Below are 69,616 nucleotides of genomic sequence, written 5' to 3' on the forward strand. Positions count from 1 at the left end.
CCAAACCCCATGGCAGGGGGTAGGAAACACCCTCCCTGTGTCTCTCCCTCCCCAAGCAAGAGGAAAGAAGGCATGAGGAGAACAAGGGAGAGAAGCTATCGCTGGGGCTTTTTCCAAAGTGGCCAGATTTAGGGGCTGGCAGGGGAGCTCCCCAACACTGGGGCTGTGTGTGCAGAGGGCACCCGTCACCATGAAATATGCCCAGCCCCGTGACAGGGCTGCATCCAGCGCCGCCGGGTGTATATTAACAGTGACAGCTCGAGAAAGGGCTCGGGGCTGTAAATGAAACCCCTGTCTCGGGGTCTCTGTGCTCTGGTCTTCATCAATAAATCTGCCTCAATAAATCCTCCCGAGCGGGGCGGAGGAGCAGGGGGCTGCGGCTTCGCGCCTTGGCTGGTGCACGCAGGGCGAGAAGGGAGCACATCAAAACTGCTGAGAGCCTGGGCTGTCTGCAGGGCTGCTCTGCCAGGGCAAAAGGATGGATCCTGGGCACAGAGATGTGGGGGCTGATGCTCCCCAACATCTCCTTGTAACTGTGGGTGCGCACAGAGCAGGCACCCAAAGCCCTCTCCAGGTCCTCCCCGGTCCCACGTTCATGTCCCATCTGCAGAGAGGGAAGGATGCTGGCAGCCCAAAAAACACCAAAATTTGCCTGAGCTTTCCTATGGAAAAGCCCAGGACCAAACCCCCAAGCAGGTCGCGCATCCCCTGCTGACTCAGGGGTGCTGAGAAGATCAGGACGAGGAGTCCCAGCCTCTCTCCAGCCACAGCTGCAGCTGTGCGCAGGGAGCAGAGCTGCTGCCCACACCCCAGCCAAAATTACAGCCCCGGATCCTGACCTGCCAGGCTCTGCCCACGGCACTGAGTCACCGCAGCTGCTCGCAGCACTGCTGGGAGGGCTCTGCCCCATGGCCCATGGGGACCTGGCCCCATATCCTGCCTGCCCCCAGCTCCCACCACCGCCAAGCTGAGCTCTGTCTGTCAGGCTGCAGGCTGGCACGAGGCGAAACGGGACATGGCCCTCCTGGGACATCCCAGCTGCAGCCCAAAATGCCCCAGTGCTGCTCGAGATGCCAGCAGGATGGGGAAGGTGACACCGGGACAGGGCAGTGCTGGGGACGGCAGCGTGGGCAGGGGCTGATCCAGCACCAGGGAGAGCCTACGGGAGCCCACACTCCCTTGGTGGCTTTGCTTCCAGGTGCAAAACCTTCCCACTTGCAGCGCTGGTAACGAGTGCCTGAGCACTTCAAAGCCTGCCCAGCCAGCACGCAGGGTTGCAGCCCTAAGAGGCAGTGGAAAATCTCACCACCTGCCCCTCGCCCCAGGCAGCACCCAATTCAGGACTCAGCAATCCCCAGAAGCTGCCAGCCACACCGAGGGAACTCTCTTTAACATCTTTTTGTCGGGGTTTTTTTTGGGGGAGATGAGCCGGCTGTAATTTCACCTGGCTCGTTATTAAGCTATGGTTCTTGAGGTTGAGCAGGAGAGATCGCTTCCCAATCCCATTTCACGGCGGCTGATCCCGAGCCAGCCTGTTAGCTGTGCGAGCCGCAACAAGCCACGCTGCGCTCGGGAGCGCGCTGCGGGCTGGGAGGGAGCACCCAGCCCTGGGAAAGGCAGCTTTGTGCCCAGGGAAGGGGGAGCAAAGCTGTTTGGGGTTTCTTTGTTCCCCAAAACAGCAAAATCTCTGGTCTATTTGTACAAGATTTGTTTAAAAGCCAAGGCAAGTTGCTCAGGTCAGTGATCAAGGAGCCCGGTTTGCAGCAGAGCCCTGATGCGCCCCGGCTCTTTTTGGGTCGCCGTCTCACCGAGCCGAGCGTGGGGAGAGCACGCAAGCCGAGCTTGCTGCTTGTACTCGCCGGCGCGTGCCTCATTTCTTTTTAAAATCAGACCCTTTAGGGGAAAGTTTCTTCTTCCAGCTCTGCATGCCCACATCTTGCATATGCAGGCGATCAGGCACACCTCTGCTCTGCATGCAGATAAAGGCGTGCGGGTGCCGGCAGGGAAGGGGAGCGTGCGGCGGCTGCGAGGCTCTCCCCTTGCCACTGTGGGGCTACAAAACTCCAGTCCTGACAGCTCCACTCCAGCCCATCACCTCTGAGACGCAGAGGGGCAGATTTCTCCCCATTAATATCCACGTGGCTTAAGTGGCTTTGTCAGGAAGGGGATTAATGGCCATGATTCAGCCACCCAGCGTGATGTTTCATGGGTTTGCACAGCTCCCACGTGGCGATGCTGAAGGCTCCCACGGGGATGTCCTTCTTCTTGTGGTGCAGCTCATGTGGTCACCAGGCGTGCAAGGCTTTGCTGGCACACCCCTAGGGTGCTCCCTGGGTGCCCAGGTTGCACACCCCTCCTGCCCAAATGCAGGGTGAGAGCCCTCCGCGATGCCCTGCAGCGATGCCACTTTCCAAGCCATTGCCCTTCTGCTTTGTCTGTGCTCCCAGCCCTGGGCTGGTGCAGGGTGGGCAGCTCTGAGAGTCCTCCTCCTGGTGAGCATGCTACTTTTGTTGCATGTATGGGTTAGCAAATTATTTTGCTTTCTGCAATTGGGCAGGTATTTCTTTGTCCTGTTTCTAAGGCTTTGCAAAACACCATATACACTATATATATATATATTATGATGATTATTATTATTTTTAATGGACACTTTTTCTGTTCTAGGCTAAAATCTGAATAATTTAAAAGAGAAGGACATCCTTATACTGGAAGCAGGCAATTCCAACACAGCCTGGGAGCACGGCACCGCCCTGAACATGACCACGGACACTTTTGCAGAGTTCCTGAACAAGCTCAAGGAAATTCATGAGAAAGAAGTTCAAGGTAGGGCAACATGAGAAGTCTTTTTATAAACTGGCCAAGGTCCGTAGTCTGTGACAAAGGTGACTTGCCGGTGTGATGGTGGTGATGCTGTTCCCACCCACGTTCTCCAAAAGTGCTGGGAAAACACCTGGACAAAAGCAGACTTCAGAGAAGGTTGCAGAAGGGTGCGAGCAGTGAGGAATACATGTGCTGGGTGTCTTCTCCAAGGCCACAGGGTTGGGGTATGGCTTGGATACTGAGGGATCAGAGGGAAAGGGGAAAGATGCAATAATCCGTGAGGCAGAAGTAGCCGGGGTTGGAGGCTCTGTTACAGAAAACCTTGGAGTAAGGCTGGATAGTTTATTCCTCTAGGGAGTTTCCCGGTCATACATCACTGAAATAAGAACCACTAGGTTAAGCAAACAAATGCCAAATCCAATTGTTTTCCTATTAAAATAATTCCCACTATCAGCATTATGAACAAAACAACAGCATTTTTGAACAATTCTGGCTTACGAATTCATTCTTGTCTTGTGTAATTTCAGGCCATGTGAGAGTTAGAGGAAACCATTGAGCAATCCAAACCACATGTTTACATCTATTTTGCATAAAATGGATCTGACAGAATGTACCGTCTGCTGATCCATCACCAAAAGCCATTCTTGTTGAGCTGTAAATATTCTCCAAGTTGCTTTGCAGCCCTGACAGCCATAAAACACTGCCCACCTGGGAGATGCCTGGCGTGGCTGAAATAACTGGAAACAAAACTGAAGCAGACTTCTCGGGGGTGGAGGGGAAACGCAAACTCATTAAACAGTGGAAATCCAAAATGTGCTCCCATTCTGCACAGCTTTTCCAGTTACATCAAACCATGCTGCCCTGTAGCACAGGCGTCAGCCTTTCTCAGGAATAAGGTTCGGAAGCGGTGAGGTTCCTACCAGACGAGGCACCCTCCTGAACCTAGGTCATTGCCTTTTGTGTCCGAGCTGCCAAGGAATCTGCACTAATCACCCACCTCTGTCTCTGTTAATTCTTGCAGGGCTGCAGACCAAGCTAACGGAGCTGACGACGGAGAAGTGCCGGTGAGCAGTGCCCAGCCCCGCGGTGCCCACGTCCCGGCGCGCTGCAGGGCCAGGTCATGTTGCTTGGTTTTAACTCCTCCCAGGCACTTCTGTGTCTTGAGGAGGTGCCCACCAAGGCCACAAGCCCCAGGGAAGAGGTTCTTTATTTTAGAGAGCACCGTTTGGCTTTTGGGCTCCACCAGATTTAGGCATTTTGGTGCCTTTCACCATGCAGGTCCCCAGCAGGGGCGGCTGGGGCTGATCCCAGCCCACCTCCCACCTGCCTGCCCACGGGCACCATGAGAAGTTATATTAATTCCTGGGAATTCATTCATTAATTACAGTGTTTCCTGGGAAGCAACAAAATGGGACAAAGCAAGCTGCTGACTCCCAAGGGCAGCACCTGGGCTGTTCCCTGGGCTCCGGCTCCAACATATTTGTTTTCTGCCCATGTAAAAGCACTTTGAGCTACAGCAGCGTGAGCAGTGCACTCAGAGCAGAAACCTGTCCCATTGACTGGGTGTTGATAAATCCCCAGGTCTGGGAAGAAGCCTGGTAACCCTCTTTTCTTGGGTCTTCTCTCACATTAGTGATGCCCAGAGAATTGAAGAGTTGTTTGCTAAAAACCACCAATTGAGGGAGCAACAGAAGGTCCTCAAAGAAAATGTCAAAGTGCTAGAAAACAGGTAAGCCTTCATTTTGAGCTAAGCACTGCTCGGTGGCAGTGAATGCGCTCTCCTAGAGGCACAGTCTGGGTTTTGGTGCCTCCCAAAAGCAGGCTGTCGCACTTGAGCAGCTTCTCTGCCACTTGGAGGGCTGGCACAGGGGAGCTTCCCCAAACCGAGGGGTGGTGGGGAGGTGGAAGCACAGGGCTGCATGAGTGCTGACAATTTTGCTCACATGTCTCGTGACGGGTTGGGTGTGCACCCTTCTACACGTGCATGGTGCTCATTTCCCACGGGGATGTGTGGTAACACGCTCCCGGCCATGGCTTTTCATCCAGGCTGCGAGCGGGTCTCTGCGACAGATGCATGGTCACCCAGGAGCTGGCGAAAAAGAAGCAGAACGAGTACGAGACCTCCCACTTCCAGAGCCTCCAGCACATCTTCATCCTCAGTAGGTACCAAGATCTGCTGTAAGCTTGGCTGTGGCTGGCTGGGTCTTTGCTCAGGTAGTGCCTCTCTTGGATATTTGCATGGGAGCCACTCCAATACCTGCGCACTCAGGAGGTGTTTGGTGATGGGGAGGAGGGAGGGAGCGATGGAAGAGTGGAGGTATTGAGAAATCAGATCTGGAAACCACACAAGAAGCAGCGGAGCTGGGGGTGGCAGCCCTCTGTATCTGCAATAAAGTGAGAGATAAGGAATGGGGGCTGCAGCCCTGCTCCGTGCAGCACCCAAAATAGCAGTTCTCCTCTTGTCTCTTTGCAGCTAATGAAATGAGCCGCCTGAAGGAGGAGAATAAAACTCTCAAGGAAGAACTGAAGAGGCTCCAGAGCCTGGAGTAAGTGCTCTTCTGGGTGTCATTCGTGATGTGCAGCGCTGGTATTGCAGAGGCTTCCCTGCCACTGAGCAGGGCTGTGTCTGGGTGAGCCCAGGGCTCGTGGGTCTTTAGCACCTAATTCCCATGGATTCCCATAGAAGCTAAGACAGCAAAATACCTGCCATGCTGCAAGTCCTCACTGAGCTTTGCTCACTCCCTTCTTCACATGGATCCAAGGACTGAGCCTTCGGGGAACACGGGTACCCCCAGGGGGAACTGAGGATGGGAAGTAAAGCCCTGGGCTGCTCACCTTGGCCACAGACCTTGCCCTGGGATTTCAGAGCTCAAGGCTCTGCAAAGCCTTGATGAGGGCAGCAAGATGAGTTTCATGCAGGAGGCAGAGCTGCATACACAGGACCACAAGGGGCTGCAGGAGAGAGGAGCTGCTCCAGCAGGCTGGTGTCCCAGCATAGCCCTGTGCAACCCGTCGGGTTGTCCAATAAACACAAACCCGCTCGTTCCTCTAGGTTTAAAGTCCGGGGGAATTAGCACGGAGGGATTAGTTTAGAAATGTGTTGTCTTTGGAGCTCAGAAGCACCACCTGCTCAAGGAGAAGCTCTCACTTCTACGCCCTGATGCTTTTCAAGGCCTGGGGAGTTTTGGAGCTGCCGATCCGGTTGGGTTTGCTGAGCACCAAGCGTGCCAGCTCTGCATTTCCCTCGGCTGCTGCACAGGAAGGTTTTCACCCAAACACCCATGTCTTGGCACAAAGTCCAACCAGGACTTGATCCATGCCATGGGTGTAGGGCTCAGACCCACAGCGGCTCCCTCCTGGGGACCGAGAGCATCAGCTCCACCAGCTCCAAATGCTGACAGCCCCCAGGCCCCGAATCCACCCCTACGCCAGGCTGAAAGCCCAGGCGGGGACGTACGGGTTCTCACACAGCTCTTGCAACAGCCACGGCTGGCTTTTGGCTTACCCAACGCTGCGGCTTCCCGCGACGTTACCCACGGCCAGGTGGGGAAATCAGACCTTGAGCTGTCACTCTGGCTCCGTCCCATGCTGCAGACTGCAGCCGAGCCAGCGATAAGCTGAAAGGGAAGGAGGCTGAGGAGCCGGTATAACCACATTGTGTACAGATATGTATATTTATATATCAGGTTCTGTAGCTCAGAGCTGCCAGCACGGTGGCTCTCGACCTGGAGATTTCCTTCTCCTGCCCCTTCTCATTCCTTCGTGTCCCCTCTCCGCAGGGACAGGACCAAGTGCCCAGGAGCCATCCCCAGAGAGAGCAGCTCCGAGCCCAGCTCCCCCTTGGCCTTACTGTCCCCAACGAGCAGGAACGCCAGCAGCGAGAGAGGGGCTCACAGGGCAGCAGAGGACACCCACCACGATGTGCCGGGGCTCGAGCTGGGTGAAGGTGGGTGCTGCTGCCTCCCACCGCCTCTCGAGGTGTTTGCAGCCTTGGTGTCAAGCACACATGCAGCAGAGGGTCCCTGCATTCACGTGCTGGCTTGAGGCAGAAGGAAATTGTAGCTCTGTGGGATCATCACGGTGGGTGGCTGTGTCTTTTTTTTGCAGAAAAGCCTGCAGGACAGAGAAGCTCTCCAAGCAGCAGGATTTCCCCAAGCACTGTCCTCCAGGAGGCCAGCCTTGCAGAAATGGTGAGTGACGGAGGGAGCCTGACGTCCTCAGGTCTTCCCTCCACTACGGTGGTCATCTGTACAGGATCAAGAGGGGTATAAGGTGATAGAGAAGGAGTAGGAGGCATTTAGGGGGTAAAACAAATACCCAGAATTGGGCAGCACATTCTTGCCAAGGCCAAGTAGGGAACCTACCCAATGCCAGGTGCAGAAATCGCCACTATCTACAAACAAAGCATTTAGGGTTTGGTGTAGGCTCCTGTTTCCCATGGTGAGAGCACACCTCTTTGGTTTGCTCCCATATTTACCCTCCAAGACAATGCACCCAGCATCCCCGAGTCCTCTGCCCATCACGTTGGTTCCTCTCTTGCTAGGGAAACCTCTGGTCACAAGGAGATCACGCTGACCCACCTTTCAGGGCAGCTTATCCTGAGCTGTAATCAGGAACAAGAGGCTGGAGCTCTGTGAATGATGGAAGAGCCTGGAGAGCATGTGAAACGTGGAGGGTTTGGGTACGGAGTACAAACACACCACAGCAGCCCTGCCCGAGAGCATCACAGATGTCTCTCCATCTGCAGCATCATGAATATGGGTATTTTCGGAGGGGCTGGCATGCATTGATGTCAGCCTGCCGTGCCTTTGAAGCACAGCGTGTGTCAGCCGAGGGGTGCCGAGCGATAGGAAGATGTTGGGCACCGGGGGATGAGGCTGCAGGACCTGGAGCCCTGCTCCTCGCCATGGGAACCCGAGCCCACATCCACACCCACACGGATGCTTTTGTTTTGGCAAGGGCTTTGCTTACCCGAACGCCACAATAAAAGTGAGAGAGCAGGTGAAGTGGGGTTTTGGTAAGGCCGCGGGCAGGCTGCGAGGATAATTAATGGGGATCGCAGGAAGGCTTGGTGACATCCCTGGGTAGGCAGGGAGCAGTCAAGTCAGAACATGTGGTGAGCCCTCCACGGCAGGAGATGGAGATCGCGATGTCCTGGCGTAACAGCCGGGGCTCTGCTGGAAATGCACCCAGCAAATAAGGAACAAAGCTTGGGTCCTGCTAGGGAGCACAAAGGGGAAACCCAGTAACGTTACAGGTCAGCTGGTGGCTGGAATTGTACCAGATCATTTCTTAGCACCTCTGGGGTGGAGACGCGTAAAAGCTGATGGCAAGATGTTATTTGTATGGAGCACCCAGGAGCAGTTTGTGCTCACGCTGGCACAGATCTGGGTAGCACCCGGAGCCCTGCTGTGTGCCACTGAACCGCTCACCCTCAGCTCCCTCCGCAGGCATCCCAGAGGATCTCCAACCAGCTGCACGGGACCATCGCCTTGGTGAGACCCGGCTCCAGACCGTGCCTCCTGGAGAAAAGTCCTTCGAGGGCAGCAGTGTCCCCCCCGGCAAGAAAAACCCCTCTGCCACCAGAGAGGGAGTGCAGCCCCAGCCTGGAGCCGTGAGTCCCCCGCTCGGGGCTGGTGGTGGGCAGGCACAGATCCTTGCCCCTGTCCCTTTTGGGGGGCTGGTATTCGCCCACCTACTTCTGCAGACATCCTGCAATGCCCACAGCCCCAGGGAAAGGAGGGTTGGGGGGGGGTCTCCCAGTTTACACCAGCAACAATGACTGGAATCCAGCCCGACCAGCCTGGGCTCCTGCTCCTTCATCTTCAGACAGCCCCAGCGGGTGCCCGTCCCTCCTGCCCTCCCTGCTGCTCCTTATCTATTCTAATGGGCTCTTCTGCAGGGCTCAGCACCTCCCAGGGCTTCTCCTCCCCAGGGTTTTAGGGTGCAGAGGGCTAAGCAAAGCCAGCACGGACTAAGCAGCCTGTTGGGGGTACCTGTGGTGGGGCCCTTGCCAAAAAATAAGTGATAGCCAGGACTCGGCTTGCATGGGCAGGCTCACGCACTGCACTCTGAGAGTCTCCCGGCGGTGATTAGGGGATTGTTCCTCTGTCCTGGAGTGATTTCTTTTACCCTTGTTTCTTTTAGCTATTTAACAGCAGCCAAGCCAGACTCACCTAAACTTGCCTCATCTTACGAAACCCTAAAACTGACCGCCCGGAAAGAGCAGCTCTGCCTCCTCAACAGGCACTTCTCCCTGCACCAGCTGGGGCTGGCGGGCAACTGTGCCCCGGCCGACAGGGACGGCAGCTTCCCCGGCCACCTGCTCAGGGCCAAAGACGGCGAGGGCAGGATGAGGCCCCCCGACGACTGGGATGACCGCGCTGCCCTGCTCAAGCTCCCTGCTGCCGTGGTGTACATGAGGGACCAGCACCTGGAGGGGAAGCTGCACCTCCTCAAGCACCGGGAGCGGCTGCAGCATCTCCTCCTGCACCAGCGGCAGCAAAGCCAACGGGCTAGGGTGGAGAGCGACCCAAAATCCGTGCCTGAGGAGCGGCCCCTGTCCCCGTGGCCGAGCATCACGGTGGGGTGCAAGGAGGAGAGGTCCTTCCTGGAGGATGCTGTGGATGGGAAGGAGGAGAAGGAGCTCTGGCTGAGCCGGGATGGCTCTGAGCAGCGAGAAAAGGCGGAGGCAGGGAGGGACTATGGTGTGGATGTACCTCTGGACCTGTCGGACGCTGGTCGTGGCAGGGAAGCGGGCTGGAGGGACTGTAGGGAGCCACGGGAGGCTGGCAGCCCACGGCCGAGCCCCAGGGGCAGCCCCATGCACATCCCCTGTGGACGGCACGGGACAGAGCGAGATGGTTCACGTCCCCCCAGCCTCTGGTCCAGCACTGCCCGGGCACCGCTGGCAGAGCAGCACGGAGCTGCCAAAGAGGAGGAGGAGGAGGAGCAGGAGGAAGAAGCTACGGTGAGTACCAGGAGGGTTGGCAACTCCCGTGGCTCCTTCCCTGCTGTTGGGAGCCCAGTGCTCGGTGTCAGCATCATTACACCCACCGTTAATGTCCCATTCTGAAATGGCCTGGGAATAGGTGGCTCTGGAACGTGTTTGCCAATGGGGTTTTCCACCTGGCTCAGCAGAAAGGCACACAGCAGCCTTTCTCCCTCTACACCAGCTGGTTCTCATCCCTGCATTTGTCACCATCATCACACAGGGGCCGGGGACAGCCCTTTTCTCCTGCCTGTGGAGGCAGCATTTCTATAGCTAGGGCACCTGCAGGCATTTATGGGATTTCTGCTCTTTACAGCTCGCTCTCTCCCGGACACATCCTACGAACAAGCCAACACCGAGCGACCCAGAGGCCCTCACAGAGCCCAGGGTGAGACTGGCTGCCAGTGCACACACAGGAGAACCAGGTAAGGAGCCCCAGGCAAGCGTGACATCTGAGAAGGCGAGAGCCAAAGGCGAATTCTGCAGCGCGTGGAGGCATCCTACAGCAGGGAACAGCCTGTGCTGGCTGTTGCAATCACCTGCAGTCCCTGCAGCCCACAGCGGGTGTTAACCAGCATGGGAGACCCTCCCAGGGGACCGGGTGCTCCTGGTTCCCAACTCTTTTGGACCCTCAGGGAATTTGGGGTTTAACCCTGAGCACGGAGGGATGATGCTGCTACCCACAGTAGGCAGGACAGGGAGCACTCTCCCCTTTTCCATTCTCCACCCCCAATAAAAACCCTTTCCATCCCTAAACTGAGACGTGACCCCAGCCCGAGCTGTTCCCTTCTTGCTGACCATGGTGGGGCTGGGGGGCAGTTTTACCCCGTTGGTGGGAGGCAGCAGCCATGCGGAGCGCAGCAGGAGGCACGTCGGCTGGGACCTGCTCCCTACCGGCCCTACAGGCTCGGCCAGAAAGTTGAGCTCGCCTGGATTAGTTGGTCTGGGCGTGTCGGAGTGGTTTGGGAACACTCTCCAGAGCGGGATTTTGCACGGTGGAAAAAAAAAAAAAAAAAAAAAGGAGGGAGGGGGGAGTCCTCGGTGATTTACATGTTAGGGAGATATCATCATGGCAGAAGAATTTCAGCTGATTACATTCTGGGTGTGGGAAAATGCAGGACTTTCTTCAGCCCACACCTGACGGTTGACACAAAGCCCAGGAAACAATGCTCTGATACTTCTGCACTTTTCAGTGAACCTTAACCCCCGGAAGGATGGTGTGAGGATGGGGTCAGGCTACCGGGGCTCTTGGGGTGCCTGAGAGGGGCACCGATGTCCCCCCTGGGCAGGAGCAGGAGGGAGGCTGCCCAGCCTGCAGCCCCCCTGCCAGAGCTGGGTGGGCTTAGGGCAAGAAGTGATGGGGTGCTCGGGGTGTCAGGCAGGGGACAGGGCACAGCTCAGTCCCCAGCCCTGCTGGCATGCTGTGGGGCTGGCTGGCATGTGGGGTGTGCAGACAGGGTGCTGCCAGGTTCCTGGCTGGCCCCATGCAGAGGCTGGATATGTGCCCAGTGTGTGCAGGTATGTGCTGGGGCTGTGTGGCCTCAGGGAACCTGTGCAGCAAAAAAAACCCCTTTTGCTGGGCAGGGAAGTGACTCCCCCACCTCTCCTCCCAGTGCTCCTTGGCACATGTTCCCCAGCAGGAGCCACCAGCCAGCTTCAGCATCTTCCATGTGGTCTTTTCTGGCTCTTTCATACCCAAACACATCTCACCGCCCGTGTCTCAAGTGGGAAGGAGAAGTCTGGGATTTTAAATGTCCCTCAGCTTCATCACCTGCACATGGCCACTGGCTTCTGGACAGTGCTCACCAACTTCTCATAGCAAAGCCCTACAGAGACAGTGTCATTAGGCGTCTGTCCCCAGAGTCCTCTGTTTGGTGTCCCCTAAATGTCCATTTCAATGAACAGCCATGGGGACACCGGAGCCCTGCCCTCGTCTGGGGGCACCCAGGGGGAGCGTGGCCTCAACCAGCTCCATCTCCACACGTCTTCATGTTTTGAGGTGTCCTGAATGGAAACACCCAGTAACAACGAGCCAGTGGCTCTGTATCATGCCCGTCAGCTTGCCAGCCCCAGGCCAGCCAAAACCCTTCCTTTCATGTCTCCACAGATGACGACGATGCTGAGTCCGGGCAGCAGGAATCCGATGAGGCAGACACGACGGACAGTGAGGTTGGTTTGCTCTCCCAGCCCCTTGGCTTCGGCTGCCTGGGCCTGGCAGCACCTTCAGACCGGGGATTCCTGTTCCGAGAGGCACCGGGAGGTGCAGGACGGGTTGTCCCTGCCTGGCTCCCTGCGGGAGGTGGTGGCTCTTCCTCCACCCCATGCCAAGCCCCATTTCCACAGTCACCCAGCTGGTTGCTGAGGGGTGACGATGTCACTCTTTCCGGATAGGTTTCAGCACTTGTCACGACTCTGTGACCATGGTCACAAAGGTCCTTGGCTGTTAGCGCCCTGGAAATCGGGGCAGTTTGTAGGCTGACTGCTCCTCTGCTCGGTGCAGGTGGCTGCCCCCTGTGAGCACGACGCCCTGCAAGAAGCCCAGGCTGAAGGGAAATACTTTTGCACCAAAGACAGAGTTCAGGCACTACAAAAGAAGAGGAAAAGAGGACAGGATCCCTGGACAAAAGGTAGGGAGAAGGCATTCCCCTTGCCATCAGCTCAGGGCTACAATCTCATCCACTTCCTGAGGGGCAAACCCAAGGGCACCACGATGAAAAAATGCCATGCTGCACACAGATTTTGCCCAAGATGACACAGCAGTCATTCGGTTCCCTGCAATAAACCACACAGGTCGGCTCTGCAGCCAGAGGAGCCCCTGCTAATGGTTAGCCAGGGGCAGGGTGGGCAGGAGAGCACCCTGGAGCACCTAAGCTAACAGGTCTAAGTCCCCCGTGTTTGCTTAGCCGCTCAGGGAGGAGCCGATCGGAGAAGGCCAAATTCCCAGCAACGAGTTGTTGACACTCAGAGAAAGGTTTCTGCCAGCCCTGTTGATTTTCCAGTGTGGCCATGGAGGCTTTCCCTGGCTGACAAAGGAATGTGTCGTGCCCACGCTTCCTACAGGTGAATAAGCAGAAAACGGCTCCTGATAAGGGCGAGGATAAGCCAGTGTGGCTGTCAAAGCCTTAAATATTGCCCTGTCAGAAACATCCTGCTCCTAGCCCACTTTGCACCCTCAGTAAAGAAAGGGCAGTATTGAGTAAATTAAAGATATGTAGAGGCATAAAAGGGCCTTGTCTGACGGGCCAGCACTGCCCCTCGCTCCGTGCCCAGCCCTTGGGGGTGGCTGCCAGCTCTGTGAGCCCCACAGCAGCTGGGGGAGGAGAGGATTTACTTGGCAAACCAAGAGGAGCAATGGGGAGGAAAATGGGCCTGTGCCCCCAGGGCAGGCAGGCACCGGCTCCTGTGAACCCTCGAGGACTGAATGGGGACGTTCAGGGTTTTCTCTTCATCTATTTTTTGCTGAGTTTTGCTTCCTCCTGTGCAGTCCCTGTTTTGGGACTAGGCCGCGATGACCTCTCAGATGCAAAGCCATTGCTCTGCGGTTAACTCCTATCATTATCTTGCTGTTAGCAGGATCTAAGAAGTCAATGAGAGGGAGAAAGAAAGTCAAAGCTGAACAGGGCTCAGCGGGGATCACCGAGGAGCCGGAGAACTGCTCGGCTGCCCGCCACGACGCCTCCGAGGAGAGCTAAGAGCAGGACGAGGAGCAGCACAGGAGCTGCAGGCCGAAGGAGAAGGCTCAGAGACCTCGGCATCCCTCCCGCGCTCCTGCCTGATGTGCCAGGAATGAGGGAACTCAGCGGGGCTCTGGAACGAGCAGAGCACCCCAAAATCCTTCAGTCAACACCCCAGGAGAGGCTCGGCGAGGAAGAGGGGTGCGGGTGAGATTGGGAGCAGCCAGGTGGCTGTGGCGGGGCAGCACGCCCCGTGCCCCCCAGCCCTGTGCCCCACTGCTGGTGCCAGGAGGGGGAGATTTTGCTGGAGCCCTGGGCCATGGCCAAATCCTCCTTGGGATTTTGTGCCAGGAGAACAGAGCTTCCCGACCCCAATCCCGAAGGATAGCTCCCTGGTGGCTGCCCAGAGCCTGAGCACCACGGGGTCCTGCTGTCCCCACGCGTGAACCCACATCGATTAAATCCCTACCCAGGTTTCGTACAAGTCTGCATCCTTTCTGAACAGCAGAACGCCGACGGCTTTCTTTTCTAGTTTGTGGGGAGCAGGCACAAGGGCTGGGCAGGAGGGACGTGTCCCCAGAGAGAGAAGGGAGAAGAGCAGGAGAAGGGCAACCTGTGTCCCTGCAAGAGCCGGGTGGCTGAGTCCCAGCTGCGGCTCAGCAGAGCCCTGGCTCAGCAGCTCGCCCTGACCTTGGCAGTGCTGCCAGGAGCTTGTTTTCACGTGGATCACCCATTCTTAAGCAATTTTTCTGATGCATTAAGCATGGGCAAATTGTCCTTCAGCATCAATTAGTGGGGCTGCTCGTGCTCTGTGGCCCAGGATGGGACAAGAAGAGCAGCGGTGAGCATCGCTGCGGCCACAGCATCGCAGCAGGGGCCAGGGCTGCTCACAGCTCACGTGCAGAGAGCAGAGCCGAAACGGAGGCGGAGGTGCCGGAGACAGCATCTGCCCTGCCCGGTGTTTTTCCGCAGCCATTTCCTTTAGCAGCCATCGCTCCTGATTAAATGTGGTTTTTTTTTTTCTAGCAGAGTAAAATAACGTTAATAAATAAATAAATATTTAAAAAAAAAAAAAAAAAAGGAATAAAAAAAGGGGGGGGGGGAAGGAAAAAGAAATAAAAGAAAAAAAAAAAGAAAAAGAAAAAAAAAAAAAAAAGAAAAAAAGAAAAAGGAAAAAAATAATAATAAAGGAGGGGAGCAGGGCCGCGGTCGGGCAGCGCCGCCTGCTGGGCACAGCCGGGCCGTGCTGCTCCCAGCGATCCCAAAACTTGCCCCTGGCTGCCAGGGGTTGTCCCCTGGGTCTGCCCAGCCCTAAGCAGGGGGTGTCTGGGTTCTTCTGTCCCTTTGAGTGCCACTTGCCTGCCTGGGGTCCCCAGAGCAGGGGATGAGGGGACCAGGGCATCAGGGATGCGGGTGTGAGACCCCATCCCACTGCTGGCCCAACCACAGCTGCCTCCCCAAAGCCGAGGGGTTTTGTAGGGTTTAGGGCTTGCAGAGCTCCGTGCTGGGCAGGGTTTGCCCAGGGGTGCTGCTGGTGGCTGTGGTTTTGGGGTGCTGGGGGTGCCCAGCAGCTCAGGCACCAGGGATGGAGCAGTGAGGATGATTTTTTTTTTCTGAATCAAACAGCATCCAAGCAAGTTGTTGAAGGGAAATAAAGCTTTGTGCACTACTCTTATCCAGCCCCTGGCATGCTGGTACCCACCACCAGCATGCTGCAGACACGTGGATAACTGCTGAAGTCCATTAATTCTTGTACTTACGACTGCCAGTCTCTCGTTCGTATAATTCCCGTTAGATAAATGCATGTATTGATTTAGTGAGCTACAGACAGTCTGAGGCTTGAACTGTTCTGCCATAAGGAAGGAGCCCAAGCTTTCCATGGCTCCTCTGAGCCTCACAGGGCTTCCAGCTGCAGGTGCAGCTCTGCTCCGGGCAGTGCATTGCAGGAGCAAGTGGGCAGCACTCAGCCTGGGGGCAGATCCTGCCTCCCCCAGCGCTCCTTTGTGGCTCCATGGAGTTGTGCTAAGGACTCCAAGGGACATCTGTGCCCAAGACAAAGTGATCTGTGCTTTTTAGAGTTTAAATGTTTTGTTCCCACGCTTACATTTAGCGCAGGGCAGCCTTGTGCAGGGGTCTCCAAAAAGCCACTGAAATTACCCTTGGTAGAGTGTGTGAGTTACGGCCCGTAGTGCATAAAGCAGCAGAGAAGCTGTCCCAGGAACAGATCGGTCCTTCCAGAAGGCTGGCAGCTCATGTGTGTTTTGTTCAGGCAGGTTGTAGCTCTGATCTCATCCATGCAGAAGTGTAGGCAGGGTGCTGGGCCCATGAGCTGGCTTCCCACAGGAGCGGGTTCGGAGCACAGCTGGGTTTCTCTCTGCTCAGGGGCTGGAATCTGAAAGAGCGGCCACGTAAGTAGTGCTGTTCACTCTTAGCCCATCAAAAAAAGCATGACTGGCTGCATTACCGCCTGTCATGCAAAACAGTTCCAATTACAGACCATCACAAGTCTTCTGCTTGCTGTTCCTTGAGCGTTTGTATATGCTGAATCATTCCTACGGCAGTGATGGCTGCTCCCAGCTTGCAGCCCCAGGGACTGCACACCAAGCCCCTCATCCTCGGCGCATCAGCCTCCCCCTACCCCAGCAGTGAAGCGACATTTTCAGCCACTGGTTTATAAGATGGAGTGAAAAATAAGTTTGTGCAAGCCTAGATGTGAATATAAATCTCCACCTCAGAAAATAAATAAATAAATAAATAAATAAAAATTGCCACCACACAAAGGTTCCTCTGTCGCACTTGTAACTGAGATGCTGCTGTGCAGGGAAGCAGGAAGTCGAACGAGCTGCAAGCGAGAGGGGACGTGGCTGCTGAAATGCAGGAACTAAAAGCACCAAAAATAGAGAAATGCATGCTTAGATCCTCCCCTTTCCCTTACGTTCTTATTCAGTGGTATTTTTACAGTAGGTGTTTTGAAGGTGCCTTATGCCATGCCCTCTTCCCAAGCCACCTTCTCTGTACCAAAATCCTCTTGAATGAGAGCTGGTCAGTGAGTAATGCCCATGTATAGTGCTGGCTTCAGAAACACAGCTTCACTCAGCACTTCACTGCAGGAAAACTCATTCCAGGCATTACTGAAGTCTTGCTTAAGTCCTGTTTCGGGGATTTGAGTGGGATGGGCATTTTGTGTCGGTCCTTCCCAAGGTCGGCTGCACCCTGCGTGTGGGGAAGAGGCAGCTGCAACGCAGGCAGCCCTCATGTGCAGGGGATATGGGCAACTGGAGAGCAAGACTTTAAGTTTTTGGGATGATTGCAGATGCATTGTAGGAGGCTGTGAAGCAATGGGAAGGTTTTGCAAGTGCAGCACACAGTGGTGGTTCTTGGAAGGGAGAGATTTGGGGAATTGCTTTGCTGCTGGCCTTTATCTGGAGCAGAGGTTTCTTGCAGGGTTTTTTGAGCCAAAATAAGTGCACGATCCCCCTGCATCCCTCAGGCATCATGGCCTTCCACTCTGCCTTGAGCATTGTCATCAAGCCTTTGGGAGACCCGCAGCGCTGGCAGGGCTGTGCTGCACCCCCTGCTCTCTCCAAACCACTGCTGTGTGTGCTGACCGGCAGCGGGGCCTCTCCAGAAAACACCTCACAAGATCCTCCCATGAAGGTTATTGATCTATTAATATCGCCTTGAAGTGCAGCTCTCGTGCCACATGGTTCGGGAGAGGGTTTGATTCATTCATCCACCAGCCCTCAAGTAAGCACCACACACATTTGTCACGCAGCGAGCGCCCAGCCCTCCCTGGTGCAGAGCCACGCGATTAAATCAATCAGCTCCATATTTTTTAAAGACTTCGTGTCATGCAGGAAAGCCTGAGTCATTGCCCAAGGCATGCTGTTATCAGCAGAGGTCTGTTGGTAATGTTTCCCTCCCGGGGCTCAGCATGTTGGTAGGCTGTAACTGGAAATCTGCAGCGACAGAAGAGGATTGCATCACTTGCTGTGGGCACTGGGAATTGGGGGGACACGGCCACACGGCTGCAGACGATGCCAGGAGAAACCAGGGCTCCCAGCTGGAGCTGACTGTAGCCAGAATAAAACCTCTGCAGGTCACAGGGCTGCTGTACTGGTGGGGCCAACAGCTCGGGTCAGATGTGGCTGGCAGGTGTGGGGTGCCGGAGGGGAGTCAAGGGAGATGGATGAGCCAGTGAGGAGTGGTCTGAAACACACCTGAGTGGGGTTGGGAAAGGCTTTTGTAATTTCTCACATATATAATATGCATGCCAAGAAGCACGGGGAGCTCCCAGAGGCCACATTTCTCCTGCCCGTTGTCCCTCTGGGCTTGGGTTCAGCATAAGAAAAGTCCCAAGCTGACGGCCTCACCGGGGCTGCTGCAGTGGCTGAGATTTAGGGGCGCAGGGAGTGCTGCTCTAACCACAAGAAATCAGAAAGCATTTCAATGACTGCTGGGAGAATTATTTGTGGTTTTGAACCATGCTCCTGTGTGCTCGAGCTTTCAGACAAAAGCCACATTTTTCACTCCATTTCCCTTTTCCTGGGACAGACGGCGAAGCAGGGAGGAGCTGGCAGGAGACCTGAGCACAGGGCACGGAGCAGCACGGGATGGCAGGAGGGGAGCACGGCACCCAGGCTGGAGAATTTGTACAGAAAGTCCTCGGGCTTTGTCTCCATACCAGCATTTCCTCCAACTGGTTCCCAGACTAAATATATTCATGACCTGCTTATCTTTGCTTGAGTTTGGGCCATGATTTTGCAAAAATCTAACACCCAGCCCACATATGTACTCGAAATGCTGTCTCATATCAGATGCTTAGACCAAATCCTGCAATTCTTGCACGGAGGAAGAAATCTCCCAGTGACTTTGGTGACCCTATTCCCCATATAATGTTGCAATAAGGGCTGGTAGGCTTGGCCCACTCCAGACCAGCTCCGTATTCCAGCAGCTCCTGCCTTCCCAGCCATGTACCCACACAGTCCAGCTGTTAGTCCAGCAGCAGAATGAGGTGAGTTAGGTACTGGAGATTCAAAGCAGTGCTTTACATCCCTGCAGTAATCCTGCTGTAAATCCAAAACCGCCTGCCTTCACGTTTGTCCTGGGGCTCTGCAGAGGTTAAGATTCAAGCACGCTCTAGCTGAGAACTTCCAAAATAGCATCATGGGGTTTGCATCACCAGCAAGTTCGGTCATGGCAGAGCTCTGGCTTCCTCTGTCCCCCTGCTGCAGTGCTTCCCTCGCCGCAGGAAGCAGTGCAGGAGGAAAGGTTGCTCTGGGTTGCACCCAGCCCCTGCCCTTGGTGGCTGTGCTGCTGTCGTGCCACCCATCTGTTTCAGCAGCGGATTCCTTGAAACACAGCACCGTGCCCACTACAGTCTCACACCGTGAGCTCGTACGCTTGTCAGAGGGAGATGAAAGCTCCCCAGCACTAACAGCAGCAACACTCAGACCTCCAAATTCAGCTTTGAAGATAGCAGCCCACAAAGCTACGGAGGCTGGCTCCTTGCTGCTTCATCCTGTGCTGACTCAGTGGGACGATTTACATCCTACAGCTGTTTTTACAAGGAAAGAATGAAAAAAACATCTTTTTTTTTTTTTTTTACTAGATTCTTGGGTTCTCAAGAACTGTTTGCAGAAAGCCTGGCTAAGTTTCCATGCCCATTCATCCCTTGGCTTACTTGATAAGCTTGCCAGCAGGAAAGATTTTAATTCCTTTTTATCCCAAATTATTTTTTCACAGCTGTGACATGAGATGATTCCGCCCAATAATTTAGGCTCAACATTTGACCTATATTGAATGTTCTAAGATGCCAAGGATGTTCTTAGGATTTTAAGGGGAGACTTTGTACCGCACCATATTATTTTAATAGCTTTTAATGAAAGCCTGGAAGAAAACAGCATATGTTTCCAATCTTATTACTATTAAGTACTATTAATACTATAAGACAAATGTTGATGTCCTACTTGCAACTGTATGCAACAACAAAAATAAAAGGATCTTACAAAACAGTCATATGAAAAGACTGAGCACCTGTATGCGTTTTATCAGACAGTTTCAAAATCTGTTCTTTATTCCATGCCCACATTTCAGATCATGTCCTTAGACATCAGTTTGATTTCTGGTGGAGAATGTGAACAATTTTTAGAGATGTCACCCAGCTTTTTTAAAACCAGGACTCTGGTTGGCAAAAGCAATTGCCATTCCATGGGTCCAGCATTGCAAATACACGAGCTCCTGCCTAATCTTAAATGTCTCAGCAGTCCCCTGCTCATGGCACATCGGGGCTGACGTGCTCCTGGCTATAGCATTGGGAGCACCCACTGCTTGGAGCATGCAAGAGGGGAGGCACAGCGTGGCTGTGGGGCCAGACAATCTATGGGGCCACCAGCGCCCACCCTGCTGTGCTCAGCACCAACAGCTTTATCGCTCTTGCAAAACTCTCGGGTCACATCCGCAGGGCCCAGCAACGTCCTGGGAGGGCGGCAGAAAGGGCACAGCTCCCCGGCTTGCCAAGCGCTCTGAGCATCATCCCGGGATGTAGCAGACATCAGCTCAAGTGCCTAAGGGGTGTGTTTATGCTGTGCAGTATAAACACGAGCCTGGGAAGCGGCGTGCCATGCAGACATGTCTTGAGTCACTTCGCGGAGATAATACCAAGTTTATGTTCCTCCAGATCCCAACCAAGGCTTCTCCAGGTCTGCCTTTCCCATATACGGCCCCGCTCAGCGCTGCACTGCCTCAGCTTTGCTTTGGCAGCCTGGGAGCGTGGACGTTCACCGCTGGGTGCAAGTTTCGGGTGCTGCCGGTGAGTTGGGACTCGGGTACCCCTGTCCTTGGGGCATGCAATAACAGCCTTAATCCGCTGTTAGAGCAGCGGGCAGCCCACACACACCAGTGCTCCTCGTTTGAGATGTCCCCGAGCTTGCACGACGGCTGTGGCACCGCGACACTGCTGGGGGGCCCTGGGGGGCTGAGAGGGGAGATGGGGAAATTTTAAAATGTCGTTAAAAAAAAAAAAAAAAAAGGACATTCTGAGGGGGAATAGGGGATGGCGGGGGTGATGTGGGGACGTGCAAAAAGGAGGCCGGGAGCCGGGGGCACCCCGGGGCTGCCCGGGGCCGCTTGGAGGCTCTGAGCGGCGGCGCTAGGACCGCGCGTCCCCTCGTTGCCGGCCGCCCGGCGGGGAAGGGCGGGGCTCCGCGCGAACCCCCTCCCGCCCCCTCTCAACCAATGACCGCGGCGCCCCGCTGCGCCTCATTTGCATCTCGGCGCGTCGCAGCCAATGAGCGGGCGGGCTGGCGGCGGCGGCGGCGCGCTCGGAGCCGCCCCGGCTCATTCGGAGAATGGCCGCGGCCACGGCGTGCGGCTCCCCGGCGCCCCGGCCGCGCAGACGGGGCGACTCGCGGCGGAGGCAGGCCGCCCTCTTCTTCCTCACCAACATCTCCCTGGACGGCCGCCCGCCCTGCCCGGCCGCCGAGAAGCAGCCTCCCCTTCCTCCTCTCCTTCCTCCCCCTCCTCCTCCTCCTCCTCCCCTGCCCTCCGGGGAAGGGGAGGAAGAAGAGGAAGAGGAGGATGAGGAGGAGGTGGTCGGAGCCCCGCCGCGCTCGCTGGCCCCGCAGAGGGCTCCCCACGGCTTTCCCGGTGTTTCGCTGCCGCCCGGTTCCTCCCCCGTTGCTGCGGGGAAAGGGGAAGCGGAGCAGCCCCGGGGGGGCGGCTTCTCGCCGCTGCCGCAGGGCGCCCCGCTCTGCCCGCTGCCGCCCGCCCCCCCGGGGCTGCCGGGCTCCGCTAAACCGGGGGGGCCGGGGATGCTGAGCCCAGCGCCGGGAGCTGCGGGAGGCGGCTTGGCGCTGGAGGTGCAGCGGCAGAGGTGAGTGAGGGCTTAGCTGGGCTCCTTTCCCCCCCCCCAAGTCCTTATTCCCGGCCCTATAAACCTTCTCCCCCCCCCCCTCCCCTAAAGCTTCTCGCAGCCGCCCGGTCCCGCGGGGCGTGGGAAGCCCTGGGAAGAGCCGCACTTTCCCAGGGCCCGCAGCCCCCGGGGGGGTGAGGAGCGAGCATGGGAAAGCGGCGCCCCCGGGGGGAGCCGGGCGTGGGAAACGGGGCTGCAGCCTCCCCTCCGCCCCCCCACCCCTCCCAGCACCTGCCCGCCCTGTAGGGGTGGCAGCATGGAGCCCCCCCAGCGTTGGAACCCAGCTCACAGCTTTTGGGAGCATCGTCCAGCCCTGCTGCCCCCCCCTCCCCAAGGGGGCGAGGTGGCCGGAGCATCCCCGCATCCCTGTGCCAGGGTGCCCCCAGTTTTTGGGAGCGGGGGCTGCGCCTCTCCTGCCCCTGAGCACCCAGGGTGTCGTGGTGGTCCTGCTGGGGGGGTCACCTGGCCCTCCAGGGGTCTGCTTGCATGTGCGGTGGGTGGCCAGACTGATGCTGGTGTCTGGTGGGTGGGGGAGATTTGGAGAATATTTCCCCAGCGAGGTCTGGCTGGAGGTCTGCTGCAGCAGAAGCCCTCCCTCTTGCTTTTCCCGGGCCTGGCTTTTGAATCTTGCAGTCTCCAGATGAAGCTGGCCGAGGCATTGCTAGGTAGGACTCTTACTCCGGGCAATGTGACCCTTCCTGCTGGGCCTTCTTTGAATCCCCGCTGCCTGATTGTGCAGTGACTCTACAAGCAGTGCTCATCATTTGCATGTACTCTGGGAACTTTTGAAGCCAACTTTAGAGGAGGATATTCTGCCCCTCCGTGCAGAATCCCCATTGTATTTGCAGGGGACATCTATCAGCCTGGAAGTATTAGTTTTCTAATCTTCTGAAAGGTAGGCTTCTGCTCCGGTCTTGGGGATTTGAGCTCCAAAAGAATTCTTTTTTTTTTCAGGCCACTTCTTGCATAAACAGCCTTGTAAAGTGAGCTGGCCCTCTGAGGCTGCAGATAAGCAAAACAATATCAAAGACATCTAAGTCTCAGCAGTCTTTATAGTGGCTTCCAGAGCTTTGTTAGTAGGTTGAAGTAAAGATGTTGGCTGTGCTTTAAAGCTGGGGAGCTTTGCTAAAGCAAGTGATCGGTGCTGCCTTTCTGTGCACATCTGCTAATGGAGGGGTCCTGCTGGTCCTCAGGATGGAGGATGAGTGAATTCAAAGAAAAGTAGCCCAGTGAGTAATGGTGTGGGGGTCCTCCTGCATGCGTTCCCTCTGAGTTTTATTTTCTTGAACTATTTGTAGTACTTTCTGCTTTTCTTCCTATGAAAGATGGGACCTTTCTTTCCTTAGATCTTGAAAAAACTGCAGCTGGGCCTGCTACTTCCATGTCCTCTGAGCACAGGTGATGCTGTTGTGTCCCGCTTGTTGAGCAGTGAAGCCTGAAGTCACGGTGTCACTGTGACACAGCTCCTTCCTAGCACTTGGAGCTGTGCTGCTGCTCATTTTGCTGTTTTAATGTTGTAGATAAGGCCTTTGAGGGAGAGTTCAGTATCAGGAGCTTTGCAAGTACAGTGATGTCTCTGTGAGATGTTTGGCATGCCTGCGCATGGGCTTACTGAGTTTAGGACCGCTGGAGTTTGTGTAAATTATTCCTTCCTTCCCTTTTTCTTTTCAATGCCAATTCAATAAGACACTAAGAAAATACTCTTTAATGTGTGTTCCTCAGAGCTTTTCTTGTTTTATGTCCTTCCTCCTCTTCCCTTGGCATCTAATTTTTGGGATGTTATGTTCCGCTGTAGTATTCTAATCAATCTAACTGAAACGATTAAATCAGAAATAAGAGGTTGAGGGAAACGCAAGGAGGGTAATGGGGAGAATAAAAGGGCTTTTGTATGAGTAATGACAAAACAACCTGATTCTTCAGCTGGGAAAAGAGATGTTTGAAACGGTAGATGGCATCGCATTAATCATTTTATCTACTTCTTATGAGGGTGACGTGGAGTGAGAGTTCATCTACAGATATTTCTCTGTCCTTAAAGAAAGAAGAGTGGATAGTGAACGTCACAAAATAATGTGCAGAAAATCCACAACTTTTATATATATATATATATGTATGATATATATATATATGTATGATATATATATATATATATATCATACATAAATATATCTGTATATATCAGACTTTTGTCAGAATATATATATATATATTTATATATATATATATATATATAAAGGTTTGCAGTGCCTCTGGGGATGCATTAAACCCAACATAAATATTTCCAGTTGCATAGGGCACAGGAGTGGCAGAGCTGAACCATTCCCTTGGAATTACATCTTTACCTGCAATGCCAAGGCTTTCAGGGTGAGGGACGTGGAACACTTTTTTTTTTTTCTGGGTGGTTCCTTGACTTGTGTTGAGACAGAGCAGCTCTGTTCCCTGTGGAACAGCAAATACACAATGAGTGATTCAGGGAGTTTCTTCCTTGTGGAGGTTGTGCTGCTTCCCCTTCTGTGTTTGGCATACTACAAAAGAAAGTTCAGAAATCAACAAGCAAATGATGTCATTCCTCTTACTGGGACTCAGATCTGGGTAGTGTTTTGCCATCCAGCAGTGTTGCTGCTTCTTAGGCAGGTGAACTGTTTCCATCACGCAAACATACAGAGGCATGAAGCCACCAGGGGAAAAGGGGAGATGGAATCTGCACTGCTGCTCAGGACATCTCATCTCTGGTGCCCACGGGAGGCAGATGCTCTCCTCAGCATCCTTTTTTGGTCACCACAAAAGGCTGCTTTGATTTGCCATGAGTGGAGCATCCCACAAATACACCAAGGGCAGGGCAGGGGGGTACCCCAGATTCGATCATCTCTTTGAGGTGGCCAATGCTGTGAGTCCTGTGCCATCATCTATGATTTCATAGGACAGGGGCTTGCCCAGATCTGAGAGGTCATCTTCTTTTTGCAGAGTGTTATTGCAAAACTCGATGTTGTTTGCTGTGGTTGTTAGCAGCTGGTGTGGCCGGGCAGCTCAGGGCAGGCTGCCACCACACCTCTGCTACAGCCAGCACCGTTTGCTAGCAGCAAGCAGGATCTTTGGTACAGTCCAAGGAACAAGAAACCTGCTTAGTTGACACAACGTGGAGGTTCTCGGAGTTGCTCAGTAGCCGTCAGGTTCTTTGGGATGGAAACTTCCAGCGGTGAGCAGGGTGTGTGCCAACAGCCCTCCCTTGGAGGCACAGTTTAATCTGGATGCTTTGTTTCATTGTGCTGCTGGCTGAGCTCGATGAACTTAATGACTTTAGCCTTCTACTTTTGTTTTCCTAGGGTATCTCCTGTTAATAGGATCTTAAATTACAAATCTGTGTTGTGCTGGCTTTCTTACTCCACTTGTTATCCTACCTCCCTTTCCATCTTACTCCGGTCGTTCAGAGATCAAGCTTAACAGAAAGCAGCGGATGGAGAGGAGACAGCAGATAGTGAACAAATTGGCATTCACAGTTTTTTAATGAATTTCTGCAGCTGGGACTGAAACTGGCAGAGCTTTCTGGGGAAACACAGACAGCAAAGAGCCCTGAAAATAGCCAGGTTATGAAAGCATGAAATGAGGAATGGGAACAACAGCCCCGACTGTCAATGCTTGCTGTGTACTTTCAGTGCAGTGTGATGTAGAACAGCTGGTTTTGCCATGTATTTGCTGCATTTTGCTAGGCCTATGAATAAATTCAGGGACTTAAATTATTTGCGACCAGTGCTCTAATGCCCTCGATGACCAGGGGTAAGGCAGCTGAACTGAATGCTGGTGGGTGCTGATAAATCAGAAATAATTGGGCTGATTTAGATTTCTTTTAGAGTGGGAGTCTAAAGTAGTTGGTAAGAGCAGTGCTTTAGACCAGCTCTACATTTAAGGGTTAATTGGGGGCTGTATCACTAACGTAGGTGTGATCAAATCCGTTCCTTGCATGGAATGGCAAAAATGCTTGGTCAGGCCTTCATGCGTATGATGGCTAATGTATTGTCTTATACTATTGTCAGCCCAGCAGCTGTTTTCACTTTGAGAAGCATTTATTTAAAAAGAAACCCTCTGCTAACACACGTTTGGTGGAGATGGATGAAATAGTGCTTAAAGGTCCAAGTTTTGATTTCTAAGCCTTATTAGGAATAACCTGAGCGTGCACGGTGCTTTTCAGGAAGCAACAATATCTGTCAGAGGCTGCAAGCTTTGACCTTTGAGACATGAACAGTAGGCTGTTGTGTGCTGCTCAGGGCTGAAAATGAACGTATCCGACGTCTGAACTTTATTTAAAACTCAGCTGAAATGTGAGGGCAGCAGTCTGCTGCTTGGTAAACGTTTTGCTTCAGCAACCTTCTCACACACACACTTGCACCTGCAGGTGAATTGCAGGTATTAAATGGTTTACAATTTATAGCTACCCCCGTTATTTATCTGGCGTTCCCAGCCAGGTATATTCATCCAGGTCAGAAGAAGCAGTATGCCCAGCAGGAAGCTTGGAGATCTGATCCTTCATGCCTCTGGGAAGGTTTCTAGGTCAAAAGAGAGGCTCTCAGCGCTAAGGTTATTTAACCCCTTCATTTAGAGGGGTCCGATGGCTTTCAAAGTGACTTTGCTCTGCAGTCAGAGGAGTCTGTGTAGGGAATTAACTGTACTTGCAGCTGATGAGGCCTGTGGGCGGGCTGTGTAGCGTTGCAAGGCCATCGTGCGAGTGTCCTGACAGCTGTGGCTCCACATATGTGGGCTTGCTTCTTCAAGCTAACATCAGAGAAGGCTACATGATGAACCTGAATGGCTTAACTCTGAGGAGGAGGTGGTGGGACGAGGAGGAGGTGGTGGGGTGCTGCTTCGGGCCTCCAGCAAGTCCTGCAGGCGTGTGGTGACCGGAGCCTTCTCGTCCTGGGGCTGCTCTGCCGTGGGCTTCAGTGCCCTGCCGAGGGCTTACATAGTGTCACAGCAGTCATGGCTCTTTCTTAACATCTTACAAGGTTATTTACTTTACAAGGCTTTCCCCAAGTCACGAAAAAAATAAGTTTTATTAGACCAGCATTTTCAAATGTAGCTCAGCTCTGAAGTCTGCAGGATCTCACTGTACTGGCTTAAAACATAGTTTCTGTAGTTCACGGTCTGACATGTTTCTCTCCTCCTCCTCTTCCTACCCCCAGATCTCCGTTAGTGCCTCCTTTTGAGCTACAGCACTCACATTGAGCAAGAGCTATGTGCTGGGTGCCGTGGGTGCACTTCTGGAGCAAATGCTTGGGTTGCTGGTGCTCTTCGCTGGAACTTGGCTTAGCACAGGAGTCCTTCTTGAGAACTGAGATAAGTGGCTGCTCAAACTCACATCAGAGCTGCCAGTAGAGTGGACAGCAATCTCACCTTATCTGTGGATGATGAAGCTTCTTTGTCAGGGCTCCGAGACTGAGCCAGTGCAGAAGTTACTAGCTGTGGTGCTTGCTGTTTGCAGGCTGCCATAAACTGGGCTTTTTGTTTCAGAAGAGAAACAAAAAGATGGAGTGAAAGCACTCTCACAAAATATATTTTAATTTTTTGTGGTATGTGGTGTTTTAGTTATATGAAGTCTTGGAGACTTAGCTTCAGGTGTCTCGTGTTCCTCCTTTTTCTATCTGTCACTTTTTCCACCAAGACATCTTTGAGCCTCCTTTTGTAGATTGTTCTGAATTCTTCATGCTCTGCAGTTTACATCTAGAAATGCATAATCTGACATGCAGGCAAGTATAATGAAATTTGGGTTCTGTAATGAGAATGAGGTATTGTTGATAAAGCAGGTGGGTGGTGCTCAGCTACAGACAGTCTCGCTAGCTCTTCAGATGAAGAGCTCTAACACTTGTAACCTTTGGTTTATAGCTATCGTGTGTATAATTTACTGTAAATTATTATATTCTAACCCCTGAAGATGGTGTTAAATAAAGGGCCTTTAGAGTCTTATAAGGGTGAGTGAAGCAGAAGAGTTTCACAAGACAGTGCCCTGACTGTTGAGAAGTACGGAGTCTTTAAAACTAAAATCTCGCTGTCTCCTCGTGCTGTGAGCTGGGCAGCCCTTCCTGCAGGAGCTCTGAACACCTCTACTGCACACAGCGACCTTCTCTGGGGAGTGCTCCTCTTCGTCAGCTCTCACTGGCACGGCACTAAGGAGCTCAGCCTGCCTCGCAGACCTGCCTCAATTTGCTTTAAATACAGCACAGATTTGCACTTGCTCTGTTGTGGTCGTTGCAATGTTAGCATAAAAAATTGCCTCGGTGAGGCTGCAACCTCTGGATTGGAGGTTAGTGGGGATGACAGATGTTGTGGTGGGAAGAACCAAGCTCCCATTAAAGCTCTGGGAGAGCTCTAAACTTTCCTTCGCTTGGTTTCTTCCTGTCACCTGTTTTGAATTTTCTTCTTCCTAGTAAAAGTTCCTTTTTTTTTTTTTTTTTTTTTCGTAACTTGGGAGTTTTATTGTGCTGAAGGCTTTTGTTTTACTGAGGCACCAGAAATGATATCATCATCTCTCAGGGAAGTGCAGGAGTGTTTCTAGCATAACGTCCTCAGTGTTGCAAAAGACACGTGTTGCGTTTCACTTGCCTGTTGATCAGCATTTGTGTTTAGTGAGCAAAGCACTGAGGAAACCAGGTTGGTGAGCATTCCCCGGTAGGAACACCTACAGAAACTGGTACAGACTTGGGGAACAGTCACTGGTTGCATCCTGGCAGCACATCCAGTTTGCTTTGTGAGAAGCAGCTGGGATTTTAGGAGCGGGCTTTAGAATTACTTTACAAGAAGTGGGCTCTAGGCACAGCAGACCTTGCATCTGGCTTGGTGGCTCTATTGCAACAGATGGCTTTCATAACACTTACTGGAAGGCATTATTTTCTCCTTGGGTTGTCTAAACACTCTTAGCACCAGCAGAATGTGATGTATGAAATGCAATGAATACAAAGCTCGTTTCCTGGTAGCATTAGGTCTTAATCATACGTGGTTGTGAATCAGCAATGAAGTAGCGGACACTGTGACAAGTATCTACAGTAATTTCTTTCCTTGTTAGTATTTAATACCATCCAGGCTTAGTAAACTTTCCATTTACTCTGCCTCCACCTTCATTCAAGCTACAGTTTATTTCTGTCCCCTCTCATTTGTCCTGTGCACTGCATGGCGTTTACTTTTTCTTGCATGTGCTGTTACTGTTCTTTGAGCAGTGCGGTGTTTTCTCTTGGCTGTTTTGAACCAGCAGGAAAGCCCTGGTGCTGCTTCAGCTTTGTGAACAAACCTTGAATATGAACACAAGGGTGAAGGAGCTGGGCCTCCTCTTTAACCCTGAGGTCTGGCAGAGACCTGCTCTGAAGCATGAAAGTACTGCTGTGCTCATGTGGCTAATCAGTTTGGATTTATTCCTTAAAAGGAAGATTACTGGAGAAATGTCTTAGACTAGACCCCCCTGTGAGACTTGTATTTATTCTCTGGCAGTGTGACGCTTTAAATAAATGTCAGAATGAACTCCTGGGACCGTGGCTTGCAATCCACACTGCACGTCTGTGCTTCCAGTAGCGTTGCCATAAAACAGTGGGTAGCTGACCTTGTAAAGGAGTGATTAGCTGTACACTTGCTGTCATTTACACAGGGTGTCCTCTCCTCTGCTGCATGCTTCGTTGCATGTGAGATCTGAAACCATCTACCTGCAGAAATGGCTCAGTACCGGGCATTCATGGCATATTTTCTTCATTAAAATCATATATTTTCCCAGATACGTGGTAGTGACGGTGGTTTGCCTGTGCTTTAATATAAATGTAGTGTCTGACTTCTCTTGACTTTAATTACTAAAAACTTGTTGCTCCCGGTGAGCTGTACTCAATCTGCTTTCCTACTTCAATCAGGAAACTGATTAATGAGAGCACTGATGGCAGTAAGGCACGGGCTGTGAGAACAAGGAGTCTCACACTCGTACACTCTGTAATGCAAGATTGGAAACAGTAAATGTTGTCTGGGCATAGGTAACATCAGTTGACAAAAATTAAGCTAAAAAAACTGGAACTGGTTTCCTTAATCCCTTGGTGACAGTATTTTTACCTAGTCAAACTGAAATGTGGTTCATACCAGGTTGTTGGCTCGCCCGTAAGGAAGGGAAAACTACACAGTTTAATTCTTTAAAGTATGTCTTGACAAAACAAATCTGACAGGTGTGTCTTCCTATTATAAACAAGATTTGGGATCTGGATTTCTTGAGCAAATTACCTTTGACAGTTGTTACTAAGCCAGTGCCTCCACAAACCAATAAATGATTTTCATCTTTGCTATATTAAACTCAGTCTCTTGACAGCTGTGATTATACGGAGGCATGTAGAAGACCTTACAAAGGGCCATCAATATTAAAATTGCTTTCAAGTGAGAAATAAGAAACCAAATTCTATTAGCCCCTAATTTTATACTGCAATTAAAAATCCTTGACCTGGTCCATTCAATTTGTCTATTAGCAGTGTGGATTGCTAAAGAGCAGCAGAGGATACAAGCCTAGCTGCTAATTTTAGCAGAGTGCCCGTGGATGCATGTGCATACATGTGTGCATGCATCGTGGCATCCTTCCCTCCGGCAGAGGGATGTGACTCCAACTGAAACAAGCCTGCGGTGCCTGTCCATTTTGCTAGAGGAGGCCTCAGTCATCTTGCTGCCTGGTTTTTGCAGTGTCTTTGAGCACTCGTGTCCCAGGGCTTAGCCTCCTGCTCTCTTCTCCTGCTTTTTGATTTTCGTTGCTGCATAGGTGAAGTGAAAATCAGATGTGAGGACAGCCATCCCACAGCAAACTTGCTCAGATATTTTGGAGCAAAAATTTAGGTTGAGTGCAACCTCTACTTTTGCCTTCCTTTTCTTCAGATCATCTGGCTTGCTTCCTACTTTTTCCTATAGTAGAGAAAGAATGGCTGGTTTAGTGGTCAAATAGAAATTTGTTCTAACTCAGCAAAAGTGAGCAGCATGTGATCTTCTGGTTGTCTCGTTCAGTGAGAGCAGTGTTGAGATCATTAAACTCACCTGTAAAAGTGTGACAAGAGAAGAAGCTCCTGGGAATGCTGCCGATATATTGAGGAAGGATAATATGAGCAACTTAACACTCAGCTTAGGTATTGTTCTTCTTTCTCTGTGATCACTTGAGCATCTTAAAAGACAGCCTGCAGGGCAGTGAGGCACTCTCTAGCTTGGAGGCAGTTCACTTCCACTCTTCTGCACCCCAGCAAGCATCACCAGCAATACATTAATTACTTTAATAGCCTTCTGCAAATGTTTACAGGAATGTACTACTTTTAAAGTGGAAAAATGTGCAGAGGCTGAAATAGCGGTGTCAGACAGCAGTGCAGGCTTTCTCCTCTCCTGCTTGACCCTGCCCTAGGAGCAATCATGGTAAGAGGTCAGGCAGAAGACAGACTCCAGATGCTGCGTGGCTCAGAGATAAAGTTATGGGAGAAAGCAGCTGAATGCTGATCAAATGGCCCCTCTGGCTGTAGGGTTGGCACAGGGCACAGACCTGTCCCTGTGAGAGGGGAGGTTAATTAGGACAAGAGAATCCCAGTCAGATTTTAGAAATTTCTGACTTCTCCCTTAGGAAGGAAGGAGAGCTGTCAGTCAGTCCCCATGCTGTGGCAGAAATACAGGGACCAGCAGGGCTGAACAGGGACGCTTCAAAAGGGCCAAATGACAGCTGCACTTCTTGCATATTTTACAGGATATCTGTTTGTGAGTGGCTGTTTTAGGAATCTCCAACTACAGCAACGTCCTCACACTTTCCTCTTGTTCTTTGGGGTGCCTGTGCGGCCTAGCCTGTGGGTAGGCAAGGGGAAATACTCTGGCAGGCCATCTGAAAGGTCACTGGTCTTTAATCTGAAGCTGTGACTTAAACAGATTTTTCCTTTCAATTTGCAAGACAGGACACTGAGGGATTACCGGTGCTATACATAGACTGCTCTTAGCCGTGTCCTGTCCTGCTGGGAACACTTAAGAGCTGAGTAAACCCCTGGCCAGGAGTCCCGTGTGCTGCCTCTCCATTGTCGTCTTCCTCTGTGAGAGTTTCTCTGGCACTTGCTAGGACGCTGGCAGGGCCCGAGGAGGACAGATGTCTGAAGCCCTCAGAAGTGGGGTTTGTTTAGCGGGAAGTCCACCAGAAAGGATAAATTGTGGGCTGGCTGCTGCTGGAGTTGTTGGTTTTTATCTGATCATGAGGTGTTTTTCACGGCCACGTTCAGCTCACCACAGATTGAGCAGCGCTGTTGGGCTGTGCGTGGCCGTGTGTGCGTGGAGATAACAAACCCAGCCCCAATCCAGAATCCCTCTGCTCGATAGTCCCTTATCTCTGGGCACACGCTGCGTGTGTGTTGAAGCCCTGGGTGGGTCCTGTTTTTATTGGCTTTTAAACTAGTGGGGAAAGCACCCAAAAAGTGAATTCTTGACCAAGCCTTGACTTCCAAGCACACAAACCCTCTGTAGCTTGTCAAGGAAATAGCTGGTATTAGCTGACAGGCCTGGGCTTTCTTTTAGGATCCTATTGAAATTACAGCCTGCTTCATAGAACTCATTAAAATTTTAACATTGGATGATTCGATTTCTAATTATCAAGTAGCATGTCAGTAGGAGTGTGTGTAAGATAACTGACAGCGCGGGTATGGATTTTGGTGTGCTGCTTTAGTATTTAGGTCGCGTTTGGCAACAGATGTACTGTGTAAATGACTTAAAATCCTTTGAACTCCTGTGGATCAGAGCACAACAAGAGGTGTTATCCTAGATGAATCTGCTTAGCCCAGGGGACATGACTACTCTTTTTCATCAGGCAAGATCCAGCAGCTCCTGAAGTGATCCTGTGCTGCCTGGTCTTGAGGTGTGAATTACTGCATAAGAGCACCAAAACTAACCCAAACAGTCTGCAGGCTGGGTGTGTACAACTCAGGAAGTCTTGATAGCTTCCAGCATGCTCCAAGGATGCTCTAATAAAGATGCTTTGCTGATTAGTGCTGCTGAGGAATCCAGCAAGTCTCTCTTTGTAAAATGTTTGGGCACGCGACCTGTTTAGCATGGCTGGGATTAGTGAGACCTCTTTGCGTATTCCCTGTTTTGAGATTTGAGGAGAGTATCTTGCCTAGTGTGTTGAATTTCTCCAAGGTGACAGATATTTTCTGTCCTCAAGTGAAGCTGAAGTGTAGCTAAAAATCAAGTTTCCTGTTGGCACAGTGGGGATGAGTCATTGTGGTTTTGAGCGAAGGGGCAGGATCTTCCTTTCGCTGCAGCAGCATTTTACTGAGAGGCTCTGACAGAGCAGTGGGTTCAGGTGCTTTGTGCTCTTGTCCCTATTGCTGGGGAAATGCAGCAGTGTTTGGAAGATATAGGGCTTTTGATGGGTCTCTACTGTAGTGGCCCAGCACTTTGGTGGTCACTCTGGCACCCTTACCGGCACCTCATGCTGGCATCCTTTTACAGAACCTTTTACAGAACCTTTTACATCTTCTTTTTGTACCAATGCCTGTTGTCATTGGTTTTAGCTTTGCTTTTCCTTTGCTCAGCATACAAGGCTGCTTTCTGTCTGCATCTAGTCTGGTCTCCTTGAAATAGAGGGGAGGAAGCCTGGGGACATGGAGAACTGCAGTTCATGCCAGTACCTTTGAGACTGACCTCCACGTTTCACAAAGGTGTTTTCTTATTGCATGTTAGAAGCCAAAATAGGCTGGACAGCTCTGGTGTATCTCTTATGTAGCAACCAAATGGTGTGGTGTGGTTTCTTACCCAGCTCAGCTGAAGGATAGAAAGCAAAGTCACCAGGATTAGAAGATTGTCAAGTTACTTCCACATTCTTAAGTGCTGGGCTTCAAGACCAGACTAAATCCTGAGCAGCTTTTTTTGATCTTTAACTTGAATCAACTGAAGCTATAAATCTTTGCTGTAAAAGCTCATCCATGGTTCTTAGCAATTAATAAATCCCATTTTGCCTGACCTCCTTGCCCCCTCCACTCCCCACCACCCAAGGTGCCATGGTTTTGTTTTAGTGTTGCACGTTAACTTCCAAGCATGAGAGTTTGGCCGTGGTCTCTTTGAGTGGTTTGGCTGCTCATGTACACAAGAGCTCTGGAAACTGTTCTTGAGGACTTTGGAGCTTTCCCGTGGTCTACACCTGCATAACCTTGAGCACGCATTCTCCACAGCAGCATGACTGCTATCTTCTGCATTACAGATCTGCAACTTCTAGTAAAGAGCAATAATTTCTTTCTCAGTGTATTTATTGTTCTTCCAGAGGTAAAAATACATGGAGTTTTAAGTGTGAGGTTTTTCCAAAAGTTGATCTTGTCAAAGCAGCATCCCACAGATTATATCTAGTTAGCTTCTTCTCAATTGGCATCCATGGCAATACCGTCCATCAGTTGGGTTATGATGATACTTTGGAAGAAAACCTGGGACTTGAATGCATGTGGCTTGTACTAAAAGCACAGCGTGACGTATACTTAAACAAAAGCAGAAAAAAAATAGAATTTGATAGTTGTAGTGTCAGTGATTTGGTGATTCAGTGTTTTAGCTGAATCTGAATGTCTTGTTCCTACAGAAATTGCAGCCAGTTTCCAAATTTATTTGTAAATCTCTACCCACAAAGAGTAATTTGACTTTGACAATCATAATGCATCTTACTTGGCAGTGTTTTTTTTTTTTTCTTGTGTAATATCTTATTTTTGCTAAAGTAACTCACAAGATTCTTATTATTCTCCTTGTGTCTTCAATTCTGGGATTTCAGATGGGCCCTGAATATGCTTAGCTTCCTCTAATAGTCCTCTCTATTGTTTTCCTGAGAGATCTGTCAATTTTATTGGGCTAGTGTCATGGACTCTTGGTCTGCTGAAGCCTACTGCTGGAGGAGCACAGTGTTCAGAATCAGGAATACAAATACAGATGTTCCATCATCATACAGATATATCTGTATATATACGTGTTGGTAGATCAATATAAAACTACTCGCTCCCTTGCCTTGATGCACACAGGGAGCTTTTTGTGATACTTATTTAAAATCCTGTAAGAAATATTGGGAAGCTTTTTAGGTGTTTAACTTATAGGTAGGTGTTCTTTTGTGTTGAAGGCAGTGAGTGCTCTTGCTACTGAAGTCAGTATAAATGTGTACTCAAAGTGAAAGATTTTACAGTTCCTAGAGGGGGTAACAAGTTCTTGGCCTTTTTGGGAATGTGAAACACCTTGGTAAGCACTCTTCTAACAACAAAACAAATCCCCAAAAAAAGCTGCCATTTGTTCTAAGAGCTCATAGATCTGTTGCAGTTCATAAACTCCGAGGCCATGAACTAATATTGTTCACTCTTCATGGTGTTGTACATTTTACAGAAGGCGTTTTATCTCCCAGCGCTGCTCTCTAGACTTTTTAGAAGACATAGTGGAATATGCCAGTGTACAAAGGTACTTTTTTTCAAAAGCAGCATTAATCTTAACTCGTTGCATGCAGTCCTCTCCTCCCTCCACCCTCTTCCACGCCAATATCTGAGGTCCTGCATGCTAGTGCTGCCATCTGATCATAAAACTGGCATGGCTCTTTGCCGGAGCACTTAAGATATATTTTTTTTTCTTTTTTACAATTGCAGAACCAAGAATATATCTGGGTCTCCAAGGCACAAAAGTTTGAAGAAGATGCACTTCATCAAGAACATGAGGCAGTATGACACAAAAAACAGCAGGTAACTTCAGCCGTGCCCCTTGTACTCGTGTGTGCTCGTAAGTAAACTCCAGTTCAGTGTGATTAGATTTTTAATATCAGGGGAATAATGCAATGTCCTTGTGGCCTTGCTAATTTTAAACATAATTATATTGAGGGCAGTAGGTGCTGGTAGGTGCTACATCTGCAGCAATCTTCCGATGGTTCTGCTGTTCTGCTTTGAGGAGAAAGGGAGGAAGTTAATTCATTCTCTCCTAACACCATCCTTATCTCTAGCACAAAGACAGGTCAGAGCTGAGGAGGATGTAAGGAGAATGGTTTGGTTTATCCAAGTTCTTGGCTCTTAGCTGCTGAGCAGAAAAGAAAGAATGGGTTGCATTTGTATTTATTATTGTTAGATGTGTGAGACCTGGGAGTAGTACCATCATCCAGCTAAATATATATTTAAAATCAATATATTTTAACAAATATTATATATATATATATATATATATATATATATATATATATATATATATATATATATATATATATATATATATATATATATATATATATATATATATATATATATATATATAAAATAATTATGACAGATATCCAGATATCTGAGGAGCTCTGAGGGTGATGCCAGAGCTGGGGTGTGAGACAGAGCTTGGCTCTGAGGCCCTGCAGGGTCAGAAGGAAACCTCTGCTTCTGTGCTGCCTTCTGGAAACATACAATCTGTATCAGTATCTATGTAACTTACAGAGCAATTGAAGAGGAATCCAGTGTTCACAGTCTATAAAAAATTGTTTTGTAACTTCTGAATCTCAGTTCTTATCCTGATCTTTTCCCCTCTGCTTACAGGATAGTATTAATCTGTGCGAAACGAACACTGTGCGTGGCTTTTTCGATCCTACCTTACGGGGAGAGTTTACGAATCAGGTGAGTCATCATTAACCACTTTGTGAAATCTCTGGTCTATTGTTTGCAAAATATCTTTTTGAATGAGTATAGATGGTATAGGTCTTCTGTTTGAAGCCGGTGAATGTACTTGACTTGCTGCTTACGTGTAAGGACAAGAACTTGCTATCAGCGCTGTAAAATCAGATGTTGCTGCAGCGTTGGTGTTCATTGAAACTTCTAGAGAAAATATTGGAAAAGGGCAAACCTCTCTTAAGGTCTTTGTTCATGTTTCAAGCACTGCAGTCCTGTGAAATCCTTGAAATCAACTTTGAGCACAGTGCGGCTTGTTGCCATGTACATCAGACAAGGATGCTACGTTCTTTACCAGAAAGTCTTCAAAGTTTAGTAGTTAATCTATAACTAAGTTTAAGAAACTCTTCCATTTTTCACCTATCCTAAGCCATGAATGTCGCTGTTTGTAGCGTAAGAAAAACAGAAGCAGTTTAGCCCAATTGATACCGATTGATTCTGCTTTAAATGTTTGTACTCCATTTTTATATAGAACTGCAAATATGATCAAATATGAGAACCAAAACCTGCCAAGTGGACTTGCCTGCAGCTTTACTCAGTCTTGTATGAGCTCTAAGTTGATTCTGTGAAGGCCTGATCTACGAGTATACCACAGAAAATACTCATTTTATTTTAATCCACTTCTGCCAAAACAATTGTGTTGCCACTTCTGTCCTGTATGTAACTTATGGAAGAAGGAAACGGATGTTTAGTGGTGGGAATTGTATTGTATTCAAATACACTTGCTATAAAAATAGTTGATGGGAAAATGTTTTTTCATTTAATTGAAGAGCAGCAAGGTCACTGGAGTTATTTTAGAGCATTTCTGAGCACGGTGTCATTCTGCTTGTGTGTAAGCTAGCGATGCAGTGCTTCAACTGAAAGCTGCTTTTTTTGCATCGGAATATAGGTGACAAAGCTGCACGCTGCCATCACTGAAACAGTTCTGCTAGCAGCCCTAATTCTTAGTGTGAGCTTGTGTGCACAGTGGTTGGAAAAAATACAATTGAAAGGCAAGTTTCTAATCCTGGAAAACTAGTAATGTAAATCACATTTGCTGTTAAGTATTTGAGAATTAGTGTATTACAAATGGTATAGCCTTATGCAGGAAGATCATGCTTAAAAAAAAAAAAAAAGAGAAGTACCTTTTCTAGGTACATTGGTAAAAATCTGATTTTTAAAATGAGATGAAATATGATTTTTGAGTTAGTGAACATCCCCACATTTTTGAGTATTTAAAATTTAATACTTGCTTGGAGATGGGGCTGAGGGATTGCACTGTTTCTGCGTAATGCAACTCTGACCACGTGGTGTTGGCTGCAGGTAGAGGATCAGCCTGGTGTTTACCATAAAAGAAGATGAGGTTGTGGAACGTTTTCCAATTACGCGTTTTCTTATCTTCATTTAGTGATCTAAAAATGGAAGGACAGAAGCAGCGACATCCTTCTGGGGGAGTTTCGGTCTCCACTGAGATGGTCCTTGGGATGGAAGGAGTAGAGCTAGGTGCTGACGGCAAGGTAAGGAAATAATTTTTATTTCTTGATCTCCATCACCAAACCAGTGACCGGCACGGGGATGATGGTGGGTCAGCTGGCTCCTTTCACTGTTGTGACCATTTGATACCAGGAAAATTACTTAATTTTTGGATGGCACAGCACTGCATAAAGTGAGAACTGTAATGTTAGAAAGCAGTGGAAATTTAGATTCTTAAAATCTGAAATGTTTGACTTGTCATGATGCTGCTTCTGAGGAGGACATGAAAGTCCCTGGTGACTTCTGCTTCCATTTCTGGAGAATTGTTTTGACTCTGGTATCTCAGGCAACATGTAAATGATATTCTAATCAAAACATTTTCTTTTTGTCAAAACAAAATATGGGTGAAACTTATACCTCTTCAGTTAAATCTGTTTACTGCCAGAGTTTTGTTGATGTGATTCTCCCTTTTTTCTTATTCCCCCAAATCCTCTACAGTGCTTCTATCCTGAAGTCACAAAAGTACAACATCCCTGTGCTCAACTTTCCCTTCCCTTCTGTCCCCCCCAGTTCTAAGGCCTTTACTCCCAAATAGAAACTCTGCAGATCTGAGTTATAAAATCCTTGGTGTCTGGAAATAAGCTTTCAATACTTTTTCCCCTATAACTACAAGTTTGTTTGTTTTTTTTTGAAGGTTGTGTCCTATGCAAAATTCCTGTATCCAACCAATGCCCTAGTTGTGCGCAAAGCTGACAGCCACAGCGCTGTTCCTTCATGTCGAGCTAGTGCTTCACGGAGTCTTCCCGGATCGAGATACAAACCTGTGACAGCAAAAACGATTCCAGCAGGAACGGAGCTTGGTAAGGACAGCTTCTAGCACTGTGACCACTTGTGCATGCAGCAGAAAAGCATGAAAAGAGTTTATTTTTCTGAAACAATTGCAAGTGGTGAAGTGTATTATCGGGACAAATGTGCTGGGTTTGGAAGGAGACTGGTTTTAGCATGGCCTAGCCAAGAAGGCTTAATGAAGTACAGAGGCTGAGCCTTAGGGCTGAAACTTGCTTGCATTCCTTACATCCTCTGTATATTTGGCCTAGTTTTTGAAATTCAAGGACTGCAAAGCATTTCCTTAGAAATGTGGAGTTTTATGTTACTCAACAAGAAACACCTGGTGTGTGGGGGTACAGATGGTCCTCCTTGCCTTCTAGCACTGTAACAGTGCATAAATCAAGGGTTTGTGACAAGAATACATTCTCTGGTGTAAAAGAGCAAACCTGATGATGCTGTTGTCTGCTAGATTTGAGTATAAGCAAAAATCCAGTCTTCTGCAGTTGTTCTCTGTGCATGTTTCTGGATGACAAACTGTTAGCTTGCACTGTCTAAAATGGTGCATTGGGCATATGTTAGAGATGGAGCTGGTTTGTTTTTAAATAAATCTAATACTGATTCTTTCATTTGTGGAATGAAAACAGGTGACTAGCTGCAGTTTATCTGCCTGACAGGGTCTGCCAACACTTCTAATGTTTGCTGTTTGAACTCTTTATTAAAGAGAAAACAGAACTTAAAGCTCTGTCTCTTACGGCTCATTGTTGTGCTTTCCTCGTTCCTTCAGGAAGTGAAGCTGGGGAAGCAGCAGAGTACGATCCAAATCTTCTGGACGACCCTCAGTGGCCCTGTGGAAAACACAAACGTGTTCTCATCTTTGCTTCTTACATGGTGAGTAGCTGTCTAGCTGAACAGAGGAGTGAGTGAGCACCTTGAAGGTCCTCCTGTAAAGAACTTCCACAGGGAAGAGAAAATCCTCTAAAAAGTAGTAGTTGTGGCTTTTTGAGAACAGATCAAGAAAACTACAAATCATTTTGTACACTGCTTGTCAAAGACCAACTTTACATATCTCTGTTGTTGCTTATTTATTGTAACCATTTGCTTACTGGTTCATTATGAATTAAGATTTTATGTGGCTGAAATTCAACCTGAGGTATTACACGAGTCTTTATGGAAATTTAAGAGTTAAAGAAAATGTTCTGCCCTTGCACTAAAGTGTCCTTGGAAACCTTGTTTTGCTGTCAGTACTATTCACAAGAGAAATAATACACTTTGCATCCTGTGTTTCAGACAACGGTCATAGAATATGTGAAGCCCTCAGACCTGAAGAAGGATATGAACGAAACCTTTAGAGAGAAGTTTCCTCACATCAAGTTGACGCTGAGCAAAATTAGGAGGTAAGAAACACGCAGTGAATAGTAAGAACTTCTACGCTGTTGCAGACTTATCTTCCACTTGTATGGAGCAAATACTAGATCTATTAATAGTATATATGATTAAATGCTAATCTCTTGTTGCCAGTTGAGCTGACTGTAGGATGACAGCCTTGTACAGAGATGTTTAGGATGCTGGAAAAGGGTAACAGTTGGTTTTCATAGTTCAACTTAGATGGGTTTTGTTTCATCAACATTAATAGCCAATTAACAGTGAAGCAGCATTAGCATTGAAACAAATACTGGTAACCTGATTGTTTTGCTATTGTGCAGTCCCACTCTTAACCAGTTTGGAACCTCTGCTTATTTTCATCTTTTGATTACAAGACTTGCTGATCACTGTAGACTCTAACAGGACTCTAGGATAAAAAAAAAAAAAGGTTAGGTCTGTGGAGTCATGGTAAAGAAAAGCATCTCATGAAGGCAGGACTATGCACACAGAATTCCTCACCTTTCAGGAAACACATCTGAGTATTCACCAGTGAGATGCACTGTTGCGCCTTCAGAGAGCAGTCAGGGCCTTCTGAAACAGCCAGCTTAAAACACGATACTGCTGAATCACTGGGGCTGTGTGCAGCTCCCAGCTGCGAGGGGAAGGTTTGCTCTTTCATAGTCTGTTCTGCCAGTGTCCTGCATGCTCCTTTTTGCAGCTGTTTCAATTGTGTGCTTGTGGAGAGATCTTCTGTAGGAGTAGCATGGATGATAGCAGTGAAAGAGCATCCAGCATAAAGTTTGCCTTTTTTCTGAAGTGAAAGGCTAGCTTTTGTGAGAAGGGTGTAAACCAATTTGCCTTCCCCCTCAGACCTAATTTTCCTTGGAGGTGTGTGGTAGACAGGTCTCCATCTGCACAGCTTTGATGTGGCACTGTGTAGGCCAGCGTGGTTCAGTCTTATGATACGAATCACGAACAAGTTCAGGATCTCAGAAGGAGCCATACAGCAGCAGCCTGCGTTTTCTTTCACAGTAGATGATGTCAGCCAGGTTAAATCAGTTTGTTATCAGCTCCAGCTTGCAGCCAGCTGGGCTTCTCCAGCTGAAGGTAATACCAGTCATGGTTTTCTAAGTAGGAGCTTTGCCTGTATGCTCTTCTGCGTTCCCATGCTGAGGTGCTTCTAGAGTGTTTTATAAAAGCTCTCATGTTGGAGAGGGTGGATTTTTATTTCATTTTTTTTTCCTCTCTATTTTCAGTTTAAAGAGAGAAATGCGGAATCTGAGTGAAGAATGCAATCTGGAGCCAGTTACTGTGTCCATGGCTTACGTTTACTTTGAGAAGCTCGTTCTCCAAGGCAAACTTAACAAACAGAACCGCAAACTGTGTGCTGGTGCTTGCGTTCTGCTTGCAGCCAAGATCAGCAGTGACCTCAGGAAACACGAAGTCAAACACCTTATAGATGTAAGTACTACACAACTTGTTTCAGGTTTGGTCAAAACCTTTCTGTTTCACGGAACAAGGTAAAGATGAAAAGCAAGATTTTTAGCAGCACGTTTGCATTCAAGACCAGCTCTTTCAGTAGGTTTTTGTTCTCATCACGGCTCTTCCTTTTGGATGCTTATTTTTAATTCATTATAAGTACCTGACTGATGGCGGTCCTATGGATCCTACAGTGAGGTTATTTTCTCGTTTAATGTTTGCCTGAGAAACAGTAACTGTTTTGCGGGTGTCACAGCTGAGCTAATAAGGCTGTTTACGTTTTTGATCTGTGGCAATGCTTTTGATTCTCTGACTTAGCATAAAGCTGGAATATGTGATGGAGACTTAATCTGATAGTGCATTGGTATCTTGTGGATAACTGATTCTGGTTTTTTCTCCCCCCTCCCTCTCTTTTTCATTGCCATCATAGAAATTAGAAGAGAGATTCAGATTCAACAGAAGAGATCTCATTGCTTTTGAATTCACCGTCCTTGTAGCTTTGGAACTGGCTCTCTATCTTCCTGAAAACCAAGTTTTACCTCATTACAGACGGCTCACACAACAGTCTTAACCAAAGCTACTTTCCAGCTGATAGCGTCACTGAACACGGTTGCTGAAGTTGCCACTGGCCGTTCTGTGCCACTGTGCATCCTGCTGTGGCTACAGCTAGCTTTGAAGTCTGCGACGTGGGTGTGAACTGTCAAGGTGTGCATTATGGACACATATGCCAAGACTGGGAGATGGTACGAGAAGAGTCGTTGAACTTTATTTTCTTTTGGACATTTGAAGCACAAATATTCACCAGTTAGCTGTTATGGCTGCTGATTATTCCTTATTTATCTTTTCAGTTTGACTAAAACTGTTCTTCCCTATGAAGAATCCTATGGTATTGTTTCTTTTTTTTTTTTTTTTTTTAAGCCTTTATTGTAGTCCTTGAAACTAAAGGAAGCATCACTTCCATTCCAGTGCACCATAAGGTTTAGATGTTTCTACGAATCTTTTTGCATTTTTTACATTAATGAAACACATACTTTTTTTTTTTTTTTTTGAAGATGTGCCTAAAACCGGCTGGTCTGGTACCAGTATTTTTTAAGTTAGTTGTGTTATTTAGTGGGAAATCCTGAATTTATATAGCCATTTATTCTTTACCTACATTGGCCTTGCATATAGGAAAACAGTTCCAGTATATCTGCACTAATGATACACGGGGCATCTATACTATCTATAGCTAGATTGAAATTACTGTTTCAATTTAGTTAATTATAGTATTTTAAGATTATACACTTTATTTAAAAAGTAAAGATTGATTCAAAAGGTCATGAAATACCACCTGTTGAACAAGGTAGCTGCAGAGTGATTGCCATCCTAATTTGCTCTTAAATGGAAGAGGAGTGCTTTTAATTAAGAACAACTTGCTGTAAAATGTATAATTTCTGGGTTTCATTTGTGTTTTGTAGTCTGAAATAAGCACCTTTTTAGTATGACTGTATTATATATGGTCTTAGTGCTCTGAGCAAGTACATAAGTGTGGAGCTATTCCTGCCAAACAAAGCATGCTCAATATTTAAAATGCTACTTTTTTAATTCCGTTCTTCCAAGAATTGCGTCACTGTGATGGTCCTCAAAACTAGCATTTGTTGCACATCGGAACAGCCACTTAACAGCTGGTGCCAGGCAGCATTCTAATGGTTATGCCAGAGGTTAAATAACTTCTTTGACCATTGGCTATTCCTTCATTTATTTTTAAAATATCCAGGTTGGGAATGAATTCTGATTATATGTGGAACCTTCTGTGATACTGGCTCTTGGTTTTATTTTCCAAAGCAATATTATGATACAAGTAACTGCCTATTTGCAAGAAACAAAACTGATGCTTGGCTGTTATGACTGAGAAATTTGTAACTTGTTTGACTCCTAAATGAAATACTAGACCTCATAAGGTTACCTGCTATCTAATATGTAAAGTAATGTAAATTGCTGTTCCTTGTATTAAATGTTGGTTTTAGGCAAAAACGAAGCTGAATCTTTGTTCTTCAGCTGTGTTTTGCCTGAAGCTAATTTGTTGTCATTAGAGTTGCACCAGAACTATACTGGAGCCCTTTCTTCTTTAAGTAGGGCTCAAAATGTATATTCTCATATAATAACTACAGTGACTATCAAATCTTTTGTGTGTTCAACTGTATGTAGCTTCAAGTTATTTGTGTAAACTTAATGATACTGACTTCTCTTTAACACAGAAGGACTTTCCAGTCTCTGTAAGTGAGATGGTAGGCGGTAAGTTAGACAATAACATTGCCAGTTAACTTCCAAAAGTTTAGAAAAATGTCTACTAGTTCAGCTTTCTACTGAATATAACTGTCATTGCATGCAAGAAATAGCAGTGTACTAAACATCTAGAGTATAGAGAGCCTTGAAATTAGAAAAATGTGGTAAATGCAACTAAAGTGGTCCACCACTTCCTATACTCATTGTGTGAGGGGGAAGAGCTAGAACTGAGCAAAGAAACTCCTCACAAGGTATCTCCAGAAATAGTAAAACACTTCATGTAGTATAAAGGAAGCCACAAAATTACCTTCTCTGGGGATTTCCTTTTATTTAGTCTATAAAGTTCTCTGTAATGTAACGTTCTCAGCCATCTAGAGAAAAATGTATTTATTTTTGGAGCAGTCCAGTCTCTATTCAGTGGAAGTTTATCTAGTTGCAGTGGGCATTTATTTGGGCTAGAGCTCCCCTCCCAGAATGGAAGGTAGGGTTTCACGTGATATAAATGGGAAAGCTTTGGCCTTTGGTTATTTAGTTTGCATTTTCTTCAGAAGAACAGCTTAGGGTAAGGAATACTAAATGCCAGAATGCTGTTTAAAGGGAACTCTACATCTTGGCTCAGGCCCACGCAGCATTGCTGAGCAGGGAAGCTCAGGACACCACGACAGCATCCAGCTGCTGGGCCTGCGCCTTGTACATTGGTACCTCTGGTGTGGTGCCTCTGCAGGAGCTGCCACTTCTGCAGGGCACCCGAGCTGTGCGTGTCTGTTACTTCTCTGTAGCTAGAGCGTAGTTTGCCATCCTGTTGGGTTCTGCCTGTGTGTTAATATTTCTCTTCTCACCTAAAAGCTGCCACCGTGTGGCAAAGGACTCTTCCTGCATTACCAATCGGTAAACTGAGAGGGGACCCTCACGAAGCGTGTTTGGATGTTACTTCTCCCCGAGGAGCTCCTGTCACCTCAGAGGGCAGCAGCCAGCGCCCAGTGGAGGTGACCGGAGCGAGCTGTTCCTGTCTGCACCCGCCTCTGTCACGGTTTCTGTCCTAGCGTGTTAATTTAAGGTCCTTGGTTGCTGCCCGCTCCCTGTCCGTGCCCTTTTCTGTGAAATGCTGTGAAATAAATCCCTTTTCTACATGTTTTGTAACCAAACGCCTGCGTGCTGTGCTGCCGGGGCTTGTGCTTAGGGTGGGGGGCGGGGGGGGTGGGGAAACACACAATGGGGGCTTCCCCGGCCCCTCACGGCTTTGGGGGGGGACAAAAGTAAAGTGCCCTGATGACATCACGCCACCCCTATGAGCAGTGACGTCACTCCCAAAACACCGCTGACGTCACAGCTCCCCCCGGAAGCCCGCCCTTCCCTCTGACGCCTTTCCGCTTCCGCGGGCCCGCCCCTTCCTTTCCTCAGCACCGCGCGCGAGGTATGGCGGCGGCGGCGGAGCGCGGGCGGCGCCCGGGGGGCTCGGGGGTCCCTGGGGGGGCGGCCCGAGGTTGGGAACCGGGTCCTGGGGGGCCGGGAGGGGTGGGGGAGCACCAAGGGAGGGCTCCGGGAGGGCCGGGAGCGCTGCGTGGGGTTCCCCCCCAGGGCCTCGTGGGGCCGGGCCTGAGCCGCGCCTCGCTTCCCGCAGGGATCAGCGGGCGAGATGCAGAACGACGCCGGGGAGTTCGTGGATCTCTACGTGCCTCGCAAGTGGTGAGTGGGGACCGGCAGATCCGAACAGCCAGCGGCTGGGATCCGTAAACCATTAGCCTGCTGCGTCCGGTGGAAAAATATAAGTTTCTGTTCGGGTTTCTGTATAAATGTCTTGCGTAAGTACGTAAAGGGGAAGGTGGATTTGGAGAGAATGCTCGCCTTGTGTGGATAGGTAAGGAGAACTCCGTTTGGAGAGAGCTCTCAGCATCTCGAGGTGCAGCCCATCAGTCTCGGGATGTGGCGGCTCCTTTGTGGCTGCTTTCAGGAGAAAATGGGTGCATTGGTGCTGTGTGAGCATTTCTGAGCTACACGATCCTGTAGTGCACTTGTTCAGGGATTATTTGTTGTCCTGATAGTGCATCTTTGATGCTCTTTTAAGATTAGAGAAAATTGGGTTTTGTTAAACCTAATAAAGCACATACAGAAAGCATTACTGAAGTCTATGATTTCTAAAAGGACCGAAGTTAGCGACCTGTGCATTTTCTGAGAACTCTGCTGGCTCCCCATGAAAAAAGACACAGAAAATACATTATGAGTTCCACTGTTCACAGGGGGTTTTTGCACATAAAAAGGGACAACATGAGATTCTGCATTTTGAAGGTCAGTGCTTATGTGTGCACTGAATAGTAATGAGCTGCGTTTGTAAAGATTAAATTAAAGGGATAGCTGGCAACTTAGCATGACTCTACCCAGTGAAAGTTTCTGTTCAATGTTCTTAAAACTTGATTTTGGCTTTCTGAGCAGTGAACCTTAATCTGTTAGCATCTGAACTTGCACAGCTTTAATTTTCATGTAGGTTTGATTTTAATAGTCTTTGTTTGCTGCCACTGTTTCGTTTTATTAAAACATATCTTGTTATTTATTCCTTAGCTCTGCTAGCAACCGAATTATCGGTGCCAAGGATCATGCTTCTATTCAGATAAACATTTCTGAGGTGAGTTTTTCAATGGAAGCGACAAATAAAAGAGCAACACATTTCAATTTTCATAGAACTTAAGAAATGTAAAAGCTTGTGATGAATCTCCAAATACTTCACTAGGAGTCATACAAATGTAGAACTAGAAAGCTTTCGTATATGCAAGAATATTGGCATATCACCCATAGTTATTTTTCAACCTATTGGAAACTAATTCTGTACAGACAATTATATAAAGCTCTGAAAACAATCTGTTCCAATGCTTAACCAAGTAAATAAAACTTCCCAAGGATAGACATTTAGAGTTAAAAATGAGGGGATTCCTTTTCCTGAAGGAAACAGAAAACAGAGTGCTCAATTCTGGAAGATCAGTAGCCCTTCTACCTTCACCTCTCTGTAAGAGCACAGTTCTTCAGCCTGTCCACATACACCCAGTCTCAATTTTTTATTCTTTTTGATCTGTGCTCTTTACAGTTCGTACCAAGTTTCAGAAAGGTGCAGTTTCCCAGGCAGAACTCTTTTTCTGTTCTGCTTTGCTTAATTAAAGCACCGTTTTCTATGTTTTGCATGAAGCATTTCTGTTAACGCTGAAATGAGTTCTCTGTTAACTGAAATGAGATTGCTTATGCATTTTGTGTGCTGCATTGCCATTTCTTTAACTTGGTTCTCAGGTTCTTAAATGCTTAGAACAATTTGTGTCCCTCAACAACGTCACCTTCCATCCCTGACCTCTATTTTCAATTATACTGACTTAAACATGAAAAAAAAAATAATAAAGACAGTAAAGTACACTGATCAGGTTTACATTGAACTGTTTCATTTCTGTAAAATTCCAGTGTTCTCTTTTTTGAGCTACCATTTTCTATTGTATTTTTTTAATGCTGTCCGATCCGTTAGATGTTATACCTGCATTATGTAGCAAACAATATTTTTTTAAAATTTATTTTAAATAAAATTAAAAGGTCATCTGTGTGTACTAGCTGAACTATTTGCCTTGAGTTTTTGAAGTTTGCAGTAAAAAATATTTGCAAAGTTGACCAAGTAATATTTATTTCCAAGGTTTTGGCAAGCGTGAGGTAGGAGCGTAAAATTTTGCAAGAACTCTGTAAGAATCTGTATGGAGTAATTTGCTTGTAATTACAGGTCGACAAGGTAACGGGGAGAGTCAATGGCCAGTTCAAGACATATGCCATTTGTGGAGCAATCCGTAGGATGGTAAGTTTTCCTGAGCTCAAAAAGATCATGATTCCCTTTATATTGATAAGTAATATTTTAGGTTTATGTCTGGCCCTGGAAATGCAGTGTGCCTTCTGCACATTCTAGAGGAGAGCTTTTGTTGGGATAATGACAGCAGTGTGAAGATGTGAACTAATTCACTTGCAAGAATGAGTTTCTTCTGTTTTTTCCTCAGTTCATTGGTTTGGAGAACCATTGATGTTTGTTATTGTTGTTATTTTTAAAAATCACTAGAAGACGCAAGTGGATTTTTTTCCTCTAAGAATGCACTAAGCAACTGATATCTGACTCTGTTTATAATTATTAGAGATTTACTATCATAACTTAAATTTGTAAGCATGATGTGAAGCTTCCTAGAGCTCATTTACTCAGAAGTACCTCTTTTTAACGCAAGTCTCTGTTTTGTCAAATTCTATTTATTATTTTGAAGAATGGCAAAAGATTTAACAGCTTGTTTTAAAAATGCTAGTCTGTGTATGTGTAATGTGTAGTCTGCGTAATGCAGTGATCTGTCAAAAAAAAAAAGTTTGCATTTCACTGCCAGCATGAAATGCTGCTGCTGCTTCTCTCTTTTTAATGTGTGATAGCAATTATGTGCTCACTTTTTTATTAAAGGGAGAATCAGACGACTCCATTCTGCGTCTGGCAAAAAATGATGGAATTGTTTCCAAGTAAGTATTTTTACCTTATCCTCAATAACTTTCGCAGAAGTAATTCAGTACCTAAATTCAACTTCTAGGTTAAAATCTATACGCTGTATTTACAGGGTGTTTACACAGTTGGCCAAATAATTACTTGAGCTGTTAAATAGTTTCTAACAATGTTTGTTTAATTTTCTTCTAGGAACTTCTAACAGAAGAAACTGGTATGGAACGTTTGATATAAAATAAACAGTTCAAATGTATATTGTGTTGTGTCTTTTGTTCAAGTCATAAACAGCAGTGGAGTTGTTACAATTTGTCTTAAAGGAACGTAGAAATGCAGGCCTAAGAAGGATGTGTATTACACAGATTCTGTGAATTCATGCAGCACATCGCCTTGTAGAGCAGTGCCAGAGTTTAAAATCAAGAATTTCCAGTTTGTTCCTCTGTCCTCTATAATCTGTATTTCTAGCTATAATAGGTTTTGCAATTGTAGCTCCTCTCCTCTTTTAATCTGTGATGGAACTGTTTGCAATGTACCAATCTTAATTCAGCTTGCTGCCGTTTCACAGGAAAAACGAAGAGTTTGTTTTGGTTATAATATCCAAGTTTAGCTTTTTTCTGCTGATAAAAGGCTCACAATATTTCTTTTGCCATGTACACATTCTGTAAGCAAATGACTAATACTGGACTTCATGGAAAACTTAGAGAAATACTTTTGCATGCCAGCAAGTTCGTTTCAACATGAGAAAGACTTGAGGCTTTACTTTTTACTCTCAAGTGTGACTTTGGTGCTGAGAAGCAGATAAATGATTAAAGGAGAAATAACTCTTAATAATTGGTAATATTTTGATAACTGACTTAAAAGCTCTTCAATGGATAAACTTTCCACCTGCTGATGTATTTTTTTTAGTTATCTTACTAGCAGAACCCAGGGAGGATGCAAACAGTCTAAAATAATACCACATTTGCTGACTTTGCCTCTCTTACCTATCCATTCCCCGTCTGTTTAACTTCCATCACTTCACAGTTTTGACATAACATGGAAAGAATTTTTTTATAATTTAGTTTGAAAAAGTTCATTCAAGGTTTTACTTGCACTTCAGATACTTAGTTTTAATTTAAACTGATGGATTGCCTGCAAAGCTTATGAAGCAGTCATTGTGAAAGAAAAATTGTTTACCCCGGACTACATAGATGCTCAAGCTTGCTGAGTTAGTTTCAGGCATTCACTTTAGATACTGGATTAGACATAAAGTTGTTTTTTCTGCAGTGCTGAAATCTTAGGAATACTATAAAACTGAGGTGTTTAAAACACTTAAAATCAGCATGATCTTGCAGTAAATTTTCCTGGTGCCTCTGAACTTGCTCCCAATTTGTGTGCCAAGATTGGCCAGAAGTTCCTTGTTTCATGGCCTGTCCAGTCTTCTGTTTGATCAGGCCTTCCAGCAAGGTTTTGTATTGTGTTTGTAAAGTGCTGTGCTCAAGGTGCTGTATCTTTACTAAAGAACCTTTGGGATCTCACATAATTTCATTATGTTTTAACGGCATATTAAGCACTGTATAGGCCCTCTGGAAGTTTTCTCAAATGATAGGAATGGTTTTTGTGACACTTTCCTGTTTATGCTGTAAGTTGTCTCCATGCAGAGCTGGTTACCATGTGGCTTATTTCTGACTTGTTTGCAAGTTGCTGTGGATCCATATGGGTGTGGGAAACTTCAGCCTCAGGCTTCTCTTGAGGGTCTGGAGTAGAGGTACTGTTGCCTCTGAACTAAGGAGGAGGATCAACTATCCCGAGTTTGGTATCTTTCTCCTTATCTGTATTCTGCCTGCTTCTTAGACACTTCAAGCTGCAACATATTTCTTTGGAAGATTATGGTATCTGCTGAGCCTAGGCACTAAATCAGGCCATGTTAATGTGTAGTTGCAGTGTAATGCAAACATTTGTTTCTGAGCAGAGAAGGCTGAAAGTAGCTCTTAGCCTTTGCTAACATGGCTGTGAACTAAAACATCTTTGGTCACACATTCTGTCTTTCCACTGTTAACGCTTGAATTTACTAGTCCTCCTCCAAGGTGACAGAACTTTCCTGTGTTTCAGTTAAAAAGACCAAAAAAAGTTTCACGTTGAATTCACTAATACAGAAAGCACATGAGACAGATGCCTTTTAAATAAAAGCCCAAAAAAAAAACAACAACAACAAAATTTGTTTTGGAGGTTTTTTCTGACATCAGAGTAAACCAAGAAGGATGTCTCAAAAAAAAAAAAAAAGAAAAGAAAAATAAAAATCTGTTGTGATTCTCCTGGAAATAATTCATTTTTCCAGCAGATAAATCTCTGAAAACACTTTCTGGAAAGACAAATACAGTCTCCAATCCAGGGAAATCTTGGCTTGGCTTACGTCCAATCCTCATTACTTTGCTTCATACACAGTAAAGGGAGATAAGTTTTAATTGGACTTGATGTTTCTTTCTGACGTATCTTAAATTAGCTGTTTCTGCCTTGGTATTAGGGTAGGACTTTAAATAAATCAGTAACTGTTTACTGCTGATAAATGCCAAGTTTACCAAAGAGTCTAAATATTGTTGACTTGCTTCTGATCCCCTGGGACTCTGTTCATCCATGTGGATTTCAGTGGAATTCCCCCATTAAGACAAAGTGAACTGACAGCTTAAAAGCTCAGGATGAATTTGAGGTCTCTCATGTCTTTGTAAGCAATAAATGTCCATTAAACTATAACTACCAAATTAAATTTACACTGCAGTGTTAATTATTTAAGAATTATGTTGTAATTCAAAACCTCTGCTGTTAATACTGATTGTTGCTGTTTGTATTTCAGAATTTAAGAAAAAAAAATCACTTTATTTTCTTGTCAAAATAAGCCTATGAAATATGATGTTATATCCTAAACTTAGACTGGAAGTGGATTAGTGCTGTTCTAAAGGCTTCCCGAAATTCACACCATCTGCACCAGCAGAACTACACACAGCGTGAGGTTTTACAAAACTTTGTGCAGAATCTTAACGAGGATGTCCTTCTAAAAATCAATTCTGAGTTGCATTTTCTGGTATTGTGATGTAAAATGTTCTTTGTTCCTGTGACAGGAATAGTTCAGATCTTCTAGAGCCATGAAAGGGAATGAACTGTACTTGTACTGTACAAGATGGACAGAGTTGCCCTTACATGGTTACATTGCACCAAGTCATGAAATTCTTTTCTGTTACTTACAAGGACTTGGCAGTGGCATCCTAAAGACAGCTGATTTAGCTGGGGCTATTTCAGTGTCTTTGGCCAAAATTTTGTTGCACAGGCAGAGCCTGTCTACTCCTTAAAACACCTTGCTTTTTGATCGGAGCTTGTAGATGTCTCACAATGCTGATTTGGTTTCTTTTAAAGGTTTTCATGAACTACGTGGTGCTGAAAAGCTGCTTTGGACAATCTCTGCGTGTTCTGATCGGAGGTCTGGGGTTAGGAGGCCACGGCATCTTCTGTTGCTGGGAGCACAGAATTAGCAGCTTCGATCGTATCAGTTTTGCTTGCAATGTGCCAAACAGGCAAAGCTCTGCCAAGGCTGGGAGAACACAACAGGCAAAATGCTTTCCTGGCATCCTTTGTGCTTTACTCATAAAAGGAGCACTGTGACTCAGAAGAAGGATACAAAAGGCCAAGGGTGTCTTTTGCCTTCGTGTATATCCATTACTGCTGCTCTGTGCTTGCAGGCTCAAACTCCCAGGCAGTGTGGAGCAGAGGCTGCCTCACCAGTGCTCCTTACAGAAAGGAAGCTGGAACAGCTTGAAAGGGTTACAGTTTATTTTCCTAAAGCAAGCAAAGGCACAAAGCTGCTGTGATACTGGAGGCTGCTGAAAACCTAGATCGAGGCAGGACTGAGCTAAGCTGTTGCAGTGGATTTGGCAGCATTTTTGTTTTTCGGTTGGATGTTAGGGAGGGCTGTCTATTCCCATCCCGTGTTTTGTTCAGTTGCTGTCACTCTTGGTGATACGCAGAAATAAAGACACCTCTCTGATGCAAGTACTGAATAGGTTAAGGATGCTTTTGTTTTTGGTTAATGCACTGATGACGGTTTGTGTTTAGGCATCCCAGGGGGAACAGCTTCCCTCCATGTATGCTGGAGTAATCAGCCGTGAAAAAAATATAGAAAACTAATTAGGATTTTTTTCCTGCTGGGAAATACACTATTGTTTAATATCAGGCAGGAGTTTCCCTTGGCTAAATCCTCAATCAGAGCCTTAGGTACTAAGAATTGAGAACTATTAATAAGGTCAAAGTGGGATTTTTTTAATGTTTTATGAGGAAAAGGGCACTTTATTTAACATCTGTTCTCAGAGAACTGATAACAAGCAAAGTGAACGTGGCCAGACGGAACCAAGTGAATTATTCTGCAGTGCACATGCCTGTGTTTTACTCTGTCAGGAAATTCTGTTCTCTAGTTTTCTTCTACTGGACTGGGATTATGAAGAAAAAAACTGAGAACATGCTGCTTCTGCTGAAGATTTGGGAACGCTTCAGTCTGGGACTGCCAGCAGCAATCATGAGATCTGTAAGCTGGTGGTAATGAGAGAAGGGAACAGAACGGGCGCTGTTTGTGGGGGCGAGCCTCCGCTTGTGCCGCTGACAGCAGAGCCTTGCTGCGCATCGCCCTCGGGCAGCAGGAGCAGAGCGGTGCCAATTACCATCACAGGCAAAACGGCCTCGTCATGGGGGAAAAGTAATGTATTGCCAACTAAAACGGAGCTGGATGTTGAGAAACAAAGGTTAAAATGCCTCCCTCTTGACTCCTCCATTTTCCAGGCTCAGCAACACTACATTCCCTGGTGCCATAGGGAAAAGCCGTCTCCAGAGCATTTCCTCTCCTCTCCTTCTCATCCTTGGTGCTCACGGGGCTGTTTCTCACACTTTTTCCCTCACATCTTGCTGCTAAATGCCATTTTGGTGTCCTTACAGGTGTCCTCAGGGCCGTGGACAGGCTCCGGGGTCCTGTGGTGAGGCCGCCTGGAGCAGGCCCAGGCCAGCCGCAGCCTCTCCTCACAGAGACGCCTGTGAGGGGACGCACCCAGCACAACTCTTGTCCTGACTGAGGCACAAACGGTTAGAGTGGTTAAAATAAAAAATGTTTGGTGCTACAATTGTGATAAACTTCAGCGATGCTTCCGTTTGTGTGGGGCACTTTTCCCTCAGCAGGCTTCTGTGGTCTTCACGGAGACGCGTGTACATTTATCCCTGGTTTGTGCCTGAGAAAGCAATGGATGACACTGAAAGTGTGTTTTGGCCATCCATCAGGTGCTTGATAGCGTCATGATTAAAATGTGGATCTTCAGAGTCCCAGAGCTGTAAGTGCATTTTCTGTTAACCTACACCAGATCTTCTCCTTTCCTTTCTGAACTGTTGTGAAATGCGGACAATATTAGGCTTAATAGACTGACAAATTTTTTTTACAAATTAGAACAGACTTAGCATCAATGTGGGCCACCTGCTTCATTTGTAGGTAATGAATAAAGCTGCAGCCATGGTTTTGATTTTGAGTTCTGTAGAGGCCATCACAGACAAAATCAGAAGGACGGTAAGACATGGTGATAAGGGGCATGGTATAGTGATGGGACTCAGTAGCTCGGGTTGATGATTGGACTAGATTTGGGAGGCCTTTCTCCAGCCAAGCTGATTCTATGTTTTCCTAAGAAAATGGAGGATATCCTTGTGCTGGGAGACCAGACTTGCTAGGGATGGAAATAAAAGTCATACTTTGCAGACATACTGTGTGCTAGGACACGCCATGCTTGTCAAAATGTAGATGTTGTGTACTCAGGTCGCTCAACTGGCTCTACATTAAATAATTTTTTATTGATTTCCTAGGGTAATGGACCTCTAAGAAAAGCGCCTTGATCTTGCCCCATCTATCACAGCATACCAGAATGCCACACACTGACATCCCAATGCAGACTGAAATTACTGGGGCCACTCTTGTAAACTGCAACGTCTATCAGGTAAGAAAGGTTGAGAAAAATGCTTTTTATTTCACAAAACAGATTTTTCATAAAGTCATTAGTGAAACTCTATATGGTTGATAGTTGGATATTCTTTGAGCTGAGAAATGTGATAGTTCATGCCCTAGGCAAAGTATTTCAAATGTCTGAGGCTGAATGAAAACAGCACTTAAAAATAAATTGGGTAGCGCACTGGGAGGGTGACAAGAGATCATTTCTTGCACGTTGTCCCTGTTTCACTCAGTTCTTTCCCCTATGAGGGCTAGAAAGGCTGGGGATTTGAATCTCCCTTTGATTAGTTTGGCTAAAAGAAGGTGATTTCTGTGCCTGATTTCTGTTCTGGACAATGGAGGCATGCTTGCAGCAAACTCCCTCTGCATTCCTAGGAAAATTGGGTCATTTGTGCTGGGTCACTCAGCCAAGCACAGGAGCCAAATCTGTGACTGTACAGCCCACTGGCTGGCTCTGCTGAGGAAATAATGACCTTAAAAAGTTGACACTGCAGTTAAGTTCAGTGTCTGCTGATAGGTCACTTTTGCTCCTGTCTTGTGTCTGCTTTCAAGCTCTTGAAATCATCATCCCAGCATTCAGTACAGTTGCTGGTAATCTCAAACTTGGAAAAGTTTCCAGGCAGGCTGACCAAAATCTGAAGATCTAAGACTGCCTGTACCCAAAAATAAGTAAATAAAAGGAAGCTAATCCCAGATGGTGCTGATTAAAATGTGAACTACAAAAAAAAAAAAAAAAAGAAAAGAAAAAAAAAAAAAGAGGAAAAAAACATCAAGGAAGCAGCTTTCAAGCTGCAAAGTATATTACCTGAGAGGAAGCTTGATCATTGTAGCACAGAGCTCATATTTCTGGAAACCCAGCACATCTTGACATAGCACTGCCTTTGGAGAGCCTGCATCCTGCTACAGAAGGTAATGGTGCCAATTGGGTCTTTTAATCAGATACGGCATTGATGTCTCACAAGTTGCCTTCTTGCCTAGTGAAACAAGTGTAACCACATCAGGCACAAATCCCTTCAGGGTAAAAAGAGGTCAAGTGTTAAGCTTTTCCTTACCTTTTCCCAAAAGCTGCACATGTCTAGGGAAGAGGAGTCTTTGCAGGTGTGGGACAGGCAGCACTGTGGCCAGCATTCACTTCTCATCTTGGCTGGTAATGTGGGTATAGATTATTCTGTTATTCAAGCCTTGTTGGTTTCATTGCCTTAAAAAATAATAATAATAATAATAATAATATGCAGCAGTTTTCTGCTGAGCAGAGAGCTATTCCTGGTGCCCTTCCCTTGAAGTGTGCATCTCAGGCATTCAAAAAAACCAGCACACTGGCAGCAAGGCTCAGGAGACCTGATTGCTACATCTGACAGTGACATTTGTTTTGAGCAAGACCTCTCAGCTACTACATCCTATACTAGAGTTTAACCATCTCTAAAACGAATGTGGTGAAAAAAGTAGAAAACTTCAAATTGATTTGAGGGGTGATCAGAAAATGCAAGGTGAAGTGGCAGCATTATTTAAATAAACTCTTATACAAGGCAGATATACTTCAGGGAACATCTGCAGTAAACTCAGTAGAGTTGAACCAGTCAGGTGTCCTAATTTACTATTTTAAACACTTGCTGATTTTATCCTCTATGCAGCAGGGAAATTTAACACCACCTGTGAATTTTCTGGACATGCAAATAAAATCCTTTTTTTTTTTTTTTCTCTCCTCTTGAATCCCAAATCATTTATGAGGGTGGGACAATTTGAGTTTTATTCTTCCTTTAGGGCATGGGTAAGGAGAGGGAGAATCATATCAGTTGAATGCTGGAAAGGGTGGCTATGATTTACAATGCTCTTGAGATAATACCTTAGGTGTTTTGGGATTCTAAAATGCAAAAATAACGCTCATGGGGAGCCTGTTCTCAGTCACCCATTTCTCCTATCAGTAGCTGGAACCTAGAAGTCATGATTGGCACAAAGGGCTGATCGTTGTACAATCCACTGCTACTTGAAGGTGCACAATCTCTTTGTTACTACTTCTCTGGCCCAGTCTGAAGATTTCTTGGACCTCTGAGGTAAATAGAGCCTTTAACATAAATTTAATATAAATTCACAGGATACCATTAGATTTAAATTCCCTTCTTCATGAATTTGGACAATGACAAAGCTACACCAGAAACTCTCCAGAGGTGCTCAGAGCTGGGAACAAACCAAGCCAAATTCCAGCAAAGGGGGCGGTAACTGATTCTGCTCCAGATAGCAGTTGTTATCAGAGAAGCTCATAAATCCACCCAATATAAACAGAGTGTCAGGCAGCATCCCGTTCTGCATTGAATGTCCCCTCAAGGGATGTACAGCTGCTTATTCTGATCAACAATTTCCATTCTATCTTTCAGATTCCCAAAAGACACCGTTTCCTGGAAAATGTTTGTGGGGGTTCTCGTTTTGAGTGTCTGTGTGGCCTTAGGGAGAAGGAGCAGAACATGTTATTTTATGAACAAACAACCCCAAACTCCTGTTTCACTGTCACTCGGTGGCTGGGAAACTCACTAATGAGGAAAGCAACATCTATTGGCCAAAACAACTTGCCAGACTTATGGAGGTTGCTTAAATGTTGGCTTTGGGATCTGATTTTCTAATCCAAAGTCTTTGTTGGAATCTAAAAAGACACATTAAGAAACAGTGCCAGCATCTCTCGTGGGACTTGGAATTAGACACTTCATAGATCCACGGTCCCTGAAGCAGCAAGACACCAATACCATCAGCGTCACCCTTTTGGTGTCATCACTGCAGTTCCAGAATTCCTCTCCTTTGCAGACGAAGGTAATTTGAGAAGGACAGGAGGCCACACCATGGCAGTCTGTGCATCTTAACTCCGGCTGTGCCTCAAGCATTTGCTTTTGCTTACAGTGGCTGAATAAAAATGAGGTAGAACTTTGGGAGAAAAATTAGGTCTTCTGCTTGGGGAAAAAAAAAGAAAAAAGACAAAAACAAAACAGAAATACAAAAAAAAAAAAAACACAAGAACTTTGCGTTGGAAAACTATAGATCTGCTGTTAAAGATCCAACTGTAAGAAGTTGGCTGTCTCTGGCCAGTGGTTGGTCCTAGCTCCGGTGTTAGGCTGACTCTCATGCTTTGAGTAATTTTGCAGCACGTGTTTCCTGATGCATGATAAAATAATCGTGGTTTTTTTTTCATAATAATTATCTGTGTTGTGGTCAGCCCGTCCTTTTTAGGGCATGATCATGTTTTTACTGTTGTAAAATGTCACTGAAAGAAAGGAGCAGATGGCCGTGTTCTGCTCTGTAGTGAAAGGTGAAGGCAGGGCAGGCAGCGAGCTCTTCTAACTGTCCTGAAATGAGCTGCCTGCAGAAGTGCCAAACCTGTGATCTTGCTTTCATCCCATCTCAATGCAGCCTCACGTAGTATGAAAGAGACCGTGCAGCAATGTGCACTGCTTCCTGTCCAGTTTACAATTAGGTTTGGAAACTGTACAATTAGGTTTTGAAACACAGAAACAAACTTCTGAGTGTCCCTGCATTCACAAACCAGCAGCAGAAATGTGCATCTCAGGGGCTGGCCAGTGCCTCAGTCAGGATTTCAAGAGGCTTTAAACCTCCACATCAGTATCTGTTAGGCACACTTTCACTACAGGCCTTAGCCAAAGAAAGATGGGAGAAGACTGCTGAGACTCCTAGGAGGAGAGACAGGCAGCAAACATTCGGACAAGTCTGTTAGTTTTAAGTTATAACAAGTTTTTATTGGAAACGTGTTGTGCATTGCTGCACAACATGCGGCCTGTGAGGGCTTCATCTTTGTCCTTTCCATCACCTTCTGGGGTTTTAGAGCACCGCGCGTCAGAAAGCAGTAAGGCAGCTTCTTGCTGGCATGGATATGTTTGAGCATTTCTTTCGTTCTTATGGATTTCGTTGATGAGCTTCAGTCTGGAAGCTGCAAAGTTGATTTTCCTTTTTGGCTCGCGCAGTGGTTCCCTCCTCTGTGGCTCCCGAAGATTAGGGAACACCTGGACCCCTGTGAATTCACTTCTGTCACTGTTCTGATTTGGTGCACCAGTTCTGAGGTGATGTGGACATCTCACAGCATGCTGCTGATTCTGGATGACTGCGTTAAGTTCTTTGATTCTGGAAGCCGCTGGAGGTATTGTAGATTTTGGCTGGCGTAGCGCTTCCATCTTGCGTGCCCCCACATTGACAGCTGTAAAGGAAAAAATGCAGAAGAATATGAAAAAAGAAAAATAATTCAAAAAGAAGAACAGAATGAACAAAGTGAAGAGAAATCAGTTGTTGAGGGACATGGGACATGGTATTGCCTGCTGCTTTGCCGTACCTGCATTAGCCAGGCTCAGAGCTGGCCTAGGTCTTCACCTAAGTAACCTACCACGTGAATTCTAATCCCAGGACTAAACTGCAGAAGCAGCGCCTCAACATGGTGCTTATGGTCTCCAGGCCTATTCTGCTTGGCTATCAATTGAGCCTTTATCGTCCACAATGTTATCTATCCAGGGGCAAGCGTTTGCATGTGTTTCCAGGCAACTCTTCATATGCCCAGTTCTTTCCAGCAGCTCCACACATATTTGAAGCTACCTTCTCATCCCAAACTCCTCTCTGTGTAGCAACATATAAAGCTGTTTCTTAAGTCCCATTGAATAACTTGGAGCAATGTCCCCCATCTGCATCCTAAGAGCAGCCCCACATTTGGGGGAGTGAAGACAGTTGCCAAGAACTTGGTCCATTGTGCTCCTCTGGGAGCCTTTACTCTCGAGCCACTTCTTACCTTTTCCAGCAGCATGCTGCAGCGCGGTAGAAGCCTTCTCTCCGTTTGTCTGAGGAGTGGCATTTCCCTCCTGAGAAACCTGTGCACAAAACCTTCGCTTTACTGGGGGATTGAGTGCAACACCTAAGCATTTTCCATATTTCTGCCACCGTCTTTGACCCGCTGCAGAGCAGCAAGAATGGGAAAGCCCATTCATTACCACATTCAAACAAGGCTGCATAGGACACCATTCTAAGACTGGGTGCACTAGTTCAGGAAGCAAGCAAATCATGGGATTTTGCCCTCGAGCTCTTTAGCACGGAAGACCTCCTTGCTTAGTATTACAAATGGCATTGTTAGCTGTTCAGTTTTCTGCTCGTGCTGGGAACGAGCGACGGTGATCCTTGAGGAGGCAGTCTGCCTGTTCTCAAAGAGCCTAAGTGCAGCATTCTTTGCAGTGTCAGGAGGAGGGAATTTGAACCTTCTCTGCCCAAGGAACCGCAGGAATCTGCTCCGAATACTCCAAAGCGATGAGGAAATCAAGAAGCCAGTGGGCAGGAACTGTGTGGTTTGAAAACACCTGGACTCTTCCCGTACCTTATCTGAAGCAGCCGCTGTTTTATAACGCAGCGATTTCAAATCCTTCAGTTTGAGCAGCGAGAGCTCTAAGCTCACTGTGCATCTGAATAGGATTTTAGTATTTGGCGATAAAGAATAGTTGTTGTGGGAAAGAAACTGCCGTGTTTTGTTAACAGGAGGAGATAGGATAAGCGCATTGCTGCTCTCTCTCACGCCTAGGGCCCTCATCAATGAAGTTCAGGCCAAGGTGGACTACAAAGAAGAGCAATTCCATGAATGAGAAGGGATTGTCCAAAAGACCAGGGGTATGTAGCATGAAAAACCTCATTTCATAGAGACAGACTGCAGGATGAGTATGTTTGCTAGCTAAGTTTCCTAATTTCGAATTTAAATTTTGATCCACCCCATGAGCCATCTGATAGCTTGCTTGTAGAAATAAAGACAGTTAGGGTCTGAGCCTGTGCAAAGCAAACAGGTAGAATTAAGAAGCTAATGAGACATTGGGATCTTACCTGATTAGGAAAGCAGTTCCCCTTCTCTGCTTTGGCCGCTGCAGCTTGATAAAGAGCTTCTTGATCCTTTAAGGAGACATTCTCCTCAAAGAGCTGCAGCGTGCTGCCAGGCTTCGGAGGGCGCGCTTCTCGAAGTCCTCTGAGAAGTTTTCGACCACCCTCTGAAACTACAAAGAGACATCATAGTTGGGGAGAGGGAGATGGGTGCACGTGTTTCAAATCTTGAAAGAAAAGCAGTAGGCAAAACGAACAGGAACGCCAACTTTTTAGCAACCGTTTAGCAACTTTTACGTTGGAACACATCAAGCACAGAGCATTCGACTTGTGGAAACCTGAAAGCCACGCTTAAAAGCTAAGGTGTTGTTACGAAAGCAACACGGCTCCAAATCCAAACTATCTTCACCAACGGAGAATAGGAAGTTCCTGCTTTTCATAATGGATGAATGCTGCCCATATTTTTGATATCCTAGTTTTAGATTTGGGTTGTCTTCATCATCATCAGTTACCTTCTCTAAACATAGGACACCGTTCTGTTGTGTTCTGCTCAACAAGTGTTTAATGGGCTTCGGGCACTCCTCCATAACACACAGATAAAATGGAGAAAGCCGAAAAGTTTGTTTGGCATCAATAAGAACACCACGTTCTTTTCCTGATGACACGAATGTGGTTGCCCCTCGTCACAACAGAGATCGAGTGCACTCAACTAAAGCGAGAAAGCAGATCCAAGTGGTCAGACTAACCTTTGGCATTGCTGTTTGGTCCATTTTCTGAGGGCATCTCAGAGACTGCCCTCCTCCCTTTAACAGTGGACTCCTCTACGTCTGCGTTGCTGTCAGACGGAGTAGTCCGAGCTGGTGACAGTGAGCTGCTCTCACTTTCTGCTCCCTGTTAGAAGACGTCAAGGGGATGGGAGTTAGAAGCTACTGGTAGGAGACTGCTAGGGTTCTCGGGGGCAGAAATGACACGAAGCAGCAGCAGATTGGAAGGGGGTGCTGTGCTGGCAGCAGTGCTCTCCAGGCTGCTCTATGGTGAATTTCTGTGGCACTGCAGGTTGTGAATGGTGCATTCATGTGCTGCTTAGCTGATAGCTCATGGCACCATGGTGCTTAGCAGTATCTCGCCCTTTCCATTTGCCGTGGTGTCCTTGCAAAACAAGGAGATTTGGCAGAGTTGCACATGCTTTCCTCATGTTGACAGAGGTGCTAGAATCACAAGGCCACAGTGATGGGGGGGGAATGGTTGTCAAGTGCAGAACCTTCTTGCACTCACCTTGCTGCCACCCAGGTTGTCGAAGTGGCTCTGAAGCTCCTTGTCAGCAGTCGGGACGTTTTCAATGTCGCCAGGGGCGCCCAGGGGCTCCTCCTCGATGGTTTCCATGAGACGCCCCCGTGCGCGGAGTATTTCCACAGATTTGACACGGATGCGTCTCTTGCGTGCCCGTGGCCGTGCGCGTGGCACTGGTGGGCGCTGGCGCACCAAGCTGGGTCTTGTGGCCCTGGCGGACTCCCGTTCCTTGAGAAGGAGCTGGAAAGAGCCCTTGTGCGGGGTCACGTCAGGTGACTGCATCGTGCCCTGCCAAGGAAACAGGTACATCGTGCCATAGCTTGTATTTCAGAGTGAGCTTCAGCCTGCAGTGTTGGACTGACTGGCCTTTTGTTTGTTTGCTTCCTTTGTTTTGAGACCAATAGCTAAGGGGTTGAGTGGTCTGCAGTATTTCACAGGGGAGGAAGAGGCACCGGAGAAGCGCTAGGGTTCTGCAATCCAAGGCTACTCATGGAAGAAATTGCACTGTGCCATCTGCGCTTCTCAGGAATGAATTTGAATTGAGGCCTCAACCTGACTTGAAGCCACTTTCTCCACCTGCTCACAGTCACTGAAATCCCTACCAAATGCTGATGGGAATTCATTCTTAAGTCAAATACTCGGTGGCGACTGCGCATCTGAAACTGTCAGTAGATTGTATTGCTTCCTGGGCTTCGTAGAGCCTTCTTAGCCTTTCTGAAAATGCAGGGAGAAAACTGGGGGAATAAGAACAACCAGAGAGATTTGGAGTTGGGCTTCAGTGGCCTTTAGCCTTTCATAGCATCTTTGCTGACTGGGATTCCGAACTTTGGCTGGCCACTCGTGAAGTTATTGTGTTGCAGTGAAGTACGTCCACTATGGGAGAAGGACCGTAGTGGTCCATAGACCTCTATCTGGGGACGAATATTCACTGCCCATGGTACTAGAGGATCTTGTCTCCACTAAAGACTCCCTGAAAGCGCGCGTGAGAGCTAGCTGCACGCTTCGGACACCATCACATGAAGAGCTTGCAGTTTCTGCTGCAGGTAAGGAAAGCCTCGAGTATCCGCAGCATTTCTCTTTTTAGTTCCTTTGCCCCCTTTTTTTGCCCAGTTATCATATGAACAGTATCAAGCTTTGCACTAGACCACCTATGTCCAAAAACGTGCATGAATTTTTGCAGTTTGAAGGAGCTAATCTTACCGCTAGGGTCTTCTTCTTTGTGAACCGTTTAACCTGTGACATCGCTGCACCCATCTCGTGCCTGTTAAAAGGAAGGCAAATTTAAACCTTCTCGTATTCACTGGTCTCATCTGAGTAAGGAACGTTCAGCTTGATCAGCAGTCCACAGGATGGAACTGTTGGAGACAAGCTGGTGGCAACATTGGAGACAAGCCTTATCCTACCTCGTTCGTCACAGCTGCACTTCCAAGAAGTGATGACGGCAGGAAGAGGCGCTGCCTTTTATCCTGCCTGGCTGCATTATGAGCACATAATCAGTGCACAGTTGCCAGGTTATGGTCTCCATCTATGGGCATACGGAAAGCGAGACAGCCAAGCTGGCACCCCGGCTTTCCTTACCCCAAAAGACCGGCCAGAGACCCCCGGGGCAGAACCTGTTGCTGCTGCAGAAGCACGTCCAGAAAGAACTTGGTGTCTTTAGAGACAAGTTCTTGGGCAGACCATGGCCGTAGATACTAAGAGCCCTCAGAGAGAGCATCACTTTGTCCTTCTTATTGTCAACTACATAAAATCCCATCTTCAAGCTAACCAGAAGAACGGTTGGAGCAGCTCTGGCACGCCGTGCTTGGTTTTCTTTCATTGATGCATGTTGGTGGTTTTGTGAGTGGTTGGTTGGTTTTGATACTGAAGAGAAATATCCAAATGTCAGGTCATGTACGCATGTCAGGTCACGTTCTCTCTTCCTGTAGGATGACGGAGACTTCTGACTTTCAGGCTCCAGCTCTTTGGCCAACAAAACTATTGAAGGACTCTCCCCTAGACCAAGCCATTCTTTCGGAATGGGGAATTAAGGGAGAAATCCAAGGTGGACATTTGTGGACCTCGAGAGGGACAGAATCAGCAAGTGAACTCAGAAGTCTGTAGTTGCAATGCCATGCCTGGTCTTCATCAAGCAGCTCGGTGCTCAGTGCCTGAGTCAAATCAGAGCTGATCTTCAGGAGGCAGCACCAATATACTGCATGTGGGCACCATCTCCCAAAGGCTTCCCAACTCCACAGAATTTCATGCCAGTAAGGGCCCCGTCTACTGCCAAAAATCTGCAGTGAAACAAACCCCGTATTTAAATGTCATCTTTTGTTTCATTAAAACGCATTCCTTGAGGAACTCCCAACCATTCCATCCCACTTTCCATCTCTCGTCCTCATTCCCACATAAGAAAACGCTGCTGAGTGAGAGCCAGCTTCACTAAGCACGCCCACGAGGCACAAGTCGGAAAAAGCTTCCCTGCTTTTTACATCACTTCAGAGGTGGTCACCATCATGGTGACCCCCATTCAAAAGATCGTGTGCCTTCACGACTTCAACCCAGGCTGGAGACCTGCATTTCCAAAGGTCAGAGCCTGCTTCCAGGTACCCCAAAGCTTTGGTCTTAACAAATGCTCCTGAGGGATCCGCATTTGCCATCTCTACTCTTAGGGCTGGGACACCAAATGAAGCAATGGAACATGCATTCATGAACCACCAGCAGAAATGTGCATCTCAGGGGCTGGCCAGTGCCTCAGTCAGGATTTCAAGAGGCTTTAAACCTCCACATCAGTATCTGTTAGGCACACTTTTGCTCCATGCCTTAGCCAAAGAAAGATGGGAGAAGACTGCTGAGACTCCTAGGAGGAGAGGCAGGCAGCAAACATTCGGACAAGTCTGTTAGTTTTAAGTTATTACAGGTTTTTATTGGAAACGTGTTGTGCATTGCTGCACAACACGCGGCCTGTGAGGGCTTCATCTTTGTCCTTTCCATCACTTTCTGGGGTTTCAGACCACCACGTGTCAGAAAGCAGTAAGGCAGCTTCTTGCTGGCATGGATATCTTTGAGTATTTCTTTGGTTCTTATGGATTTCGTTGATGAGCTTCAGTCTGGAAGCTGCAAAGTTGATTTGAACAGAACATGTTCTTATATGTAGAAGGAACAGAACACGTTATTTTATGAACAAACAACCCCAAACTCCTGTTTCACTGTCACTCGGTGGCTGGGAAACTCACCAATGAGGAAAGCAACATCTATTGGCCAAAACAACTTGCCAGACTTATGGAGGTTGCTTAAATGTTGGCTTTGGGATCTGATTTTCTAATGCAAAGTCTTTGTTGGAATCTAAAAAGACACATTAAGAAACAGTGCCAGCATCTCTCGTGGGACTTGGTATTAGACACTTCATAGATCCACGGTCCCTGAAGCAGCAAGACACCAATACCATCACCGTCACCCTTTTGGTGTCATCACTGCAGTTCCAGAATTCCTCTCCTTTGCAGACGAAGGTAATTTGAGAAGGACAGGAGGCCACACCATGGCAGTCTGTGCATCTTAACTCCGGCTGTGCCTCAAGCATTTGCTTTTGCTTACAGTGGCTGAATAAAAATGAGGTAGAACTTTGGGAGAAAAATTAGGTCTTCTGCTTAGGAAAAAAAAAAACAAAAACAAAAACAAAACAAAACAAAACAAAAAAAAACCACAAAAACGACAAAAACAAAACAGAAAGAAAAAAAAAAAAAAACACAAGAAGTTGTGTTGGAAAACTATAGATCTGCTGTTAAAGCTCCAACTGGGAGAAGTTGGCTGTCTCTGGCCAGTGGTTGGTCCTAGCTCCGGTGTTAGGCTGACTCTCATGCTTTGAGTAATTTTGCAGCACGTGTTTCCTGCTGCATGATAAATAATAGTGTTTTTTTTTTCATAATAATTATCTGTGTTGTGGTCAGCCCGTCCTTTTTAGGGCATGATCATGTTTTTACTGTTGTAAAACGTCGCTGAAAGAAAGGAGCAGATGGCCGTGTTCTGCTCTGTAGTGAAAGGTGAAGGCAGGGCAGGCAGCGAGCTCTTCTAACTGTCCTGAAATGAGCTGCCTGCAGAAGTGCCAAACCTGTGATCTTGCTTTCATCCCATCTCAATGCAGCCTCACGTAGTATGAAAGAGACCGTGCAGCAATGTGCACTGCTTCCTGTCCAGTTTACAATTAGGTTTGGAAACTGTACAATTAGGTTTTGAAACACAGAAACAAACTTCTGAGTGTCCCTGCATTCACAAACCAGCAGCAGAAATGTGCATCTCAGGGGCTGGCCAGTGCCTCAGTCAGGATTTCAAGAGGCTTTAAACCTCCACATCAGTATCTGTTAGGCACACTTTCACTACAGGCCTTAGCCAAAGAAAGATGGGAGAAGACTGCTGAGACTCCTAGGAGGAGAGACAGGCAGCAAACATTCGGACAAGTCTGTTAGTTTTAAGTTATAACAAGTTTTTATTGGAAACGTGTTGTGCATTGCTGCACAACATGCGGCCTGTGAGGGCTTCATCTTTGTCCTTTCCATCACCTTCTGGGGTTTTAGAGCACCGCGCGTCAGAAAGCAGTAAGGCAGCTTCTTGCTGGCATGGATATGTTTGAGCATTTCTTTCGTTCTTATGGATTTCGTTGATGAGCTTCAGTCTGGAAGCTGCAAAGTTGATTTTCCTTTTTGGCTCGCGCAGTGGTTCCCTCCTCTGTGGCTCCCGAAGATTAGGGAACACCTGGACCCCTGTGAATTCACTTCTGTCACAGTCCTGATTTGGTGCACCAGCTGTGAGGTGATGTGGACTTCTCACAGCATGCTGCTGATTCTTGATGGTTGCGTTAAGTTCTTTGATTCTGGAAGCCGCTGGAGGTATTGTAGATTTTGGCTGGCGTAGCGCTTCCATCTTGCGTGCCCCCACATTGACAGCTGTAAAGGAAAAAATGCAGAAGAACATGAAAAAAAGAAAAATAATTCAAAAAAAAGAACAGAATGAACAAAGTGAAGAGAAATCAGTTGTTGAGGGACATGGGACATGGTATTGCCTGCTGCTTTGCCGTACCTGCATTAGCCAGGCTCAGAGCTGGCCTAGGTCTTCACCTAAGTAACCTACCACGTGAATTCTAATCCCAGGACTAAACTGCAGAAGCAGCGCCTCAACATGGTGCTTATGGTCTCCAGGCCTATTCTGCTTGGCTATCAATTGAGCCTTTATCGTCCACAATTTTATCTATCCAGGGGCAAGCGTTTGCATGTGTTTCCAGGCAACTCTTCATATGCCCAGTTCTTTCCAGCAGCTCCACACATATTTGAAGCTACCTTCTCATCCCAAACTCCTCTCTGTGTAGCAACATATAAAGCTGTTTCTTAAGTCCCATTGAATAACTTGGAGCAATGTCCCCCATCTGCATCCTAAGAGCAGCCCCACATTTGGGGGAGTGAAGACAGTTGCCAAGAACTTGGTCCATTGTGCTCCTCTGGGAGCCTTTACTCTCGAGCCACTTCTTACCTTTTCCAGCAGCATGCTGCAGCGCGGTAGAAGCCTTCTCTCCGTTTGTCTGAGGAGTGGCATTTCCCTCCTGAGAAACCTGCGCACAAAACCTTCGCTTTACTGGGGGATTGAGTGCAACACCTAAGCATTTTCCATATTTCTGCCACCGTCTTTGACCCGCTGCAGAGCAGCAAGAATGGGAAAGCCCATTCATTACCACATTCAAACAAGGCTGCATAGGACACCATTCTAAGACTGGGTGCACTAGTTCAGGAAGCAAGCAAATCATGGGATTTTGCCCTCGAGCTCTTTAGCACGGAAGACCTCCTTGCTTAGTATTACAAATGGCATTGTTAGCTGTTCAGTTTTCTGCTCGTGCTGGGAACGAGCAACGGTGATCCTTGAGGAGGCAGTCTGCCTGTTCTCAAAGAGCCTAAGTGCAGCATTCTTTGCAGTGTCAGGAGGAGGGAATTTGAACCTTCTCTGCCCAAGGAACCGCAGGAATCTGCTCCGAATACTCCAAAGCGATGAGGAAATCAAGAAGCCAGTGGGCAGGAACTGTGTGGTTTGAAAACACCTGGACTCTTCCCGTACCTTATCTGAAGCAGCCGCTGTTTTATAACGCAGCGATTTCAAATCCTTCAGTTTGAGCAGCGAGAGCTCTAAGCTCACTGTGCATCTGAATAGGATTTTAGTATTTGGCGATAAAGAATAGTTGTTGTGGGAAAGAAACTGCCGTGTTTTGTTAACAGGAGGAGATAGGATAAGCGCATTGCTGCTCTCTCTCACGCCTAGGGCCCTCATCAATGAAGTTCAGGCCAAGGTGGACTACAAAGAGGACTCTTCCCGTACCTTATCTGAAGCAGCCGCTGTTTTATAACGCAGCGATTTCAAATCCTTCAGTTTGAGCAGCGAGAGCTCTAAGCTCACTGTGCATCTGAATAGGATTTTAGTATTTGGCGATAAAGAATAGTTGTTGTGGGAAAGAAACTGCCGTGTTTTGTTAACAGGAGGAGATAGGATAAGCGCATTGCTGCTCTCTCTCACGCCTAGGGCCCTCATCAATGAAGTTCAGGCCAAGGTGGACTACAAAGAAGAGCAATTCCACGAATGAGAAGGGATTGTCCAAAAGACCAGAGGTATGTAGCATGAAAAACCTCATTTGGTAGAGACAGACTGCAGGATGAGTATGTTTGCTAGCTAAGTTTCCTAATTTCGGATTTAAATTTTGATCCACCCCGTGAGCCATCTGATAGCTTGCTTGTAGAAATAAAGACAGTTAGGGTCTGAGCCTGTGCAAAGCAAACAGGTAGAATTAAGAAGCTAATGAGACATTGGGATCTTACCTGATTAGGAAAGCAGTTCCCCTTCTCTGCTTTGGCCGCTGCAGCTTGATAAAGAGCCTCTTGATCCTTTAAGGAGACATTCTCCTCAAAGAGCTGCAGCGTGCTGCCAGGCTTCGGAGGGCGCGCTTCTCGAAGTCCTCTGAGAAGTTTTCGACCACCCTCTGAAACTACAAAGAGACATCATAGTTGGGGAGAGGGAGATGGGTGCACGTGTTTCAAATCTTGAAAGAAAAGCAGTAGGCAAAACGAACAGGAACGCCAACTTTTTAGCAACCGTTTAGCAACTTTTACGTTGGAACACATCAAGCACAGAGCATTCGACTTGTGGAAACCTGAAAGCCACGCTTAAAAGCTAAGGTGTTGTTACGAAAGCAACACGGCTCCAAATCCAAACTATCTTCACCAACGGAGAATAGGAAGTTCCTGCTTTTCATAATGGATGAATGCTGCCCATATTTTTGATATCCTAGTTTTAGATTTGGGTTGTCTTCATCATCATCAGTTACCTTCTCTAAACATAGGACACCGTTCTGTTGTGTTCTGCTCAACAGGTGTTTAATGGGCTTCGGGCACTCCTCCATAACACACAGATAAAATGGAGAAAGCCGAAAAGTTTGTTTGGCATCAATAAGAACACCACGTTCTTTTCCTGATGACACGAATGTGGTTGCCCCTCGTCACAACAGAGATCGAGTGCACTCAACTAAAGCGAGAAAGCAGATCCAAGTGGTCAGACTAACCTTTGGCATTGCTGTTTGGTCCATTTTCTGAGGGCATCTCAGAGACTGCCCTCCTCCCTTTAACAGTGGACTCCTCTACGTCTGCGTTGCTGTCAGACGGAGTAGTCCGAGCTGGTGACAGTGAGCTGCTCTCACTTTCTGCTCCCTGTTAGAAGACGTCAAGGGGATGGGAGTTAGAAGCTACTGGTAGGAGACTGCTAGGGTTCTCGGGGGCAGAAATGACACGAAGCAGCAGCAGATTGGAAGGGGGTGCTGTGCTGGCAGCAGTGCTCTCCAGGCTGCTCTATGGTGAATTTCTGTGGCACTGCAGGTTGTGAATGGTGCATTCATGTGCTGCTTAGCTGATAGCTCATGGCACCATGGTGCTTAGCAGTATCTCGCCCTTTCCATTTGCCGTGGTGTCCTTGCAAAACAAGGAGATTTGGCAGAGTTGCACATGCTTTCCTCATGTTGACAGAGGTGCTAGAATCACAAGGCCACAGTGATGGGGGGGGAATGGTTGTCAAGTGCAGGACCTTCTTGCACTCACCTTGCTGCCACCCAGGTTGTCGAAGTGGCTCTGAAGCTCCTTGTCAGCAGTCGGGACGTTTTCAATGTCGCCAGGGGCGCCCAGGGGCTCCTCCTCGATGGTTTCCATGAGACGCCCCCGTGCGCGGAGTATTTCCACAGATTTGACACGGATGCGTCTCTTGCGTGCCCGTGGCCGTGCGCGTGGCACTGGTGGGCGCTGGCGCACCAAGCTGGGTCTTGTGGCCCTGGCGGACTCCCGTTCCTTGAGAAGGAGCTGGAAAGAGCCCTTGTGCGGGGTCACGTCAGGTGACTGCATCGTGCCCTGCCAAGGAAACAGGTACATCGTGCCATAGCTTGTATTTCAGAGTGAGCTTCAGCCTGCAGTGTTGGACTGACTGGCCTTTTGTTTGTTTGCTTCCTTTGTTTTGAGACCAATAGCTAAGGGGTTGAGTGGTCTGCAGTATTTCACAGGGGAGGAAGAGGCACC

The 69,616-nt window shown here is 47.5% G+C and overlaps 3 protein-coding genes across 7 annotated transcripts; all 3 read left to right on the forward strand.

Moving 5' to 3' along the window:
* Positions 1-2,756: 2,756 nt before the first annotated feature.
* On the forward strand, positions 2,757-13,894 carry RBBP8NL (RBBP8 N-terminal like; the record flags this gene model as incomplete). The annotated part of the gene is made up of 13 exons (XM_082773699.1): positions 2,757-2,823; positions 3,842-3,884; positions 4,454-4,549; positions 4,867-4,979; positions 5,294-5,366; positions 6,600-6,766; positions 6,928-7,010; positions 8,271-8,434; positions 8,968-9,790; positions 10,128-10,284; positions 11,919-11,980; positions 12,312-12,438; positions 13,385-13,894. The coding sequence occupies 13 exons, from the start codon at positions 2,757-2,759 to the stop codon at positions 13,501-13,503; spliced, it is 2,094 nt and encodes a 697-aa protein (XP_082629825.1). The 3' UTR covers positions 13,504-13,894.
* Positions 13,895-20,717: 6,823 nt separating this feature from the next.
* On the forward strand, positions 20,718-44,596 carry CABLES2 (Cdk5 and Abl enzyme substrate 2). Of its 4 annotated transcripts, none has more exons than XR_014318633.1 (11): positions 20,718-21,358; positions 34,748-34,819; positions 35,002-35,094; positions 35,923-36,000; positions 37,439-37,547; positions 38,198-38,363; positions 39,116-39,219; positions 39,619-39,725; positions 40,950-41,154; positions 41,603-42,058; positions 44,284-44,596. XR_014318633.1 is itself a non-coding variant. In XM_082773517.1 (10 exons), the coding sequence occupies exons 1-10, from the start codon at positions 20,835-20,837 to the stop codon at positions 41,741-41,743; spliced, it is 1,599 nt and encodes a 532-aa protein (XP_082629643.1). In that variant the 5' UTR covers positions 20,718-20,834; the 3' UTR covers positions 41,744-44,596. The 4 variants fall into 4 exon arrangements, 2 of the variants coding, with proteins under 2 accessions (XP_082629643.1, XP_082629644.1); XR_014318634.1 differs by having other exon boundaries at positions 41,603-41,915; XM_082773517.1 differs by having other exon boundaries at positions 41,603-44,596.
* Positions 44,597-44,820: 224 nt separating this feature from the next.
* Positions 44,821-48,179, forward strand: RPS21 (ribosomal protein S21; the record flags this gene model as incomplete). 2 transcript variants are annotated; one of them, XM_082773632.1, is made up of 6 exons in its annotated part: positions 44,823-44,851; positions 45,059-45,123; positions 45,994-46,057; positions 47,183-47,254; positions 47,891-47,946; positions 48,119-48,179. In XM_082773632.1, exons 2-6 carry the CDS (start codon positions 45,074-45,076, stop codon positions 48,126-48,128), a joined length of 252 nt encoding a protein of 83 aa, XP_082629758.1. In that variant the 5' UTR covers positions 44,823-44,851; positions 45,059-45,073. The 2 variants fall into 2 exon arrangements, with proteins under 2 accessions (XP_082629759.1, XP_082629758.1); XM_082773633.1 differs by lacking the exon at positions 48,119-48,179 and having other exon boundaries at positions 44,821-44,851; positions 47,891-47,950.
* Between the last annotated feature and the right edge of the window lie 21,437 nt (positions 48,180-69,616).

This window comes from Aythya marila, assembly GCF_965140915.1.
Source record: "Aythya marila genome assembly, chromosome: 16".
Lineage (NCBI taxonomy): Eukaryota > Metazoa > Chordata > Aves > Anseriformes > Anatidae > Aythya > Aythya marila.

What these genes read in the sequence shown, in the direction of transcription:
- CABLES2 (XM_082773517.1), top strand. Translation starts at nt 20,835, where the DNA reads ATGGCCGCGGCCACGGCGTGCGGCTCCCCGGCGCCCCGGCCGCGCAGA. An exon ending in GAATATGCCAGTGTACAAAG is followed by an intron (nt 34,820 to 35,001) that starts GTACTTTTTTTC and finishes TTACAATTGCAG; the next exon opens with AACCAAGAATATATCTGGGT. An exon ending in AAGTCAAACACCTTATAGAT is followed by an intron (nt 41,155 to 41,602) that starts GTAAGTACTACA and finishes TTGCCATCATAG; the next exon opens with AAATTAGAAGAGAGATTCAG.